The sequence below is a fragment of the Gadus chalcogrammus genome, chromosome 18, assembly GCF_026213295.1.
Source record: "Gadus chalcogrammus isolate NIFS_2021 chromosome 18, NIFS_Gcha_1.0, whole genome shotgun sequence".
NCBI lineage: Eukaryota > Metazoa > Chordata > Actinopteri > Gadiformes > Gadidae > Gadus > Gadus chalcogrammus.
The window spans coordinates 12,817,854-12,889,657 of NC_079429.1; the positions used below are offsets into that span (position 1 = coordinate 12,817,854).

The 71,804-nt window shown below is 45.8% G+C and overlaps 2 protein-coding genes across 2 annotated transcripts; one reads left to right on the plus strand and one right to left on the minus strand.

Moving 5' to 3' along the window:
* Window positions 1-15,461: 15,461 nt before the first annotated feature.
* Window positions 15,462-44,841, plus strand: itga3b (integrin, alpha 3b). The gene is made up of 25 exons (XM_056576724.1): window positions 15,462-15,759; window positions 28,091-28,236; window positions 29,570-29,652; window positions 29,766-30,015; window positions 30,740-30,841; window positions 31,019-31,223; window positions 31,338-31,531; window positions 31,815-31,903; window positions 32,122-32,258; window positions 32,723-32,812; window positions 33,114-33,181; window positions 33,296-33,441; window positions 33,901-34,044; window positions 34,845-34,945; window positions 35,300-35,468; window positions 36,686-36,769; window positions 36,867-36,946; window positions 37,405-37,482; window positions 38,196-38,298; window positions 39,506-39,688; window positions 42,390-42,521; window positions 43,143-43,256; window positions 43,507-43,605; window positions 43,727-43,852; window positions 44,717-44,841. The coding sequence occupies exons 1-25, from the start codon at window positions 15,578-15,580 to the stop codon at window positions 44,825-44,827; spliced, it is 3,216 nt and encodes a 1,071-aa protein (XP_056432699.1). The 5' UTR covers window positions 15,462-15,577; the 3' UTR covers window positions 44,828-44,841.
* Window positions 44,842-47,646: 2,805 nt separating this feature from the next.
* On the minus strand, window positions 47,647-68,617 carry ace (angiotensin I converting enzyme (peptidyl-dipeptidase A) 1). The gene is made up of 25 exons (XM_056576723.1): window positions 68,164-68,617; window positions 65,386-65,556; window positions 64,962-65,058; window positions 63,413-63,556; window positions 62,901-63,092; window positions 62,301-62,398; window positions 61,614-61,783; window positions 60,665-60,888; window positions 59,595-59,739; window positions 59,061-59,159; window positions 57,507-57,629; window positions 57,167-57,372; window positions 56,534-56,670; window positions 55,748-55,906; window positions 55,413-55,500; window positions 55,056-55,199; window positions 54,742-54,933; window positions 54,214-54,311; window positions 53,629-53,801; window positions 53,088-53,311; window positions 52,180-52,324; window positions 50,306-50,404; window positions 49,351-49,473; window positions 48,921-49,105; window positions 47,647-48,199 (listed from the first exon to the last, which is right to left on the minus strand). The coding sequence occupies exons 1-25, from the start codon at window positions 68,383-68,385 to the stop codon at window positions 47,988-47,990; spliced, it is 3,870 nt and encodes a 1,289-aa protein (XP_056432698.1). The 5' UTR covers window positions 68,386-68,617; the 3' UTR covers window positions 47,647-47,987.
* Between the last annotated feature and the right edge of the window lie 3,187 nt (window positions 68,618-71,804).

Genomic DNA, 71,804 nt, shown 5'->3' on the forward strand with positions numbered 1-71,804 from the left:
GGAAAGAAGGTCAACTCATCCTCCTCCTCTTCTTCCTCCTTCTCTTCCTCCTCCACTTCCTCCTCCTCAACCTCCTGCTCCTCCCCATCCTCCTTCTCCTCATCATCGTCCTTCTCCCCATCATCCTCCTTCTCCTCCTCTTCCTTTTTATCCACCGCCTCCTCCTCTTCCTTCTCCTCCCATTGGCCCCGATTACGCGAACGTTTGAATCCCTCTCGGTCAGGTTGTGATTGGCTCTCAACATATTTCCCTCATGTAAACAGGGCCGTTGTCTCAAAGCCTGTGGTGATTCATTGTCTCAGGCCCGGGAGGAAGGGAGTCAGGGGACAGGGGGGCGCCGCGTGTCCTATCATGTGTTTGGAATCAACCCAATCAAACGATTGCAAAATACAACATTCAACATTCAATCACCGGCTCTGATGAGGCGGAGCTGGTCACGGTGAGAAACTCCCGCAACCCACAGGAAAAAGCATGTGTGGGTCATGAGCAGTAATTAGCGTGGGCCGCGCCTCCGCAGCCAACCTCAACACAGCCTGCTATGCTAGCAATCAGGATGGGACCTGTTACTGGGATCTGGTCCAGGGCCATATGGGATTCCTAGCTTCCTGGAGTTTGTGGTGTGATAGGCCGCCTGAGAGCCAGTCCTGACAGACTGGACCCGTTCCGACCAGGACCACATACCAGTCCAGACCGTTTTGTGTCAATGGTGCAGACCCCGGATGTGTGTGTGTGTGTGTGTGTGTGTGTGTGTGTGTGTGTGTGTGTGTGTGTGTGTGTGTGTGTGTGTGTGTGTGTGTGTGTGTGTGTGTGTGTGTGTGTGTGTGTGTGTGTGTGTGTGGGTGCATCCGCGTGCATGAGTTTTTGTGTGTGTGTGTGTGTGTGTGTGTGTGTGTGTGTGTGTGTGTGTGTGTGTGTGTGTGTGTGTGCTAGGGGACCCACAGGAAGGAGCCCAGGTAAGCGGAGGGGTAATAGGCTCTCAGGGGCCCACAACTGCCAGAGAAGTCAGAGAGCTAATGGGAGACAGCTGGGATCAGAACACGCCTAACAGACAGACAGTTACCCTCGCTCTGCGTGTTTCACACGCACACACACACACACACACACGTGTGTGGACACTCAAACACACATGCACACAGACAGACACACACACACACTTCTATGTGCGCTTCAGTGTCTCTATGTGCATTGGTGTGTGTGTATTTGTGCTTGCGTCTGCCTGTGTTCATATGTGTGCGTGTGTGCATTCATAAATGTGTGGGTGTGTGCATGTATGTGCGTCCCTCCTTATACACACTTCCTGTCAGGTGCATCCTGCACCCCTGGAGTGTTGTGGAGGGGGTTGCGACCCCAAGTGTTTCTAAGGTCGTCATGGGACCCCCCCCCCCTGCGTCAGAGTCAGACCACAAAGTACATATAACATAACATCTCCATAGCATATGAGAGAGAGAGAGAGAGAGAGAGAGAGAGAGAGAGAGAGAGAGAGAGAGAGAGAGAGAGAGAGAGAGAGAGAGAGAGAGAGAGCGTTTTCAGGTTTTAATGATGTGACAGATCCCGTCGCTGTCAATCGCAAGCTCAACAGCTGTGACCGAATCCAATGACCCGCTTGGCAGAGGATGCAGGCTTCTGACATTCCATTTCACGTAATCTAATTAGGGGACTAATTGAAATGTAGAGACCTGCCTGCCCGGCTGTGGGAAGTAAGTGTCCTAGTAATTTGGACAATGCCTCTACAATGCCACAGTGTGTTTCCTGTGTGTGTGTGTGTGTGTGTGTGTGTGTGTGTTTGTGTGTGTGTGTCTCTGTGTGTGTGTGTGTGTGTGTGTGTGTGTGTGTGTGTGTGTGTGTGTGTGTGTGTGTGTGTGTGTGTGTGTGTGTGTGTGTGTGTGTGTGTGTGTTTGCATGTGTGTGTGTATGTGTGGGTGTGGGTTGGGGGGTGGGCTATACATATGTACAATGTACAGTGTATCTTCCGTATTTCTTCCCTCCAATTGCTTACCTGCAATTTCAATTGGCCCATATAGTCTTTTACAACCCCTATCGCGCTGTTTTTCCTTACAACTTTTAACCGCCACTTTTCCCTTCGTTCATTCACTGTTCCTCCATTCAAATTCTCCTCTTTACACAACTTTACGACTTCACTTGTAGCACTGGCAGCAACACAAAATACAACACACACACTCAACGTGCACTCGCACACACACACACACACACACACACACACACACACACACACACACACACACACACACACACACACACACACACACACACACACACACACACACACAAAAACACAAAAACACACACAGGCACGCCCAACCCTGGCCTGGCAACCGTTGCCCTGTCAACAAGAATGTGTCTGTTCTGGTGGAGCTACTCAAGAGCCAGAGTTTGTGAGCAGCGCTGCCCTGTAGAAACAGCTGTGGAGGGAGGACCGCCATCAAAGGAACCCAAAAGAACTCTGCACGCAACTCCTTTGTTGCGTGCATCCATTCGATTTCTCATCACCAATGAGACCCCTTTCTTTGGTTCTGTGTTGAGGTTCCTGGCAGCGTGTGCAGCTTTTAAGACCAATAAGTATAGCAGAGGACAACGGAGGGAGAGGACAATCGGTGCGTAATGGGGGCTATAACCGCATGTATTTATTGACTCAGAAAGTGTTCAATGTTCACTAACAGTAGAGTCTGTTGACTTTTCACCATCTATCCCCCTATTGGCTGTGAGGTCTATGATTCCTTACTACTCCCTCCCCGGTGCTCGTCAATCCTTTGTTTTAGCCACTTTTATTTTGCAATGAAGAAAGTCAATCAACCATCAAAAAATGTCACGTTTCCTAAAAGGACGCACAATGTGATGCAATTCACAGGGACAAAGGGAGAGAAAGAAAAATTAAGGAACATCCCATAATAGACGTCTAACTGATCACTGTTTTGACTGTTTTGTTTGTTTGTTTTGTTTTGTCTTGTTTTTGTTTTATTTATTTTTTATTTTTTATGTTTATTTATTTATTTATTTTTTCCACAATGTCTTGTTTTTTTAAACGATTTATGATGACCATATGCTCTGTAAGGTGACCTTGGGTGTCTTGAAAGGCGCCTCTAAATTAAATGTATTATTATTATTATTATTATTATTATTATTATTATTATTATTATAAAAACCGATTAAAATGGGGCTTGGCAAACACAAATTAAACAAATATGAATACAATGAAATAATCATGTGGTAATGACAGTTTAGTCAGTGAGTCTTGAATACAGTCTGAATACTCTGTATGTGTGTTCTGTCTTAAATCTCCACTCGAATACAACCGTGGAAAGGAAGCCCCACCCTCAAACCAAGCCTGTTGGTTTCAAGAGAGTCTGGCTGCAGACATCCACCCACACGAGCAGACATCCACCCACACGAACTTCCGCTGCAGACATCCACGCACCGAAACATCCACCAGCACTCCAAAATAAAAATAGAAAATCGGAAAATAAAATAAAAATCGGGCGTTACGTAATGTGTTTACATAAATGAACGGCCGTTACGTAATGTGTTTACATTAATGGACGTAATAAATTACGGTATAAAATCGAATAAACGCTTCCGGTTTTGGAGAGAAGACTTGACACTCGCTGTTGGCTGTTCGTCTTAATATCATAAGGTTTGACTGCACTCCAACATATTTAGACCTATCATATTGCACTTTTGCATTCCTACATTCTTACTCTGAACCATCATTCATTTAATATCTGGCTCTAATTGTCTTTAATATTGTCATACCTTGTGCTGCTGGACCACCTTATTTGCCCATTTTTAAATACGACAAACTCAAGTCTGTGTTTTAACTTAGGTCTGTGTGTAACCAAAGTCAATAAGTAAAGTCATGAAAAAATCCGGTAGGATACATATCCGGCATGCTATCTCTGCTACGTTGCCGCTCCTGCAGGAACTAAACAAATATGCTACATGTGGTGGTGCAAACTGTTAGCTCGTTTGCAAAAAAACAACTCAGTGTTTATTATGTTCAACTATTGGTAGACTCTGTCTCTCGGTCAAGTAAGGCCTTCAAAAAATGGTCCAAATATGGGTGGTGGCAGATAAGGACCTGTGAATAGATTCGCAGTTTCAATATTTGCTAAGGCTAAGCTTGTGTGACGGATGCAGTCTGATGTTTTCAAACAGGTTATAACGTTAGCGGCAGGAACTGCCGCTAACGTCCACTAACTGACCATTTTAAGAGCCTGAATATTTAGGTAGATCTCTAAGTGAAAGAGGTATCATACCATGTCATTACAGATGGCCTGTAAAGCCATCTTTACAGGCCATACTTTGATACTGTCACGTTAATTAAGGGCTATTCAATTACAATAGACTTGCCTTGATTGATTTGACTTGTCAAATGATTTAGATGCTGGGATGACTGTGTATTGTTGAACTCATGGACCAGTGGTAAATGATACAATGGCTATGGTATGTTTGTAACCTGAATTCCAGATTCAAGAGCAGATGATTTTCACCTTTATTATTAGAGGAAATGTAAGAAGGCATGTTAACTTGTTTTTTGTGTACTTTCTATGCAGTGGGTTGTAGTATGTTTGGTGTGCCACCACCACAATATACAGGTATGATTAGTGTGATGTTCCAGTGAATTCAAAGTTTTATTCAAACAGTGCAGTGCGATTTTTAAACAAAGGTAAACAGCTCGCAAACATATTTGAAATGCAACCATTGACTGCTGGTTTCATTATAACTTTATTGCATTATTTTCTTGGGGATCTGTCCTTCCCAGGGTAACGGAGGGTTTCCGCAAAACGCTTTTAGCCTACATGTCTGAGTTGCTGTGTCGCGAGATTGCATAATTTCCCACACATGTAAAATGTGCAGCAATAATTTCAACCCTAACCACAAGCTTCTCATTCTTTACTCTAACCTAACCCTAAAACCCCACTGAACGTGTCTGGCCACAGAGGACGGAGTGAGTTCCTGCTCTGCCCCCCCCCCCCCCCGTCCATGACTCAGCTTCACTCCCAACTCCACCGGCTACACCCCCAGGCCGCGCTCGTCCATCTACGAAACATAAACTGCGTTGACAATCCTAACCCTAAAAGCGAGAGAGGGCCGACCAATCGAATCGGATCAATGAGTCGGGGTGAGGCAGAGTGCAAATGCTATGTAAATGTAAATATTTGGGCCCTTGAGCGTTGGACGTCTCCTAAGCCACCTTGTGCTGCCTCGCAGTGCCCCCTTCGTTGGCTGTCAAGTCCTGGAGAGAGGCAGGGAGTTTGTGGTGAAAGTTTAACCCTTGTATTAATTAGGTTGTGTGGGTGTGTTCTTTTGTGCATTACTGTGTATTCATTAACTTTCTGCAGGCAACCTTTCACCTTGGCCGTGAGGTTGGGCTGTTTGGAACGCGGCAGACAGTTGAACAATGAGAAAAGCGTAAGGGTCATAGAGTTAAGGACTACATTTAACCAGATCTGCATTCTTTCTTTCCAGGGAAATGTGGTAAGTCTGGTTGACACGTGGGTCAGGGTTAGTCTCAGTACAAGACACTACAGTGGCCTAAAGTTTCAACATGCTAGAACAATTTAAAATGCTGTAGTGATCAGATGCTGTGAACAACTTTAACAAATTGTACCTAATGTCTGAAAATCACAGAAGCTTCTTTTAAAAAACAATATCTTCAATTGCTGTTTTTCCGCGGGCTTTGCTCTAACATATAAAGATAAATATATTATATATATTGATTAATACGTATATGCTGTACTGACTATTTGCTGTCGTGTTTTTCTTGTCAAATCTCTGGGTTCCTATGAATATTTATCTGTATAGTTCTCTCGTGATCAAGGACTCCATCTCACTGAGACTTCCTTCTTTGATCAAGGATTACAAAATCTGAATTCGACCTCCTGAATTCGTGCCAGATCAGCTTGGTGTACAGGACACACACAACAAGTTCATCGGGAGGATTGAGGTTAGCTAAGGTAGCGTTGCTCAGCCACCCACCAAGATGCATGCTCCCCGTCCAGGCAACCAATGGGAAAGTCTGAGGAACCCCCCCATCCGACTCCCGGGAAAGCCCCCTCGTGTTTGTCTTTCTGCTGGGGCCCTGCGCCCCGAGTCCCCTTGCTAATGAATGGACATTTAATGATCTGAGAGGGCCGCTCAATTGAGTGGAAAATGTGCAGTTCTGTGGAGCGCAGAGGAACCTGTCACAGGGGAACAAAGAGAAGGCCCAACGCATTCACACACACGCATGCATTTGCACATGTACACACACGCATAGACATATATACATGCACGCCCTCTTTTATGCACAAAATGCATGCCCTTGTTATCTTACACGCACTTGCCCACACCATACACTGGGGTTTTGTATCCATGTCGAGGGAGTACACACACATACACACTGAACCGAAATGTTCAGTGAAGTTGGAGGGTACTTAGGTAGTGGGTCACATGTTTTGGCACTAATCCCAGTTATGCAAATCTTCATTAACCCGGAGAAATCTCTTTAAGACTTAAGTAAATGAATATACGATGCCAAATAAAACCAACGGATTGCCAGAAAAATCCTGGCTTCCATTCTTAAATTCATACATGCATCAATATGACCACTGATCATGAAATAGAGAAATAACAAAGCGACGCAGCCTCTGGAAAAATAAAACATCAGCCATGTTAACCTGGGCTTTCATGTCCTCCCATTGGTTGACATATCATCTGAGCCAGACCATAAACAAAACAGACCCCTGTGTGTGTCCCCCCCATGCCAGCTCCCATTAGCCAATCAGAGGCACTCATGAAGAGCGCCAGGTTTTATTTTAGTGTGTTTATGAAAGCACTAAAGGGATAACCGTGGGGGGGGCGGGGGGCTTCTTAAGGTTGAAAGACGAGTAAACAAGTTATACACCACATTGGCAGTGACTGCACGTTTTAACAGCCTGTTCTACATCACTAAAAACACAAACCCTTCGCCACAGGTTAAAGCAAAGTGGGATCCCCCCCCCCGCACTTCACAAACACACACACATACACAAGCATGCAGGCACCTCTCTCTCCCTGTTCTTCCACTTCCATCGCAGATTGGGCCATCATTCACCCTGCTGTCGTGGAATTACATTAGAGCTGGACGGCTGTACCTATGCATCAACTTAACCGCTCTCCCGGTCTGCGCCTTATCCGGGCTGAGGAATACGAAAGTACCTTTTCACAAATATCATCATGTCCTGAAGCTGTAGGAAAACATAAGTATCTGTTGTCTGCTGCATGATGATGAAGAGGCAACAATTAAGATGGTTCCTCGTCTTGAGATTAATGTGTAATCTCTACGGGGGTAGGAAACGTGGGTAAAACTATAATCAACCACAGATCGAGATGTGTATTTCCTCTGTCTACGATGCCTTCCTGTTTTCTTCCTGTGTGTGTGTCTTTGTCTGTGTGTGTCCTTGTTTGTGTGAGTGCGTGCGTTTGTGCGTGTGTGTGTTTGGGCGTGCGTGTCTACGTGTGTGTTTTAGTGTTTGTGTGTGATTACACAGGTAATACAAAGCTTCTTCACTGCTTGAATGCGCCTCCAACAATTACTGAATTAGTGAGTGAATGAATGAAGGAGAGATCTGTTGAGAGACGGCGAGTCTGCAGAGAGACGCACAGCCGTAAGGATGTAAAAAACCTTCAGTAAAGTTAGGTCATACATTGAGGCAAATAGATGCTTTTTGACCCTCCCATGAATGGGTTAATTTGTCTACTAACACAGGTCTCCAACATAAACAGGTCGCCAGTGTTTACAGGAATGGAGACATGTAGAGGGGTCTTGTTGTGTTTGGCCCCTCCATCTGGAGGTCGGGGCAGTTATCACACCCAGGAGGGAAGCCCCCCTCTTTTGACCCACCCAACTGTTTCAAAGCCTTGCCCAACCGGTTCACTCATGGACGACCGGGACGTCTTGTGTATTTTCTCAAGAGCAGTGTTGAGGTTGTTTCATACTAACTTCAACGGACACATTCTACCTGTAGAAGGCTTCCTCACGCAAGATTTCTAAACCAAACTTTAATTGATGTGTACCAAAAAATAAGTCCATACCCAAAAGTCCCTATGGATTAAAGTGTCTGCACAATGGGCTAAATAGTCATAAATCTGAACTAAGTTTGCTAAATGTTGTGGGTTCCTATCTACGTGCCATCGCCCGTCATGTAATCTGACACCCATGAGATTCTCAATATTGGGAGAGGGGAGTACCAAAGTGACACCAGGCTCCACATGACTTTGTTGTATCTATCACTCTGGGCTCCAGCCTGGTGTATGCTCTGAATCCTTTTCAATTGAAAGCAACAGTTTCCATGGTCCTGGAATTGGAATGCTATTTTAAATTGACTCTGTCCGTTTAAATCGTGAATTCATTTAATCATGAAGCATAACTCAGATGCTCTCTATTGTTACGAGAGTGTTTCAATTTCAGACGCCCTGCCCCTTCTGTCAAATCATTAACCCTCTTGAACAGGCTGGTCAATAGAAAAATAACAAAAGGCTCTCGGTGTTTGAGTGTTTCTAGAAAGTAACGGTCCCTCATTCTCTTTTCAACTGTTGCTGCTGCGCTGCTTGTCAGTAAAGCGGTGCATTCCTGCAGAGCGAATGAATGAAGAATCTGATGAGAACATATTTTCATAGAAATAAAAAATTCAATGATGGATGTAAACCTCCCCGTCAATCTCCTACATTCCAGATTTTTCTCTGATTGTGAAGGTGCAACTTTCTCACTGCGATATCAAACAGCAGAGGTTCGAAACATATTCCACAGGAGTAAAACAAAAAACTAAAACTTCCGGGAATTTTTTTTAATTTTATAATTTTTAAAAACCTTAAGTAAGTTTCGGCCAGAGCTGATTTGTTTTCATTCTGACGATGCCTCGGCCTCTCTCCCCTGTCTCCACGCGCCTCTATACACTAAGCAGGAAAACAGGTGCCCCAGGACAGGGGGGGAGAGAGGGGGAGCTTGCCACGCCTTACACCTCAGGCCCTGCATTCCTCCACTCAGCGCAACGAGGCTAACCTGGGGAACCAGTGGAGCGGAGGCTCCTAAGACCTGCTGCACTTCCTGCCTGCTACATAAACGGACCCACATACACACACACACACACAAACATATGGCATATACATACATATACAAAGACACACACGCAGACACCGACACATAGACATACATGCACGCAGGCACGCAAACAAGTACACACGCATTCGCATGTGCACACTCACACAGGCGCACACATATACACACATAGGCAGGCACTGTTTATGTGTTTATGATCGGTTATCTAAAGTCGTTAGATATACCCCCACTCTGCCAGTTTGCTTCACAGCCTTTCAGGTAGACACGAGAAATGACCAACTGTCTAGAAATTAACATGCATTAGCCAGCGATAATCTTTTCCATTTCAAAATCAATTAATGCATGTTAAAAATCAAAAAAACTGTTTAACAGGGACATTTCCCGGGGAAATCTATAGCTTGGGACAGATCAATACGGATCACTATAGGGACTTTCCCCAGAAACTGAGATGTCTGAGGACCCTAATACACACGCACATACACACGCACACACACGCACTCGTACACAAACATATACATACACATGTGCACAGATACACCCTTCCGTCCCACATAGACACAGTCAAATGCACAAACACAGGCAAGCCCATGTATAGTAAAAACATGTCAACATATGGATATTGACTTAGAGTCTCCATACGCCCAAAGGTGAATGCTACAGTCAAAAGAAACAGAACCACATATAACCTTTACGACCCCCTGGAAATCCCAGGTGAAGATTTAAACAAATGATCGCGGGGAGAAGGGAAGGCCCAAGTAACGAAGTCACGCCATAAAACCTGTTTTCCACAGCCACAGGGAACAGAAGGAGTATCGTGTTACCAGAGGGAGCGCGCTTCACGTGTGATCTATAGAACATCTGTATGTGAACGGGCTGGGGAATGTATGCTACCTTAATGCATGCTACCTGAATGCATGCTAGCTGAATGTACGGTAACTGGATGTACGCTAACTGGATGTGGGCTTACTCAATGCGTGCTACCCGAATACGTGCTAATGCTAACTGAATGTGCGCTAACTAAATGTACGCTTACTGAATGTGTGCTAACTGAATGGATGCTAACTGAATAAATGCTAACTGAATGTGTGCTAAATGAACGTTGGCTAACTATACGTACACTAACTGAAAATGTGAAGATCTATACAAATCCTGTTCAGGGATGGCTAGAGGAGAAGCATGTGAATGCAATCTGAATGTATGCTATTTGATTATCGAGATACAATCCTCACAATAGCATAGCACACATAACACAAAAATGAATCACTGATGGTCACGCGATAGTGTCTTGGCACGCACACAAGCTGGTTTTAGGGAGGGTGATGACGGATTAGAAATAAGATGGTTGAAATAACAACATGTTCTGCACTGTAAGTCAGCAAGTCAGGAGCCTTTTCCTCCAGACCAAAAATAGAGAAAAAGATTGGTTTATAATTGGTTCACACTTAATGCACGCTGGTTAAAAAGAAAAATGAAAGCCCCAACAGCTGTTATGCTCATACAAACACGATACATTCATGTGTACAATCAATACTTGACGTTTTCGCCAGCAAGAGCGGTCCATGTTAATCGGAGTAACACCTTGGAATGGTTCACATCATCATCGTCACAGTTGTGAGACTGAGAAGATGCTCATCGCAGACTTGTGTGTGCACGTATGTCTTTGCGGTTTGCATACTTGTGTCTGTGTGTATTATCCAAAGCAGGTGTGCAGATAATGCTGCCTAATGCTGCATCTTTCGATTTCATTTCGAATGAAAGCATATGTGTTTCTGGAGACCTTTCGGAACAGTTACCCCTGTTAAAAGGTCATCAAGGCCTGCCAACAGATTTTTGCGGGTGGGGGGGGGGGGGGGGGGGGTTGGTATTTAAATAGACCACACTGTCTCCTCTCTCTTTCTCCCTCTCTCATCTATCTCGGAGCAGCGCATACTGAGCACATAGCAACCCTGCCCGCTTCCATGGCAACGCTAGGCGCTCCACTTGTCGTCGAGGTGGGCAGCGGGGAGTGGGGGCTGGAGTGCGTGCTGTGGTTCATATTCAACCAATGTCCTGCTCCCCATGTTGTGCACAGTCCAGCCTCCCAGCTGCGCTGAATTCCCCCGAGTAAAGTCAAGAAACACACAGCCACACAGTTTCTTGTTTTCTGCATCTCACTTCCATTATTCTGCACTTCTTCGATGATGTTGTTTGATGATGTTGTCAAGGACACTGTGAGCTGTACAACTTCCCTTCACATCTTGTATACTGAGATAACATAACTTTTAAGAGAAATAGGAAATGGATGTGCGTGTGCGACCTGTCTTTTTGTTTGTGTTTCTGTTTTGCCCTTAATGTATTCAACACATGCACAGCCAACTAACCGACCAGGACGTGGAAGAAAGTTGTATTCAGAAATGTAGACTCATCACCACCGTTTCAACAATCAGAATTAATCCCATAAGGACTATTTTACCTTTACTGCATTTTGCATAAAATGCCATCTGGCCAATGGCAGAGGGCTGTCTTGTTCTGATACTCTTTGAGTTCTGCACTCTCCCATCTCTCCTCTCATCATCATCCTCATTATCATCATCCTCATCATCCTCACCCTCATCATTTAACAGGACTTTCTGAGGAAACAAGGGCCTCACCAGGGGGGTTGTTTCAAATAGCCAGACTTGACCTTGCTTTAATTAAAACGAATATTACACAAGGGAGGGGGAAATAGAAAAAAAGTACATTGCTGGAGGTCGTGTGGGAGGGCGGGTTGGATGGCTGGATGTGTGATGGAGGAGTAGGTGGAAAATCGGTGCTTCCGGGACAGTATGGGAATCAGGGGTGGGGGGGGGGGGGGGGAAGGGTTTCTTGGTTTGGCGGTGAGGGAGGTTGGGTGACAGGAAGTGGAGAGATAAACTGCTAATGACATTCCATGGGATGAGTGGGTAACGGCTGGGGGGGACCTGGGGCCTGGCGCTGGCTCGGGGGCCTTTTGTCCCCCCCGCCGCCGCGGTACCGAGGGGTCGGTGTTGGCTTACACCAGGGGTCGGTTCAAAAGGCAGAACTCATTGTTAAGGTGCAGCTCGAGTAATAGGAGGAGGGGCTCCAAAAGGGCCTTTACATTCAGGGGATTCTGGGGGGGGTGGGGGGGTTCGCCCTCCAAAATGTGTAAAAAAAGGCGGCCGACTGTGCTTATCCGTCAATATTGTGAACGGTGCGATGTCAACCAGTGGTTATCTCTGACTCTGAGATGATCTTTCACATACCACGATGAATAAGGGTGAATTAGTTCACACGAAAACATGCAACAATTTCCAGACGATCTTTTTCACTGCTTCACATGTTTCCCTAGTGAGGTGGGCTCTTACATGAACTTCCCCTTTTGCTTAACGTTACCATTGATCCCAATGAAGAATCAGTGGTACGGCATAGACTCTCCATGCGGGCCCTTCCTGTTAGACGTGGACCCCCCCCCATCTCTTCCCATGAGTCCCCACTACTATTCCTCCCTGGGCGTCAGGTCAGGGCTGTCTCATTTCGTCTGTTGATTCAGGGCAGGTGAAGCCCTTCACTCGGAGACTGGAATTATGACCGGCACTACACACAAACTCCAGTGAACTCTGTTTGACTTGTTGTCCAAACACACTCGTTGTATACCCTTGTTCTATTAATAGCCGTAACCAACAGAAATTGTCTGCCCTGGCTGACCTCACACACAACAGACTGTGGAAGTGTTTTTCCAATTTACTGAGGGGTCCGCATCATCGCTTTTGTGCTCAGCCACTGTTTATTGTTGGGGCTGTGGATGGAGGATATGTCCTTATTTATAATCGCAGCTCAATAAAGCCCAGTTTTATCCGGGTTCTGACCAGAAAATAAACATTACCATTATCATACAAAACATCCTCAAAGTCGTTGCCGACAACATGGCCATTACACCTTGAGGAAACAAACCTCTGTAGTCATACGCTCCCTGAACCTATGTAACCGTATCTTTTCCACGTCATAAGAACTCACTCAAGACCATTTGTCAGTATCAGCTGTCTATTGGTCATTATCAGCTGTCTTCCGGATCACATCGTAAATGAGAGACCCCTAGAGGGTTTCAGGATCTGGTACTACTCTTTGTATTCATCTTGTTTTGTGTTTCGAACCAAAGAAATAATGTTCTGCACTTACACACGGCTCTACTCTTATATCCCCAGCGAGTGGATATTGTGTTCTAATGTGTTAACATGAGCCACACAAACTCTCACAGTGTTGGGAGACAACACAGTTTTTCTGAATCTGAATACTTGTTATAAAATGATGGTATTTCTATACAGGTATACATTAATTAATACATCAACAAAAGGATGGTATTTCTATACAGGTATACATTAATTAATACATCAACAAAATGAAAAAAATGTTTATAGGGTTCAAGCTGTGTCATAATTCTGCTGAACCACACATCAATTCTCATAGTTAGGGTCTCTGAGGGTTTAGCCCACCCATTGGTTCACACCCTCGCCCTCTCTGCTTAACCTCAGCACCGCCATGCTGGATGCATGTGTTTACAAGGCAGAGCTGGAATGTTGACATTTTACACACACACTCACACGCACACATACACGCACACACACGCACACATACACACACACACACACCAACATATACACACACACACACACACACACACGTGTTGCTCACCTTTGGGCTTGTCTGCCACTTAGTTGATCGCCTGAGCATGGTGACATTTACTTTCTGTTTTTTTTATTTATTTTTTTTTAAATGAGTGTAACCCCTTCTATGTTTGCTTGTCCAGGGGGTTGAGGGAATATATGTTGCCATGTTGGTTTACAACTTGCTGTGTCTATTTGCTCGTAGAATTCAGATTAAGGATGTATAGAATGGTATGTTGTTACGTCCTGCACTATGTTGAATATGGAAAGGTGCAGAAAATATTTGGATTGGAGCAGGTTCAAAGGTTAGAGGGGCCAGCCCACCGAGACTATGAAGCTCGTTTGAACCTAACATGTCTAGTCAAGGACAAAGCATTTCTGGTGTTTCGTCAACAGACTCACTCTGCATTGTCACATAAGTAAATAGGGATGTGCAAATTGAGCAATGTGTCATCATAAATCTTAACATACCACATTAATAATAAGCAAATTAGATAAAATCAGCGATCAATCTACACCTTCAATCCCTCCAACCCCAGCTATCCAACCATGGCGTTCAGGCCCTTGCCGTTTCGCTGCAGGTGACACAACCAGCATACGTTGAGGGCTACAGTACTGAAGGACCCGAAGGTTAAAAGGAAATGCTTAAAAAGATGATGTTATGGATGTAGCGATGGGCCGCCCCCACCCACTGACTGACAACCAGCACAGGTCATTGGGATACATGGTTGGATGGGGGGAGGGGGGTTAGGGGTGCAGACCACAAGGCAGACACACTGAGGAATCGCACCGCATGGTGGGTCAACGCATGGTGGGGGGGGGGGGTTGGATCTGGGGGGGTGTCGGGGAGATAGGAGGGCCATCTCTCAACACCGTGGGGAGAGTGGAGAAGCATGGGATGAGAGAGGAGGAGAGAAAGGGGGTGGGGGGGGGGGGGCTGCAACAAAAGGAAGCGGATAGCTTTAAAAAAAGAAAGAAATAAAGTCCTCTCTGAACCGTTCTGTAAACACCAAGGGGATTAAAGGTTTAATGAACTGGTGATTGGAGAGCCAGAGAGAGTTGCACAGCCACATAGCCTGGCTGAAATCACAGTTGAAAGTTGAGGGGGGTTGTTTTACATGATTGTTCACACATTGAATTGTATACTATAGGAGGATGCAACAACCATGAACTCTGTGAGGAAAACCCAAGGGAAAATAAACAGACAAATGGCTTTTTTTGCCTTCATATCAATCAATAATTAAACCTGAGCTGCGTCTCATTTTTCATGCCTAGGGGGCGAGGGCGCACTCATTTGAAGGCGGGCCCCCACAATATTTAATTTGGCCCCGAGTTGTTGGCCCTCAAGAGATGACGCCCCCCCCTTCAGAAAATGCCTTCAAAAATACCAACCACCAAGGCCCACTCCAACCCAACTATTGTCACGATTATAGAGAAACTGAGCCAAGTCGGTATAGCCTTATTAGTTTTTGTGTGTGTGTGTGTGTGTGTGTGTGTGTGTGTGTGTGTGTGTGTGTGTGTGTGTGTGTGTGTGTGTGTGTGTGTGTGTGTGTGTGTGTGTGTGTGTGTGTGTGTGTGTGTGTGAGTGTGAGAGAGAGAGAGAGGGGGGGCGGCGGCAGAGAGATGTAGAGCGAGAGAGCGAGAGAGAGAGAGAGAGAGAGAGAGAGAGAGAGAGAGAGAGAGAGAGAGAGAGAGAGAGAGAGAGAGAGAGAGAGAGAGAGAGAGAGAGAGACGTTCACCTTGTCGAGGCGCGATAGGGATCAGACGCCTTCCAATGGAGTGTGTGTGATCCATATACCTGTTGCACCGCGGAAGGTAGCTGTCTGTAGTGCAGACTCCAACCATGGCTCGAAGTCTGAGGTGGCTGTTCTTCGGAGTCCTGTCCTTCTCCTGTTCGACTCTTCCCTGCATCGGATTTAACCTCGATGAAAGGTTTCCCGTCATTAAGGAGGGCAAAACCAGTGGAAGCTTTTTCGGATTTTCTGTCGCCCTCCATAAACAGACGGTCGGATCCCAGAAATACCTGTAAGTATTCCAAGAATCAGCCCGTGCATATGAGACTCTTGGGGGTGATTAACTTGTTAAAAACGTGTTTTTAATTGAAACATGGCTTTTTACCCTCCTCCAGCCCGACACCTGCTTGCAACACTTTTCTTTTTTCCCCCTTTTTTTAACAGACGAGAAGAGCTTTTAAACTATTGGTTGCGTTGCACTTCCTGCGCGCAACACCGGCAACAAAGCGCATCGTCGGTAGAAAGAAGAAAATAATATATATTTGACCAAAACACACCTCCACCACAATGCGTACAACTATCCATTTCCTTTAAAACACGGAATGCACCAGATAGGCCTACGTATCAGTCAGCACCTGCAGCTCCGTGGGCCGATTCAGCCTAAAAAACAATCTCCCATTGGCCACCGATATAAATTCTTTATTACAGGGATATAACTATTTGCTAAAGAAGATGGGTTGCCTGACTAGTAAACATGTCCGATATAACTCAAACTATTCAACATTTCCACAACAACAATGCATAAATCAGTGCGATGTGTGTATGAAACCAGCGTGTGATTGTTTTATTGCAGCCCTCAAGGAAAGAGGGTTTTTTATTATAGTTATAAGCCAATGTGAAACAGGACAGGTAGGCCAGGTGTACGTGGTCCTATTTATTGTTATACATGTTGTATTCAGGTACAATTCAGGTACAGTAGAGCGTCAGAAATCAGCGACGCCTCTACGTTCTAAAACGTGCCTCCAGGCGGCTGAATGAGACTCAGAAAGAATGACTTCTAGTTTTGGACTAAAGTTGATCTTTTGTCAATGGTGCACATTCGCAATATGTAGGCTAGATGCGGCCTGCTCACCACGGAATACATTTTGCTTTCATAAAATAATATTGATTATAATAATGAAAAAAAAGTGTTATTTAGAAATTCCAAGTTGGCTAATTTCCATCACGGTTAAACGCCTTCAAACTCTTGTGAAGCATTCGCTTTCCTTTCGACCTACAGTGCCCTCTTGTCCTTCCGCATCTGTGATCATACCAGTCCGCATCTCTTTCATGAAAATCGGCCCAATTACAGCTTTGATCTGTTAATCAGGAAGACCAATCGCACTGAGCAGACCTCTCTTCCTGTATGACGTCAAAGCCTCCGTCATAAATGCCTCCCCCCCCGTTCTTTACGTCTTTATAAGCGAGGAATACAATTGATTATGATTAAATGTTACTACATTCCTCTCTGTCATGTGCTCCCATTAAATAATGGGGGCCGACCCTGGTTTCAAGAAAAAAAAACTCTAGTCTATGCTCAAGAGGATCAATCGTTTTTGCTTTTCAATGCATTTCAGTACAATAATACCTCATAAGTGCTACTTCAGGCCACCAAGTCCATCAATAGAGCACGGACAGCGGCACGATTCAATGTTCAAAGCGGCACTTCTCGCGGAACATGGCTGTTCACTGGTGTAGGATTTAAAAACATAGTTTCCTCCATGTTCACATTGTGTTGTCTTTGTCTTGTCTGCTTTGTATGAACAGTTGAGGTTATCTGCTGTATCCCAGGGTCTGTCTGGCCTCACCACACTGACGCTCACCACAAAGCTGCTTCTTTGTGCCCACATTCTGCCCAACTATTTCAATTGAGGATGACTGAATGAAAGACATAGAGAAAGAAAAGAGTTGGGATTATAAGCCAGTCGTGACATGTTCAGTGTTTAAAGCGTACGTGTCTCCCAGGGCGAGCAAGAGTATCATAACAGAACATCGGAGTTCCACTGCAAAGTTGTGTTCCCCCCTCCCCCAAACTTCTAAAGATGTACCCGCTATTATCCAATTTAACTAAGCCCAGAAAGATATCCCTAACTCACGTGCATTGTGAGAAACATACTCAACCAAACATTGTTCGGTTTAGTTATTTGCGCTGTTAATTACAATGATCAGAGGGTTATTTTCCTGCAGAGAGTGAGAACAACTCACTAGAGTGTCTCGCTCATTCAGTGTCTACCTGGGGGCCAATTTGTCCAGGTTATTCATCCCTCATGTCCCCCCTACCCTTTCTCCCCCCCCCCCCGTGTAAGGCAACCAAGAGAAGGCTCTTTTTGTTCTCTAGTGGTGCCGGGAGGAAGGGCCGGACATCAGCTGTTCACCCATTGGCTCTTCCAGGCCCCTGACCCTGAGCTATTTCAGGAATGTCTCGCCCTCCTTCAGCACACTCGCGACCTGGCAGGTTGGCAGGTTGGGACAGGATCCGATGCTGGAGTAGTGAGGCGTTCAGGACCAGGAATATAAGGGGGGATTCGGAAAGGCTTTGCAACTAACGACCCCTGCGAAACACTTCTCGACCTACATCTGAATCAGGCCCTGCCTGTCGTAACAGCATAAAGCCCGGTCGGTAGGGAGACTCAAGCTGATTCTGGTGGGTCAAAGTCTGTTAAAGGGCCTCTGAGATTTAGACTGCGAATTGCCCTCACACAGCACCCATTGTTTGGATCAGGGTTTAGGTGCTACGGTTAGCGGTTAGCTCGTTGGTGTCTGACTGCCATGGCTGCAGGCTAGGAAAGCCAGCCATTTTATTTGACGGGGACTTCCCCAACCTCCCGCAAGGTGCAGTTCAGCCCAGCTGTTGGAGGGTTTGAAAGATGCTTCGCATTCACAGTCGATCTCGTCCCCCCTATCCAACAAACCTGCTAAATAGTCGAAAAATTTCAATTAAACGCAACCTAATTATTTTAAACTCTAATTAGATAGAAAATAGATCAGTAGGCTGTACAAAAAATGACCTTCAAATCCATAGTCAGTGTGATAATTCAATCTCAGACAGATGTTTGTCTATGTACATCCCCAATTTATTTTGATCAGAGAACATTCAAAATTCTGTGTTACAAAATTGTAGGGCAAAGATATGTGTCCAATGGTTTGCGGGAGTATAGTCCCATGCCTGTGAGGAGATCATGTAAAGGTATGAAGGCTGGCTTCGCTCCAACATTCCCAAGCCTTTCAGCATGCTATCAAAGAGCAGATGTCACACAACAATGACTTGATGATAACAATCAGGTACCATCACTTACCTTGTGTTTGATGTGAAAGCCAGTAGCCCCCTATTCCTTATTGAGAGGAGAGTGAGCCACAAGCCAATGGCAACTTACATTTAGACATTTAAAATAACATGTAGGCCTACTGTGTACTTAGTTTCAGGACCATTTGTCTTTTATAGTTAGTAAGTAGTTAGTAGTTAGTTCGTTTTGTTTAAGTTGTATTTATTAAGACTCTCTTTCCACTCTTTTTAATAAACTCTGAAAATACTTCTCAAAGTTTTTCATAAATATGGAGCCCGCTCAAGTGAGACCGACTCATTGTACGGGTGGAGCAAAAAGCCTATCAAAGTTTAACTTTGAACCGGAAATTGTTTCCCCCTGCTTTAAAGTCATGGGATTGAAATGCTAAGAATTCGACTGAACGGTTTGTGTTGAGTCGCTGGTGCTAATCTGTTGTGTTGTACAGGAAATGAATGACAACCTCTCCTGCAATGTTAAAAATGGTTGGAGGTCCTCCCCAGCTGACGCCCCAAGGGGCGCACCTTCCTGCAGGAGCAACCTGCTGAATGCCGTCTCTGTCCATTCTTTTGTGGACTTGTACAAACACAGTAAACATCATCAGCTGGTGCCTTGTGTTACCCAGAGCCCATCTTCCTCCTAAGCTGAGGCAAGACTCACAAACCATCGTCCTGAGCGTTAAAAGACCAGACCTTTTAACACCCACCAGTTCTTCTTGGAAAGAGTAGCACAAAATACTCTGGAACTGATTCATATCTGTAACCAGTGGCGGCATTACCTATTGAACTATGTAGTGATATGATGAGGAAGAATCGGCACATCACACAAGGCCAAAGTCGTAACCAATGTATTCATACTGGTTTTCGCAGCAGCGGTTATAAGACAAAGCCATGTGTGTTATCTGACTTCCAGATGAACCCTTGCCAAAGTTTATCAGGGACATGCATTACTTGGAAACATGCTAACACTGCTTAAACTTGTCCGCACCCACCTTGTCCACCTCTGCCTCATCCACGTCTAAAATGAGTATAAAGTTGAAGGGGGCACTTACCACACACACAGTAGTAACGTGTACAATAGGGGTTGGGATCATTTTAGAATAGGTCTGTTGTAAATTCCTCTCCTTTACGGCTCTATGAGTGGCTGGTGTTGTCCCTTCGGGGTGTGTTGACCCCCTAGGGCTCGAGATAGGACCACTGGGACCAGTCTGTAGTGTTTGACTCCCAGTCTAAAGGCAGCCTACCTGTAGGTGTCGTTGATCAGTAGGCCCGACTCACGAGTGCTTTTCAATGATACATTACTAAATGACAACATTGTAGATAGAAACCTGTGTTGTACGCTGAACTTTGTGTAGCTTTGTATCTGCTCGTGTTTAAAGCATTCAGGTCCATTATATTGAATGGTTGAACTTAATAACCTGCTTGTGTGGATGCGTGTGGATGATACGCATGTTCTTTGTCTATGACTCATTCCTGGCGAGCATGCTGGGTTTTTACGTGTTTTTAAGTACACATGAATGTATGCTCACGTGGTATACACAGGTCCGTCGGCTATACAGACAGTCTTTCCCGCTTTGCTAAATGATTAAGTCTGTTCACCCCTGTGCATACATCTCTGCCAGTGGGGGAAGCCATGGAAGGAAACATCTCACCTGTCCTCACCAGCCTGAGTCGCCCATTTTGTCGGATGAAAAGGGATTTTCATCGGATGTTTGAGATGCTTATTGCGACGATAACGGGGGGACATCCCATGACCCATGTTTGACTGGTCACACAGGGCTAAATGAGTTTACTCCCCCATGACGTTTGCTGTTCACAGATGGTGTCCTCCACACAGGATGTGGATCCAGTTGACATATGACACATACATGTGTGTTTGTGTGTCTGTGTGTGAGTGTGGGTGTGTGTATGTGTGCTTGCGTTTGTGTGTGTGTGTGTGTGTGTCAATTTGACTCATAATGGTGAACTTGAATCTCCTAAGCTTGTTTCATGCCGTGCCTTTGATGCTCCCGATATCGAAAGCAGCACACAAAATTGAAATATCGACATTCACAAAGTTTCATATCCTGTAGAAGTGAAATCTCGCCCCCCCTCACAGTCATCCTTTAACCCCCCAACCATAACTCTAATTTCTCCTCTATATGGTCTGTCTGCCTGTCTGTATGTCTTCCTGTCTTTATAATAAGACCGACGCTGGTGAGAAGTGTTCTCACCATATGGAAAGCAGAAGTGGTAAAGGTGCCAAACTCCACTTATCATTCTCTTCATTCAGAAGCAGAAGTCAAATTCAAATGTGTTTTCAGTGAAAATTCATTATCAGGTTTAAATTCAGTGTTACATTAATCCCAGCTGCGGGTCTTTTTCTTATGGTAATTGAAAATCTGTTCCTCATTCCTAAAAATTGTAATTGTTTTATTTACTAATGATCCAGTTGCCATGATTTACTGTTTATATAGCCTGCCGCTACATTAAATAGTTTGTGTGTTTGGTAAATTTGATGGTTTGTGATATTTCAATAAATATAACATCAATAAAAAAATATTTCTTTGACTGCATCTTAAGATTTTAGAGGGCAAACCTTTTCTTTGGTGACAGGAAATGGGATTGTCCTTTAAAAGGCCCTTTTGTACCAAACAGGTGCGGCGAGTCAGTGGAGGCTGGGGTGGAGGGGGGGCAAATAAGACCACCATGACCCCACAAGCAGCAGGTGGTTCAACCACAAGAGAACCGTCACAACGTTTGCCTTGTGGGGACTCATCCGCTTGTTATGTACGCGTGCATTGCCAGCACACACACACACACACAGACACACACACACACACACACACACACACACACACACACACACACACACACACACACACACACACACACACACACACACACACACACACACACACACACACACACACACACACACACACATACACACACTGGAAGGTGACTGTATGAACAGCTACATGAGGGCACAATGAACAGTCTGATAGCGATGTGTATGCTCACCGGTCCCACCCACTGCTGCAGTGTATGCTCCATTGAGCTAGTAGCAGTCTGGGTCAATACAGGCGAGGAGGCAGTACAAAGGGCCTGCAATGGGCAAATACACCAAGGTGGGGAGTGGGAGGGTGGAGAGATATAGATTCATTATGAAAGAACAGATGAATAGATGACTGAATGTAAAGATGGACATAATAACTGATGAGGTACCCGGTTGGCACTGGTTGCACTTCTAGCCATCTCTGAAAGGAGGGTCCCAAGGATTTGTCCACCCAGAGGCCTGGGGGTGGGGGGGGGTACACTCACCCGGGTTAACCCTCCTTTCCCACTGGGCTTTGGGCTGTTTTCTTTCCTTGCCCTTCTGAGAGCTTAGGCTTATGGGTGTCCTGTATGGGGGGGGGTCCCCTAGAGAATAGTTGTGACAAAGGGCTATACTATACTAATGGGCTGTTCATCTCTAGTTTCACGGTTTGAGGAAGCCTATACTACTACTCAACCACTTCATCGAACATTTTTATGAGGGATCGCTCTATAAATGTGCATCTGAATTGAAATGACTCATTTGACTTTACTTCATATTAAGACATTTAGACACAATAGATGTTTGTGTCTGTGTGTGCGCGTGCGTGCGTGTGCGCACATGCGTGCTTGTGTGTGTATGTGTGCGTGTGTGTGTGTGTTTCCCATTGGCAGTGCAGGGCTCTCACTGCTGTTCTGTTTGTCTCATCCTGCAGAACAGCCTCTCCTCCCCAGCCTCACACACAGAGTCATACAGGGTCTTTCAGCATTGTCATTACAGCCTGACAGAAGCATAAACAGGCCTCTGCCATCACCCTTCCCCCTCCCCCATCTCCACTCTCCCTCTCTCTCTCTCAAACTAATGCCTAATAATCTGATCTGCAGATCGAGTCACTCCATTCAGTTCTGCGTCTCTTCTCGTCGCTTCCCAGATCTAATCGGGCCCAGGTCGTCCTTCCTGGAAATCGATCGGGCTCCACGCTCAGACGCGTAATTGGTTCATAACGTACTGAGGAAATATCCTGCGGTGCTGTTGACATGGTTATCATGCTTTGTTTTGTGTACGAAATAGCTGTTTTGAGGCTAATGTCATGCTTGTGTTTATATGCACCGACAAAGTAATGAACTCGACGGTGCTACCGTAGTGGTATTGCAGTCCCTACCGAAGGAATTAAAGTGGTAACGGTTCCCTCTCCCGAGGCCCAGCCACGGGGTAATTATCCCACACCTCGAGCTATGAGATGCAGGTTTATAAAGTTGTAAATTATTGTTCTTTGTACAGGAAGCCACACCTTACAACAAACAGCGTGGCCAGAGTCTTACCTGGATCGGTGACCAATAGGGTGGGTGTAGCTGACATAGGCCCGTACCTGTTCCAGCATATAGAAGAACTTATTTTTATCAAGAACACTCATAGCAAGTTCTCTCTCTTCCCCATCTCTCGTCTTGAAGGCTCTCCTTTTTTCTCATTGGCTTTTTTCCGATTACACGGCTGCTTCTCCTGCTGTGTTTTCGCGGTAAATATTGTGACATAATTACAGCTGTATGCAGTTCAAACAGTGCTTGTGAAGCCGTTCCTCCGCCGAGAGAAAGCTTTGTCTGACCTTGCAGAAATTCTCGCCACACAAGCGCTGCCAGTCGACCCCTTAAATCCCCAAATCAGACAACAAAAACAACAAGCTAAGGAAGAAAAGAACCGTGTGTGTTTAAAAAAGCGTATCTTTAAACCGATATTTTTTGCTTTTCGGTTTGCTTCAGTATACTGTAATACGATAATGACGATCCTATCCCGCCGTGTACGTCACGCTTCTCTTCTCTGGGATTTGCTTTCCTTTTTACCAATGCCAAGCCGGGCTCACCAGGACTAGGTGTGTTACCATCACGGAGGTTTGGTTCAGCCCATCAATTCACGTGCTCCAGAGACTCTGGCTTTTGGGCGAATTTCAACATGCCCCTCGTGCCTGGAATGCAGCTGCTGCTTGCCACCCACTCCCAGACCCCCCCCCCTCTCCCAGCCTCCCCCGCTCTGAAACCTCCCCCAACCAGTGCTTTTATGAGGAGGTGATGAGCAGAAGTGCAGGAGGAGGTGGTGGTGGTGGTGGTGGTGGTGGACGTGATGGAGCGTGTGTCTATGTGTGAACAGGACATAGCTCAGTGGTCAGAAGGGGTTTTCTGGCGCAGGGCCTTGGAGCTGTCTATCAGACTTGGGTTCACCACTTCCCTGTGTCCGCCATGCTGGAAGTACACTCCAACATGAAGCCGTTGAGTGTGTACTGTGATCCCAAAGAAAGGGTGTGTTATTTGGTTCTGAACAGTCGTGCCACACAGAAAAAATCAGCTCTACAGAGAATTATCAAGTGTCATGTAATAATATTTTAATTAAAATGACAGTTATGAGTTATTCAATTTCCCCTATTTCAGTTCATATTTTCAGATAGAGCTAAATGCCATGACTACACATACTCTTTCTCCTGTGAACTTTTTGTCTTATAAATATATGTATCTAACTAACTTATAACCTGTGAACTTTTTGTCTTGTAAATATATGTATCTAACTAACTTATAACGTTCAACACACAACCAGCTCTTTCAGAAGAGTTGTTACCCTTACTTGATCATTTTCCTTCTTTGTGCTGAAGAGCGAAGACAGGTAGGAAAGGCATGGTGAACCAAACCAGCGCTCTATAGCCTGATAAAACGTCTAAGGCGAGGTTTCCTAAAATTGTGATACGTTTCAGACACAGAGCGACACATTGGCTCAGTATCTGGTGAGTGATAAAGACTTGGGCTTTTTGTATCGTTTTATTAACTGTCTGACTGTTAGTGCAAGGTCTGTGTGGCTGTGTTTTAACTGTCTGTCCCCATTTCTAGCTTGAATGCTATCTAGATTGCTCTGTCTGTGTGTGTCTCACTCCCTTCCTCTCTCTCTCTCTCTCTCTCTCTCTCTCTCTCGCTCTCTCGCTCGCTCTCGCTCTCGCTCTCGCTCTTTCTCTCTCGCTCTCTTTATCCAGCTCTCCCTTCATATAATTAGTCACCATCCCACGCTTTGAGATATTTTTTTTTTTTTATCAGATAACAGATTCTCTCCCTCTCTCACTCCCTCTCTCTCTCACTCCCTCTCTCTTTTTCTCCCTCTCTATCTCTCTCTCTCCCTCTCTCTCCCTCTCTCTCTCTCTCTCTCTCTCTCTCTCTCTCTCTCTCCATCCCTGTCTCCCTTCACATTATTAGTAACACCTCCTTGTGCTTCTTGGTCAATCTGGATTAGCTTCCATGGTACCTGTTTGAAGGGCCTGCCAATTATCCATAGCTATGACTTGAGGTTTACAATCTTGCTTCATGTCAGCAACTTTAACATCAACACACTGCCATTTCCTGACTGACACAGACATTATAGGCAAACACAGAGCCTTTGGGGAAATCCGTTCTCTTAACATACCTCTCAGTGCCTCTCTACTCTGCGTCTGTGGAAGCTCCCCTCTGCATTTCTCAGCCAACGTTTTTTGTTTTTTGTACGAAGGCTCAGTCTGCAAGTGAAAGGTTGTGTCATCTCTTTCTCTGCTTGTCATCACGTTGTCACGGTAATTGATGGATGGCTGATAACGTCCAATGGACAGCGAGGACGGTATAGCTAATCAGCCCTCTATGTTTTTAAGATTATGCAGGTTTAAGGTAAAGGTCGTCTTTCTATGTTTTTCGAAAAGGAGATGCTCATAGAATAATACTTAGGGACAACCTTGCTTCCTGCAAGGAACATTATCCTGTACAAGTCGCCCCTGGATGTATTTGGCCTACGCTTAACATGAAACTAGTTGCTGGTCATGTGGATTCCATTGGATGTTTTGGCTACACCTAGCACATAACTACCTAGATACTGCTCCTGTGAGTTCCCTTGCGTTTGTCTGGCTTCTGTAACTGTGTCAAAATATAAAAAAAGAGATAGACAAGAGAAGAAGAAAAATCCTCCCACGGTGTTCGCTGAACTCAAGTTAGAAACCTTCTCACCCGAGGTCAACAATTGGTAATTGGTTAATCGGATGTCGCTTCCGTGGTAAGGTTTGAACACACATGGCTAAATATTAGCAGAGAGTTAGCCAGTGATTTCCTTGTCTTGTTGGATGTTCAGGTTGAATGTACACACTGACGCTACCAGTACCAGCCTTATGTGCGTTGATTGTGAATAAACACAGCAGGTAGTGTGAGTGTGGCAGAGCCTTGTACACACTCTTCTACCATCAGGTTACTTATATACATTTATCAGGCCGCCTTAACCTTGGAATTAACCTTTTGTATGTTCTCCAGAATCTCTCCGCCTAGCTTGGAGCGGGAAATGAAACATTCACTGGGTTGGTCAAGGGCTTGGTTTCTGATTCATTCCACCGTCAACAGTATTAATCAATCCTACCCTGAATGTGTTCCGTAATGATTCACCTCCGGTCTCTGGCATCAAGTTGAAACAATTCAGTCTTGGCTCACAAAGGATTTTGAGGCATTTTTGAACGATTAACTGACCTCACAAGTAGCCTGTGTTTGTTCCTCTTCAAGGTTGCTCCCGACCGTTTTCTAGTTGTTTTATCTGCACTTATCAGCGAGTGCTTCTGAAGGGAGTGAGAGAGAGGTTTGGCTCCCAGAACCGCCTTGTTGTAGGGAGTATAAGGCCAGGATAGTCTTCGTGGTTAATGAGGGTATTTGACGAAAGACTCTGAATTCACTGTGTGTCGTTTTGAATAAAGGTGTCTGCTATGATTAAATGACAAAAGGCAAACAGGAATATGAAAACCGTTAACGGAATCCCTGCTTTGTACGGCTTTAAGCTATGTTGAATGAAAGAAATAAAAAAATACATATATAATACATATATTGAAGTAAGTGCTGAGATTCTTCTTATTTTAAAACTCCAGTAATAATCAGATTGTTCAATGGTTGGTTTTCTGTTGCTATGCATGTCTTATACTTACAGATTGCACTTTAAACAGATACCAGGATGACAGAGGCAACACAAACTGGGCAAGTGCAAACAAACAAACCTCAACAACACAGCCGAGTTAACACAACGCGCACATCAATCACTCAGGGCCCGTCTGCACCTCCCGCCTACAAAGTGGCTTCCATAAATCTTTTGTTGACAGTTACTACCCCCCCCCCCCCCACTCCTTACAGACCCCGTAGGAAACCCCTAATCCACCCCTCTTCAAAGTCCTCTGGCAGGCTAAAATGGTGCTGATGTGGGGGTCTACCCAGGACCCAAACCATAGGGTTCACCACGAAGACCACTGGTGCGTGCGTGCGTGCGTGCGTGCGTGCGTGCGTGCGTGCGTGCGTGCGTGCGTGCGTGCGTGCGTGCGTGCGTGCGTGCGTGCGTGCGTGCGTGCGTGCGTGCGTGCGTGCGTGCGTGCGTGCGTGCGTGCGTGCGTGCGTGCGTGCGTGCGTGCGTGCGTGCGTGCGTGCGTGGGTGGGTGGGTGGGTGGGTGGGTGGGTGGGCGGGTGGGTGTATGTTTGCATGACTGAGTTGCCAATGGCGTGTCACTGGGTTGTGAAGCTCATCCAGGCAGTAACCATCCCACGCTCTGAGATTTTGCTTTTTTTAATCAGATAACTGGTCATGTTGTTGTGTGTGTGTGTGTGTGTGTGTGTGTGTGTGTGTGTGTGTGTGTGTGTATGCGCACGTGTGTGTGTGGTTGTGTTTCTCTGTGTGTTTGCAAGCATTTGTGTGTGTGTGTGTGTGTGTGTGTGTGTGTGTGTGTGTGTGTGTGTGTGTGTGTGTGTGTGTGTGTGTGTGTGTGTGTGTGTGTGTGTGTGTGTGTTTATGTTTGTGTCTGTCTGTATTATCTCGATTTGATGTACCGAGGCATTTAGTGTACACTCTGACGCAAGAATTGAACCTGATTGGGTTTGAAAGGTGAAAAGGCAATTAAAAAGAAAAACGTAGTAAACAGTTTACCATATATTTAATGTGTAAACCTCTTAAAAGCCTAGGTTCTGTGTTTAGACTAGCTGTATCACTTAAAACCTTATCTAGTCGCCTCCCCTACGGCATATTTTTGACTGTAGTCTGTCAGCTGTGTAGGCTATGTTCTTCCGGGAGCAGAATGTGATTTAATCTGATAATATTGCTTTCTTCCTCTACGTCTGTTGCGCTCTCTGTCTATGTCTCTCTCCTAATCTATCTTTGTCTCTCTGTTTTGTTGTTTGTCTGTGTGTGTGTGTGTGTGTGTGTGTGTGTGTGTGTGTGTGTGTGTGTGTGTGTGTGTGTGTGTGTGTGTGTGTGTGTGTGTGTGTTCGATCCATTCAGGCTCCTCGTGGGAGCCCCCAAGGAGAAGGCTGAAAACCTGAAGAACGTCAATGAAACGGGCGCTGTCTACTTCTGTCCCATTACCACGGTGACGACCGACTGTTCCCGGGTGGATTTCAAGAGTACACAGACACCATTAGAAAAGGGTACAGCCGGCTCAAGTTATAAGTGTTTGATTAACATAAATCTATGTTAATTTTAGCAATTTAAGTTAACATTTACGGCATTTAGCAGAAGCTTTATCGAAAGCAACTTACATTCATACACACATTCACAGACCGACAGCAGAGTCAACCATGCAACGTGACAGCCCGCTCGTCGGGAGCATTTAGGGTTAGGGGTCTTGCTCAGGGACACCTCGACACTGAGAACTAGCAACCTTCTGGTTACAAGTCAACCCGCTCTTCCTCCTGAGCTAAACTGAGCTTTCAGTCACATTAAGGCCCAATCCCAAACCCAAGGCCCAATGCCATTTCCTTACCCCTTCCCCTTACCCCTTCAAAACAAGGGGGAGGGGTAAGGGGATGGGGTAAGGGGTAGAAATGGGATTGGGCCTAAAATCACCTTCTGCTTTGTGTTATTCAAACTTTTTTCCTTTTTTTCCTAATTTTTCCTTGAATGGTTGTTGTTCCTTGACTCACACAATTGACTAAACTTGACTAGACTATAATCATATTGGTCGCCAACAAAATAAAGACAATGTTCATTATTTTTCTAATTTTTGGCCAAGAAAATACAATTTGATGAAACAAAAACAGAATATTCTTAAAGCACCCAAGGCCGATAATTACTAGTTATTAGTACATAGATTCACCCCTGCAGCACCCAGGGCCAGAACGGCCCCATGATACAGAAAGGTAGAACGAGGCTATTTGGTAATCACGTTTGATGTTGGAGTCATGTGACTCATTATCCTCGTCAGGACTTGAACCAGGTGGAGCCAATCCCCCCTGATAACACCAGCTCCTAACTCATGAAGAATGCGCCGCCTTTCTCTATTCGCTCACCACTTTGGCCATGCTACATGGTGTCTATGATGTTGTGTTTCTGTGCATCCCCTGTTTTATGGCTATCATTGAATCATAATCTAGCCTGTTGTTTTGGTTAACCCTGTGTCTTAGTCTAACAGCTTGTCATATGTGTGATTTGGTCCATTCTGTGATTTAGTCTAATCTGTGATTAAATCTAATTTGTGCAATAGTCTAATCTGTGAATAAATCAAATCTGTGATTTAGTCTAATCTGTGATTTAGTCTACCGAGGGACATAGTCTCACCTGTTAGTTTGTGTAAAATGTGATTCAGTCTTATCTGTGATTTAGTCTAAATCCTAGTTTAGGATTTAGACTCTCAGTGACAAAGTCTAACCTGTGACGTACTCTAATCTGTGACTAAATCTACTGAGGACATACTCGCATTTGTCCAACTGCTTACTCTAACTCGTGACCTAGCCTAACCTGTGACCTTTGACCTTTTGACAGATGATCAGTCAGAGATGGTGGAGGGCATGTGGCTGGGGGTGACCGTGGCCAGCCAGAAAGACCTCCCCGATGGCCGCATGCTGGTGAGGGAACAAACTCTGTCCTTTCCATCCGCCGCCTTTAGCTGTCCCACAGGCCCACGTTGTTCCATGTGGGAGAAACGTTCTGACTTGCGATTGAACCCCCGCGCTCCAAGGCATGCGGCCATCGATACGTCAAGTTGTACCCGGGAGGGAGCGAGAAGCAGCGGCGCATGGTGGGCAAGTGCTACGTGAGGGGCAACGACCTGACCTACGACCCCAACGACCTGTGGCAGAATAACCAATACGAGTTCTGCAACCCCGCCTTCAACAAGGATCTGGAGGGCATGTGCAACTTGGGCATCTCCGGGGGCATCACGAGCAGCGACGTCTACATTGGCTCGCCCGGGAGCTTCAACTGGCAAGGTGAGCCCCCTTCCCCCTCCTTCCCCCTCCTTCCTGTCTTTCCTCAACCCACCTCATGGGACTCCAGATGTTTGGGTGGCTGGGCATGAGGAGAGACGCTGTAGGAGAGGGAGTAAGGCTGTTCTGCACCGAGGAGATAGTCATCCAGATAGTCATCCGCTGTTGGTCCAGTTCTTCAGCTGACATTTTGTGTAAAAATTTAATTGAGATTAGTTTGTATTGTGTTTCTCTTGCAAATTCAGCAACGCAAAGTGCATTGGAGAGACACAACACATTAAGTGAGCCGTAAATAAATAACGAAAATGTAACTTTACGTGATGCAAAGACGGTTAAACCAAATGGGTTAAGGTAAAAACTAGTTGTGGTTTATTGTTCTGTGGTAATGAGCTCCTGCCCAGTGCATTATAGGTGCCTATTATTAACGAAACGTGGTTAATTAAGAGTGAAATAAAATAGAATAAATAACATAATTTAAACTGCTTTGGAAACTTGGCTATTCTACGTTTTAAGGTTTTTTGTTTCTGCATGAAATTTCCACGACTAAAGCCAGGCAGCAATGAGTATGATTTGAACTCAGATATAATAGGCAGGTTTTGAGCAGACACGGATTGGGCCCTTTTCTTTTTTCTTTGAGACTGCAATCTGGTGTGAGTCTGGCAGTGGGATTAATCCACGTCTTGGAGCGTGTGGTTCGTTGTAACAACATTTCCCTGGTGGTCTGCAGGAAATGTTCACATCACGTGGAGAAATCCAGACCCCAATAGCGCCTGGGACTCCGACGACAAGCAATTTGGTCCTCTGAAAAAGACCTACAACAACTACATGGGTAGGTCACCCCCACACTTTGACTATAGATATGTTCCGGTATTTATAAACCATGGAATGACTTTGGGATTATTTTTGTCATGATATCAACTGTGGCCGTTTTCACATTCAAATTACCGTTAATTTGTTTTCTATTCAATATCTTGTCATTTTTTTTCTTACTGGCTGTGAACCACAGGTTACTCGGTCCTCCAAGACAAGAAGCTTCTGAGTCGTGACACCTACACCTTGGTGACGGGGTCTCCGAGGGACGAGTCCAAGGGCTCGGTGACACTGGCCTCGACCAACAACAAAATCCTGCCGCAGCTTCTGGTCATCCCCGGGCAGCAAGTGGGCTCGTACTTTGGGAACAGCTTGGCCATCACAGACCTCAACAACGACGAGTAGGTCGAGTAGTAGTAGCCCTTTCAGACCTAGTTACTTTGATTCAAAGGGGTTTGGCCCTCGATATATTAATAATATTTGGCCTGTTTCCCCCCCTGCCGCTATTGTTCCAGTTGGAACGACCTGATCGTGGGCGCCCCGTTCTACTTCGACCGCTCCAAAGACCACGGCGGGGCGGTCTACGTCTACATGAACGAGAACGGGTCGTTCCGGAAGGAGCCCAGCATGGTGCTGAAGGGGCCCGTCAGCTCCGCCTTTGGCTTCGCACTCGCCGCCATCGGAGACGTCGACCAAGATGGATTCCAAGGTTTGTTCCAGCGTGTTTGTTTGTTTATTTGTTTCGGCTTGTTATGTTTTAAATGCCAGGAAGTATGCACAGTAACATGCTACAGGCATGTTACGGTGTCATTCTTGTTGACAGTTTATGTATATAGCAATGGCCTTTTTATTGTAATATTGAAGGATCTATGTATGAAAAAATACATAGATAAATACATAGAAAAAATACCCCCCCCCCACCCCACACACACATTACATGCCAATAAAAGGTTGGAAGTCTATTATTTGATTACTAACCCTGTCTTTCACAGACTTTGCTGTAGGAGCCCCATTCCACGAGACGGGGAAGGTCTACATATGGATGGGAAGTAATGAGGGGATTACAGAAAAGTACAGCCAGGTAATAACCACGTGTATCACAGTAGAGACTGGCCACCATGTCTATGGTACGGCCACACTGAACGCGTTACGCGCGTAGGATTACGCGCATGAACTGTTACGCGCGTAGGATTACGCGCGCAACTTCTGTGTCACAAAAATGGTTGAACGCGCCGCGTTCAGTGTGGCCGCACATTTTATAATGCGATATTTTATTTGTGTCTTTGTCGCCCCCTGCAGGTTATTGAGGGAAAATCGGTAGGCGATGGGAACTTCAAGACCTTTGGCTACTCGCTGAACGGAGGAATGGACTTGGATGACAACAGCTACCCAGACCTCCTGGTCGGATCCATGGACGACCGCATTGCACTGCTCAGGTAGAAGAATAAGGGGAAATATTAATTAATATCTTATTCATTAAAATCCATAAAAAAAGAGGAAATATTGGGAGTCATCTTTTGGTGTTATCAGTTATTAAGCACAAATAAGGATGAATGTAAAGTGAAATAAGGGCAGGCTATTGTGAACTATGATAAGCCAAATCAAATGTGTTTTTTGGAAAGGTTATTCAACCCTTTGTAAAGATATGTGGGGGTTCAGAAACACCGGTAAGAACTTATCATGAACTGTTCTTTGTGTCTGAAAGCCTGATATGGTTCTCATGCGAATGTTCTATCCTGTATATGTATGTCAGATACAGCAATGTAATACCTAATTATAATTGTGTGTGTGTGTGTGTGTGTGTGTGTGTGTGTGTGTGTGTGTGTGTGTGTGTGTGTGTGTGTGTGTGTGTGTGTGTGTGTGTGTGTGTGTGTGTGTGTGTGTGTGTGTGTGTTAATAGAACCAGACCAGTCATCCACCTATCTAAGGAATTCACTGTGCAGCCGAAGATTGTCGATCCCACTAAGTGTAATAACAATGGCAAGGCCTGGTGAGATGTGACACAGATTACAAAGCTTTATTCATCATATGCTCATACATCCACATAAAATGTCTTCTGTGAAATACTAGTACGGTGGACCCAAGTATATAATGTAAAGAAATGTATGTGAAATAAATATTTGTGCAAGGAAAATACTCTTTACAATGATATAAATAAATAAAATAATTAAATATTATGTAAATAAAAAATATTATAATTATTTATTATATCAAAATTCCTGTTAAGGCAATTTATCTGTACCGATGACAGCATAACATGTGCTGATAAAATGCCCTTGGTTTTATTGCAGTATTAGAGCGAAGGTGTGTTTCTCCTACACTCTAAGCAACGGGAACAAAGGCTTACAGAAAGAAGTTGGCAAGTATTCTGAAACGTTTTAGGTCATCTGAGCACAGAAAAAGATATCCATTTTAACCTTTACACTGACCTTGAATCCACTCTGACCGCCGATCGTGTTTTCACTTCCTGTAGTGGTGAGGTACACCATAGAGGCCGACATGGACAGGTGGAAGACCGCACGAGTTTACTTCCGCAGCACCAAAAATGCAACCTACACAGGCTCCATCTCCCTGAGCTCCCCTGACCAGAAGTGTCAGAAACTGGAGCTCAATGTGATCGTAAGTCCTGAACACCACTATTTTCCATCTTTCACCCTCACTCCATCACTCTCTCTCTCTCTCTGTCTCTCTCTCTTTCCATGTGTCTTCTCTCTCTCTCTCTCTCTCTCTCTCTCTCTCTCTCTCTCTCTCTCTCTCTCTCTCTCTCTCTCTCTCTCTCTCTCTCTCTCTCTCTCTCTCTCTCCCTCCCTCTGTCCCCCTTCCTCTTTCCATGTGTCTGTCTCTCTTCCTGTCTGTTTGTGTCTCTCTCTCTCTCTCTCTCTCTCTCTCTCTCTCTCTCTGTCTGTCTGTCTGTCTGTCTGTCTGTCTGTCTGTCTGTCTGTCTGTCTGTCTGTCTGTCTGTCTGTCTGTCTGTCTGTCTGTCTAACTAAACACTTCCATACAATGAAAGTACTAACTTAATTTCATCCAAGTCCAGCCCTGGCCCTGCCCTTACTGAACCCCCTTCTGCCTCTCCAGACGACGGTGAGGGACAAGCTGGACCCCGTGGTGTTCGAGCTCACCATGGCGCTGCAGGAGCTGAAGCCCGACCCGCAGGGGCTGCAGGACCTGGACTCCTTCCCCATCCTCAGCCAGGAGCAGAAGACCACCCAGAGAGCAGAGGTCCGGAGAGCCATGAGCCCTACACATGCACGCACACACAAACCAACGCACGCACGCAGACACACGCACACAGTGGTGATGTGCGGGTTGATCCAAAGTGCGCGGTCATTCGCTGTCGACCGGCGGTTACGAGTCTTTGTTTAAAATTATTTGTGGGTCATTTGGGGGCGAGTCAGTGTGAAATACGAAATGTTGTATCCTAATATTACCAATAGGCTAAGATTCTTATTGAGTTTATTCAAACATCATCAAACATAGCTGCATATGTTTCGTGTACCGATTTCACCACGCAGCATCACATGATGCAATAATGATGCAAATAGTCAATGTGACACGATGGACATATACTTAGACTTATTTCTGAAAGGGCATACTGCTTCAAAACGATGGCAATATGCATTGGTAAAATCGCAAATCTTCAGCCTTGTCTGTCCCTCTGTCTGAGGGACAAGCGAAGCAGGCGAGCTGCAGCCCGGTGCTTTCTTTTCCATGGCGCTTCGGCCCTTCGGCTGGACTGCGTCGTGGTACCAAGGTAATACGGGCCGACGTTCCGCACGCTGCCAGAACCTCGTCAGGGTCTACGACTGTCGATCGACTTCTAATCGGCCGTCACGAAACATCTCACCTTGACCTTTGACCTTGATGCTACTTCTCAGCCAACGCTTGGCGAAGTGTTGTCTGGGAATGTCCGAATGCGGTCCAAAAGAAGCACGAGGCTTATCATGGTGTAACTCGGCAAAACGTGTTAGTGTGTAATGGTGTGTCTAATGTCGCATTTCACTGTTTGCGTCTTTCTGCAGTTCCACTTCCATAAGGAGTGTGGCTCGGACAACAACTGTAACAGCAACCTGCAGCTAACAGCAGAGTACGCTCCTGAGGACACGGATGAACCTTACCCCAGGTGAGTGTGTGTGTGTGTGTGTGTGTGTGTGTGTGTGTGTGTGTGTGTGTGTGTGTGTGTGTGTGTGTGTGTGTGTGTGTGTGTGTGTGTGTGTGTGTGTGTGTGTGTGTGTGTGGAACACAACATGTAAGCACATCTGTCTCTCCCTGAGGCTTAACAGAGTAAACACATCAAAAGTGAAACGAATGAAAGAAAGAAAAAAATAACAACTAACTAACTAACCTGTGTGTGTGTGTGTGTGTGTGTGTATGTGCGCGTGCGTGCTTGGGCATGCCTGTGAATGTGTGTTCGGTGTGCGTTTGTTCTGTGTGTGTGTGTGTGTGTGCGTGTGTGTGCATGTGTGTGTGTATCCAGAAAGGACCTGGACCAGGTGCTGCAGTACGACAGTAACGTGAAGAAGGTGGTGATCCTGGTGGAGGTGACCAACCTGCCGGGAGAAGGCAAGCTGGCGGAGGACGCCCACGAGGCCATGCTCAACATCAGCATCCCCCAGTCGCTCAGCTACTTCGGCGTCAGGTTCACGGTACAGCCACTAGGGGGAAGCACCTCACTTACAATCTGAGAGTGGAACGAAAGATCAGTACAGACGTGGCAGTTCTACATTGAATTTCACCCTGGGAGAGCCATGTTTTATTATAACAATATCAGTGAAAGAGAAACTTATATTTCTCAATTGCAAGAAAGTCGAGGTGTGACTGACTTTAGCCCACTAATTCCATTTACTCTAATTCCATTAGAGTATTGCTCTATACCAGGCGTGTGCCATCCAAATAGGCAGGTGGGGCAGCGAACTACTTGCAAAAGCTAGAAAAAAAGAATGCTCCTAAAAAAATAGTTCCTCGGTAAATCCTGTTCCAAGTCTATTTTTAATAATGTCATTGTCACATTAACTATCTATAGTTTCTGTAGGCTTTCCGACTATTTTTGGTCTATTGACATCAAATTTTGGATGATGTTGGGCGGCGATTCTAGCTGAGTTTAACGTGTCATGCAATGTTGGGGCAGGGCAGCTCAGCGATCGCGCTCCTCCGTATGTCTATCACATAACCCTGCAGGCTTCAATGAGGATTTCAATCCGCACTCACAGTGGATCCCCCATTCCCCCCTTGTCCGTTCCATTCGGGAGACCCAGAGGTGTAGTGTCCCCCGCGCCCCCCTGGCCTTTCCCCTTCTCACACAGCTTCTGTGCATGGCTCCTTCTCAGCAAGCAGGGGTGCCTGCACTGCAGCTACAGGGGGCGCCAAAAGCGGGCCCGTGCCCTAATCAACCACTGAGTACAGATGACTCTGTAGATAGTGATTATGGAATGTGAACACCCTGATTGGCTTAGGATACAGCCAATGAGGCTCAGTGAATCAGCAGCGCTAGGAGAGTAGAGTAATATTAGATATCACAATTTGGCCGAGATATGGCGAGGCGTGGCTAGGCCATATGGTGGATGGACTAAACCTCAATTTTGTTTTTTATGACAATAGTAACAATAAACTTCCTAGACGGATGAAAGTCCGTCTAGGATACCACGTCTTCAAATATAAGTTTTAGCGCTATTATATATAAATATCATTTCATATACAGACAATTCGTCGTAGTTCCTTCACATTATTAGTTTCAATATAATATTTATTTTTAGTGTGTGTGTGTGTGTGTGTAAGAGCTACGTTCAGGTGCGTTGTTAAACAATGTCGACCTTCTTTGAGATGCGTGTTGACGTTTTTCATATTCTCCTCTGTCCCGATCCAGGAGGGCCCAAAGGGGGAATGTAACTCAGATGGTCAGGACTCTGTGATCTGCGAGCTGGGGAACCCACTCAGGAGCAATGAGCGCGTGAGGACCTTAAAGACTCTTTCGCGTCCCAGTGGGAAACGTGAATTTTTTGTACTCATTTGTTCTCATGGTCAATGTCCTCGCTTCTCGCCAACAGGTGAAACTGCGGCTCATTTTCCAGACCAGAGACATCGACCTGTACACGCGCGAGATCAAGTCGCTACTGCAGTTGTCAACGTACGTTCCGACACAAAGTTTAGATGTTCCAGAGACATGTTTTATACCTTTCTCCATCTGAGATTAAACATGGTATTGTTGTATTTGATAGTGATCAATAGGTTGCATACCAATAGCACAGTTCATATTGAATTCAAACCATTTACGAAAATGTACGTAGTTTACACTTAGTTATATTTCACAGATTCTTTGATTGATTGATTGATTGATTGATTAAGTCAATCAATTAATCAATTGATTGTTCCATATTCTTCAGCTTCAGGGCCATGAAATAACCTCCACAATTCCTAATGGGTGCCTCTGTGGTATAATAAACAGTTGTGATTGTATCTGGTACAAATCAGCCTCAGCTCTGTGTAAGTTACTTGGACTTGGAGCGACCCCTTGACCTTCCTGCAATCATAAATCAACGTCCCATGTTATTTACCCAGTGGTTGTGCATGTGTTGTTCTCGTCAGGCTGAGCCAGCAGAGCGATATGTATCCCGTGGCGGTGGTGCTTCTGGTGGAAATCTCAATCCTCACCTCCTTTAACATGTGAGACCTGCTTCCTCTTCCATGGTGGACCTGTTCTTTCTGTTTGGAGTTCAGTGTCATGCTCAGAAGCGAGACTATTTTTAAGAAAAACGGGAAGGTTCAGGCTGTGGTTGTGAGGATTGAGGGATGGGTCTTGGGTTCTGAGGCTGGGGTCAGGGTCTTGCCCGGGCCTGCAGTGCCATGTAGCTCCCTTCCTGTCGCTCTGTGGTCCATATGCCTGAAGACTCAAAACCTTCTGCTCACAAGGGGATGTGGACAGTAGAATGTCTTAAGGCTGTACATTCCTTCATTTTCTATTATTACGTACATATTTAAATAGCCATTTTGCTTATTTATGGACACACCGATAGAAAGACAGACAGGGAAGTGGGTTGAAAGAGACGGAAAATGAGGACCACAGCTTCGGAATCCAACCTGGGTCGCTGCGAGGCGTGTTTCCTACGTGGTGAGGGCAGTGGTGGGCTGTAGCGATCCAGGATCCGTTCCCACACGTCATTCCCCCTCTTCTTCAACCTGCCCGCTGTATACCCCAGACTGGCTCTACTTAAAGAAAACGTTAACTTCAACGTCAGAGTTATTTTCATCCTGGAGGCTTTGGGTCTGCGGTAGATTGCAGGGCAATGATGGCCCCCTCGAACCAATGTCTTTCCCCCCCCCCCCTCACACCCAACCACAAACCCCCACACTCACTGACACATGCCGCTTGTTTCCAGAGAGAAGCCGCACGTCCAGGTCTACTCCAGCGGCGAGGTGGTGGGCGAGTCGGCCATGAAGAAGAGCAGTGACGTGGGCAGCCTGGTGGAGTACACCTTCAACGTGAGTCACCCCCCCCCCCCCCCCCCCTGTGCTCTCTCCCCAACTACGTGGACCTAGACCACCTTTGGAGTGTGTGTAAGTGTGTGCGTGTCCTTGTGTGTCTGGTTGTGTGTGTGTGTGTGGGGGGGGGGGGGGGGGGGGGGGGGCTGGTTATGTGTGTGTTTGTGTGTGTGTTTGTGTGTGTATGTGTGTGTGCATGCTTGTGTATGTGCGTGTGTGTGTTGGTGTGTGCATGTGTGCGTGTGTGTGTGCGCGCGAGGGCCTGCGTGCTTGTGCCCACACACGTGTCTGTGTGTGCTGCCATGTGTCTTGTGTATGTGCGTGTGTGTGTGTTGGTGTGTGCATGGTGTGTGTGTGTTGGTGTGTGCATGGTGTGTTGGTGTGTGCATGTGTGTGTGTGTGTGTGTGTGTGTGTGTGTGTGTGTGTGTGTGTGTGTGTGCGTGCGAGTGTGTGCTTGTGTGTACCCATACATGTGTCTGTGTGTGCTGAGGGAGCCCTGGTTTTTAAACCATGAACCGCACCCTATATTTATCCATGTGTGTCTTACCGTGGGAGGTCTAAATATGACATGGTAGAACGTCTCCAGTGCGCCGATGCGTCCCGTAGTACTGCAGGAATACCTAGAGGTTATTCAGGGTCAGGGTGGTTCCAAACCACAGGATTGCATGCCCTTAACTACACTACAATGTATTACTAGTAGTAGTAGTAGTAGTAAGAGTTGTGTGTTATTGCTCGATGAGCTGCCTACAATGGCCCATGTCTCTGAATTTTTCCCTCAACTTCCCCACTCCAGTTCGTTATTTAATCCTTTGTATCTGCCAGAAAAAAAAATATTAGTTGTACAATGGACCCAGGGAACCGGAGCCTCAGAGGCGGGACTTATTTTTCAGAGGTCTATAGAGAAGTGTTGCATTTCACGCACCTTGGATTGACAGTCAAGTTCGATTCCCTTAACCTATCAGGGAAGAGATGGTTGGTCCGAAATTAGCCGGGCTTAGTCCAAAATTGAAAATGTCTTGTATAGAGGCAGGCTTCATCAAGTCTAAACAGATATTCTCACAGCGCATTTCCCACACTAATATCTAATATATGGCTAGGCTTTTGCTAGCAAATTACTCTCTTATAATAGCTCTTAAATCATACAGCAGATTTAATCACATGCAATTGATGTATTGATGACATGCATTGACCTCTCATGGCCACTAGGTGGAGGTGCTGGGACCGAGCGTGGGCACCATGGGGACGTTGGCCATTGAGTTTGAATGGCCGATTGAGGTGAAGAACGGCAAGTGGCTGCTGTACCTCACCGAGATCGTGAGCAACATGAACGGGGCGTCAGAGACACACTGCTTCCCTCCCGGAGATGTCGTCAACCCCCTTAAGCTCAATGTAAATGCACACTTACTCACTCACTCACTCACTCACTCACTCACTCACTCACTCACTCACTCACTCACTCGATCACTCACTCACTCGATCACTCACTCACTCACTCACTCACTCACTCACTCACTCACTCACTCACTCACTCACACACACCCAGTGAAAGCGTACACTAGTCCTTCAAATGGAATATTCGCAAACATACTCAACCTCCCTGTAATCATTATCCTACATTAAAAACATGCATACTGAAACTGAAAGTTGTATCTCTTAAAGTTAATCTATTTCGACCATTTCATTCTTTAAATTCTAGCAGTACTGCTCCTACTACTAATACTTGTCAGAACCTAAATAACATTTGGTCTACACACAATTTCCTGTCTGAGATAAATAAAGCTCATGTTATTTAAATCTATCTTTTATTGTACACATAATTACATATATTGTTATATCTGAATCATTCAAGGGTGAAATTGAATTGCCCTCGAATGACGAAATTCCTCAAGAGTTCTTGTAAAAGTTCATTTTAATTGCTATGTGAAATAGATATAAATAGGGAACAAAAATCGCCAAAAATAAAAGCTTGAAAACTTATAATGTTTATGACAGCAGCAGTGTCTCTGACCCACACCCACTCTAGAGGATAGGATGGGCGTTGAACTGTCACACACACCGAAAAATGACACACACACATACAGGTCCTGGTGGCCAGTTCACACAGTCACAACTTATCTGGTGATGTTTTAAAAAAACCACGCTGGTAATAATTTCAAAGTGGCAATATGTAGTGTGTGTGTGTGTGTGTGTGTGTGTGTGTGTGTGTGTGTGTGTGTGTGTGTGTGTGTGTGTGTGTGTGTGTGTGTGATGTGTGTGTGTGTGTGTGTGTGTGTGTGTGTGGAGGCTTCTCTATTGAGGAGAGGGAGGAAGATCCTCCCTAACATTGTTGAGAATAAAAAATGTAGATGCCCAGACTATTGTAATGAATTAATGCCCTTAAATATGACTACTTTATTGCCTTTGAATATATAATGTTCGTTTCCCTGGGTAAAGGGACATTAGCACCCCCTATCGCCTATTGACAATTACTTCAGGGAGGAACGTCCTCCGTCATCCACCGTTGACTCCCATTCATTTCCCTGAAAGTACTGGCGGCCGGTGGATAACATGGGTTTCAATGGGAGAGAGGAGGAAAGTCCTCCTCTGAGTGGGTGGGACCTTAAGGGGTCTGATTCACGCAAAATCTATCCGTCTGCGCTATGAACCAATAAGCAGGATCCCTGAATGTTGAGCAGTGTTGCCAGATTGGTCAGATTTCCCACCCAATTGGGCTACTTTTAACCATGTTAGGCTGGAAAAATTATCATTCGGCGGGAAATCTGCCCAATCTGGCAACGCTGTCGATAACAAACCCGGTCTGCATTGCCGCGGTGCTCAGTAAGAGACGCAGAGCAAGTGAAATCTGCGATAGCGAGATCCTAAATGCACAATGGAAACATTGTGCATTTAGTAAGACGTTAACATTGTTAACGTCTTATTAAAAAAAGCATTCCATTCATTGAGTTACAGTGCTAAGTTAGCGACCAAAGAAAGAGGTAGACCACTTCCAAAATCAAGGTGACCAGAAGTAATGGCAACGTCAGTGTTGTGAGTGCTACATGGTTTGCTAGGTACGCATGGCTTACTGGTAGCATTACAAGCAATCGACTTTATTGCTGGCCCTGTTTGCTTATGAATAATAGCAAATCTCCAACGTGGGCTATTCATGGTTTCACTGATGTGGTAAATCTTGATAGGGCAACCAAACGCCACGACAAGTGTCAAGATCACGTTGGTGAGCACCAACGTGATCTTGACACCCGTCGAGATCTAGGCCCAATGATAGGCCCAGATTTTTTCATTTACTTTTACAAATCAATAGTAGGCCTGATTTGACTAATATGCTTTGCATCCTTTCCTTCTCAAATTACAGTGATGCCACTGGTGGCTTTGTATAAATTGTATTCACATAACTCCCTCCCTGCTAATTTGTAGTTCACCAAAACACTTTGAAACAACTTGAGTCTCACATTCTTATGCCACCATACACCAACAGTGCAAGCAGGCCAATGGCAACCAAGCGCGCAGTCCTTCCTCCCTCACTTTAAAAACCACCAGCCGCCACTGGTGTGTGTGTGCGTGCGTGCGTGCGTGCGTGCGTGCGTGCGTGCGTGCGTGCGTGCGTGCGTGCGTGCGTGCGTTAGCACTCTACAATAGTCCATAAAACAAACTGAACCAACATAAAGTTTGCAGAGCTTGGACTTGTTGGTCACCAGTCAAAGTGTGTCGCCCCTTCTCCCTCCTCTTGGCTCTGCTCCCCTTCTGCGGTAGTTATGAACCCCAAACTGCCTGCTTTTAAAGATCAAGAGTGTGAAAACCTTTCCTCTGCCAGACGCCCGCGCACATGCAGAAGTAATATTTAGAAACAATCCTTTACTGTGCGGCCAGACACCAATCTTACTCACACTGCCTGAATTAGAAATGCTACGTTTGCGGTCGTACTTATAGACAATTGAGGGGGACGAGCGGGGCTATTTCGGGGGCCAGGAGCCGTCATGTCTTTATCAAAGCCAGTTATTACAACAAGCCACGGTGATGTAACGTCTTCTGTGCCTTCTCTCCTCCCCCACCACCACCACCTCCACTACTCTTTCTATCCTTCCTTCCCCAGCTGACGGAGGAGAGCAGCAGCCGCAAAAGGAGCAAGAGGCAGACGCTGGTGCTGGGCGACCCCAGGACCCCCTCCGCGGAGCCTCCGGCGGTCGCCACCCTGTTCTCGCCACGCAAAGACACCGTGATCCTGGTGAGGCAGGCGCCCCGGGCCCACGTTAGCGTACGGTGACCCGGCAACCCTGGTGGTGGAACGGTGTCATGACGACGGTGGTCAAAGTCAAAGGGCTTTATTTATAGTAGGCACGGTGGGACCCAAAAAAGGGGGGGGGGGGGGGGGGTTCGTGCGCCGAACGGCGACATTTATTATGGCAAGAGACAATAATAAGAGGAGATCTTATACATGTAAAGATGCAAATAAGGACAAAGAATATTAAGAAATATACAGGATAAAAAAATGTATACGACCGCACATGCGTGTCATTTTCATTGTCATGTATAGATCATATTTCCAGATACTACTCAAAATAGACAGCAGGATAGTCTAGTGGATGAGGTCCTAAAAGCTTAAGGGTTCTGGGTTTGATTCCCAATGTTCACAACAGACATTCAAGTATCCTTAACCTGAACCTGCTCATCATTAGCATGTATCTATGCTTCCACTCAAAGATTCTACTCAACGACGGAGTGGTCATAAAGAAGTGACGTAAACTGCTCTATAAATCGAGTATTTTTTCTCTTATTTCGTGTGGCGATGATCCCTTCTTAGCCTTCCTTCCTCATGCCGTCTTCCTGTGTGTTTGCGGTGACGCAGGACTGTGCCACGGGGACGGCGCGGTGCGTCACCTTCACCTGTCCCCTCGTTGACATGCAGACCGAGGCCAAGGTCACCGTCCGCTCCCGTGTCTGGAACAGCACCCTGCTAGAGGTCAGGGGTCAAACCACATGAAATAATCACTGTTTCTTTGTTTTTGATTTTCAACACCGTCGTTTTACATACTCAAAGCAGAGCAGTGTCCAATGAGAGGCTTAGCGGTAGACAAAACCTTGACGTACAGTCGGTGTGTGTGTGTGTGTGTGTGTGTGTGTGTGTGTGTGTGTGTGTGTGTGTGTGTGTGGTGTGTGTGTGTGTGTGTGTGTGTGTGTGTGTGTGTGTGTGTGTGTGTGTGTGTCTTCAGGACTACTCCAAGGTGCTCAGGGTCAAGGTGAAGGGAAAGGCCACCCTCAAACTGATCACAGACAAGACCACCATCAAGATGAAGAGCACCACCGTCGAGGTGAGTGTGTGCGATCGCATCCGGCAACGTGAACACGACCACATCCCGCGGTGGGCGATCACGCCCGTTACAGGAGGAGACCCCATGGTGACGATAACCAGTGTCTTGATGTCCCGTTCAGTTCTCGGTGGACATAGACCCCGTGTTCGATGAGGAGGCCCCGTATGAAATCCCCCTCTGGATCTTCCTGGTGGCAGCTGGAGCCGGGGTTGTCCTTCTGGGAATCATCAGCCTCTTACTGTGGAAGGTATGAATACGGTTCATACTTACCCCACCGCGTGGTGGGCTACTTGATTATTCAACAGGAATAATAATGAAGTCATTAATGACTTGATGGTTTTACTTTGATTACATGAATGAACCATAAATTGGCATTAGTTAATGCTGCAATATGCATTTGCTAACATTTAAGTTGCATTAACTAATGTTAAACAATGTACCCATATTATATTATATTATATTCGGGAAACTTCGGAATATCCATGCACTGTGTCCAACGTTAGCGTTCAAATACAACCATCGGCAAGATGTTTCCATGACAACAAAAGCAACAACAATGTTACAGATGACAATAACTTATGCATAACCATTGTCAATATCTTTGTTATAAGCGGAACAAACCACATATTGGAAAGTAACTTACGACGGGGGTGGTGAGGCAGCCGGGGAGGCCAAAGTCATCCAGGACATCCCATAATGTTTTTTTTAACAAGATTGACTCGGGGTATCTCAATCAATACATTAGCTTTGATCAACGGCTGAATTCGAATTCCTCAACTCTCAGCCCCCTCAAGTTAGCACCTAGCTCTCTTTCATATTCACGAGCACAGACCCCGCCTTCATCAGTATGTCGTCATGCTTTTGGCCAAGCATGATGGTTGGAAGTAGGTCATTAGGGCGATGGAGGACTCAGTGTGGTTTTCCTCGGAGCTCTAGGAAGGACGTCTCTCGCAGTCTTGATTTAAAGGATAAGCAGGTGGCAGGGTCTTTCCCCAAAAGACTGAAGGGTATAGCGCTCCCTTATGCAGCAGCAGCAGCAGCTGCCATCATACTAGGCCTCTAACGTCTTCACTCAACCCCACCCCACCACCCTTCCCCTCCTCCCCCCTAGTGTGGCTTCTTCAAGAGAGCCAACCAGAGGCAGATGTACGAGGCCAAGGACCAGAAAGCAGAGATGAAGATCCAGCCATCGGAGACTGAGAAGCTGACCGAAGACTACTGAGACCCCCCCCCCACCCCCACCCCCACTCAAAGCCTCCATGATGGTGGGGGTGGTGGGAGGGGGAGTTGGGGGGGGGGGGGCGGGTGGGGGGGGGGGGGGGGGGGGGGGGGGGTGGTGGTGCTGGCACACCACTTGGCGTCCCTTGGTATTGGAGCTCCTCAGCTTCTGCTTCGCCCCGTTACTTTGGATGGTTGAAGTCTGTTTGGGGACATACTGTATTTCTTCGGGGGACAGGCCCGCTTTGTTCGTCTAAAGATTCCCCCTGACAACTTTTTCTCTTCTTTGACTAATCCTGTTCCTTCCAGAACTTCTCCTGCCTCGTACGCCTATTCCAATCGTCTCCTTTTCTAACTCACTCCTGGCCCCCTCCTAGCTTTCTGAATCTGTAACGTTTCGGCCGCTTCTACCCCTCTCCCTGTGTGGAACTCTCCGGATGTTTCCCTAACAGCCCTCTCTTTCTCCGTCTGTCTAACAGTCCCTCTCTTTCTCCCTGTTTCCTTCTTCTGTTTTGTGTCCCTGCACCCCGCCACAGCTTGGGTTCTTCAAGCGGGCCGTCTACTATCGCATCATGCCAAAGTACCAGGGGGTGAGGATCTGCAAGGCAGACCGCTACAAAGGGTGCATGGGCTTCCCAGCCAGCGAGCCTCAGAGAAAGTACCTGATCACCAACTGGAGAGAGATACACCATTACTACTACTGACCTGTTTCTAGTTCTTTGCGTGGAGAACTCATGATTTATAGGGCAAGGAACCCGGACCGCTGAGCACAAGGGCCAGCTGTGAATAATGCCTATTAATTTTTGTCTTTTTTTGTTGTTGATTTAATTCTGTCCTTTCTTTTTGTGCAATATGCCTTTTTTTCTTTCAGAGATTTTAATTTGTTTAAGGGGTTACGCAATGCAAAACTGGTCTCACATTATGCTTATTTGAGCTTTTCATCTCTCCTTTTCTCCTCTCATAGTACTTCAGTAATCCCAGGTGGGAAATTCAGATTCTAGGTTCCTGTAAAGACTTGCATCTCCCTTCTTCTTCTACAAATACTGACGTTGGCAGTTCTTGAAGCAGTTCAACTGGTGTTGTGGATGTGAGTGATGCGCAATGAGAACCACCTGCACAACATTGGTGACAAACCTTGCTCCCTGAAATAACCAGACATCTCTTATGTAATGAATCTGGAAAGACCAGAAACAGGTCATTCAAACGTTTTTTTTCTCCAGGGAAGACCGGTCTAGTAGCATGTGTTGGAAATAAATGCTTTTATTTTTAATAGGGAAGAGTTACTTTGCGATGACTTCTTTCATTGCGTGATACACCAACACTTGCGGTTTTGTACAACGGAATGGGGATTCGTTCATGAGTTTAGGACGTTACGCTGTGTTCATTTGATTCTTTATGGATATTCCTGTATTGGTAAAGCCATTTCAATGTATATAGCACATTTACTTTCGTTTTGTTCGATCATTTTATTTGTTTCCCTCTCATCCTCTTTGGAACATTCACCGACCTTACCTGTGTACGATTATACGAGGTAATTTGCCTTGTTGATGTATTTTTTTCTCCCGATTCACTTCTTTTTTCTTTTGGGTTTGAATCTCACCTCGTGGTCAGTCTTTTGTGTGTTTTTTCTTTTTTTCTGAGCTGAAAGTGGTATCTGGGAAGCTTTTCTCTAAGCTGTCTTGAACTTTGACATCAAACATAAGTTCGATGTACTTTTTTTTGGTTTTTGCAACGAGAAACTGCCTTATTGTTTTTTATTTTTGTCTGTTTTTAATGTCCAGTTAATTTCATTTCCTAACCCTTAACGCTATAACCGAAGAGTATAGCGCGAAGAACAAAAAAAACAACTTTAATATTGAGGGCGCAAGCAGGAACGCCCAGGGCGCATCATGCCAGTACGAAAAAATTGTATAGCTAAACATTAGCACATGTAGATGACTAATCCGAGACCCTCCCCCCCTCCCCCCCAACACTCCAATGACCAGGAATGTGAGAATAAGTGTGGCTGCTTGGAGATTTGGAACAAGCAGACATGTTTTGCGTCAAGATGGCAGGGGTGCACTTGAAACCACAACGGCTCTTGTGGTTATTTATTTATTTTACTGTTATATCTGACTCTTATCCACTGCATGGAGTCCTCCACATAATCGGATATATGGTATGGAGTCGCAACACTGGACTTAATCGTTGTGTGCTTCCAGCGATGTATTGATGAGTGACATTATGGTGACAGTGATGAGCTAAATGCAGTATAAATTATAGAATGCGGCAAAACATTTCTATCGGATGATTGAGGAATGATTATTGTGTAGAACGGTTTGAATGAAATGAATGCTATTGTTGTTTTTTTCACGCGAGACTTTGAGATTGTCCCGGAAGAATATAAGTAAATGCAATGAATCAACAGGCCCGTTATGTGGTTGGACTGGGTCTCCAGAAAACTCCAAGGTCAATTGTGTTCAACCTGCAGCGTTGGAGAATGAAAAGAAAAACAAAATGTATCGCAGGAGAAAGACTTGTGGGGAGAAGGTGTAGGGTCTCAATCCCCCGGGAGCACAAAGGTCTTCTGTGGAGAGCCCCCCCCCCCCCTCTTCTTTCTGATGGACTTGGTCGAGGAGAGAGTGAAAGAAAGAGGCTGAGAGAGCCAAGGGTCAAGCCTAGGGCACAGACTCTTGTCTTACTGTATGTTGTGTTCGTTTTTATTACTGTGCAGTTTCAACAGAATTCAAGAATTTGTAAAAAAAATAATAAAAGTGTATAAATGTAGTCACTTCATGGTGTTTTTTATTCATGAGATGACTATTGTTTTGATGGTTTAAAAGGAAATGTAGTCAAAAGTATCACATTATTTCTTTATTCTACAAAGGCAAATGATTCAACATATCATTACAAAAAATACTAAAACAATTCAATACTTTTTTTTTTACAAACAAACATTTACCTCCTCTCAACGACAACTATTGCAAATAAATTACAAAACAGTGAGGTTATACTTTTTGCATAGCCAACATAATTTCTCCCAAAAGATTTATACAATAAATATACAAGAATTGGCCACAAGAAAGGAATATTTGATTAGATGTACTTCGGTACACAAACAATAACACAGATGGTGACAACACTGGAGAGATCAGTGAAGTGCTAGTTGTGCTAGGTGCGCTAGGCTAGTGCATGCTCATTCCCTCCGATTTCGATATCTTTCTTGACTTCCGGTACTTGTAGGCAAACAAGATGGTCGCCACGAGCAGGACAAGGCCGATGACCAGTAGTACCCACGATCCGGCTGAGGCCGCTGCGCTGTCCAAACTCATACCCAGGAAATTCACGCCCTGAACCTCAGGGACAACAACCTCAGGGACAACGACCACAGGTTCACCTAGAGACAGGGGTTATTGGTATTCAGTCAGGGCCCCACTGGGGCCTGCGTCACTAATAATGATAGTCTTCATCAGATCTTTGCTTCAGTAGTGTGGATGAGTGAATTATTGTGCTACATTAATGATAAGCTGTCCAGGTTTACAGTTACATATTCACTCCCAAGGGCACTCCATGTCTCTCTTTTGCCTTCTAAACCTAAATCTCTCTTACGCTCTCTTGCTCTCTCTCTCTCTCTCTCTTCTCTCTCTCTCTCTCTCTCTCTCTCTCTCTCTCACTTTCTCTGTCTCTCTCCCTCATCTAGTCTGATCTCTCAGCAGTGTCTTATCAGTTGAAACAGGACCTCAGGTTTCTCTCTAAACGAAGGAGAAACTATACTTTAATCGTTCAAACTATTTCATTTTTTTTGCTGTAGACTGCATGCGTGTGCGTACATGTGTGCGTGCGTGCATGTGTGTGTGTGTCTGTGTGTGGCCATGCATGCTTGCTCATGCATGCACGTGTACGTGTGTGTGTGTGTGTGTGTGTCTGTTTGGGTGTTTGTGAGCGTGTGTGTGTGTGTGTGTGTGTCTGAGTATTTGTGTGTGTGTGTGTCCATACGTGTTTCTATTTGTGTGTTTGTATGTTTGCATGCGTGTGTGTGTGTGTGTGTGTGTGTGCGTGCGTGCATGCGTGTGTATGTGTGTGTATGCGTGCGTGCGTGTGGATGTGATGGTTCATACTTGGAGGGATCCAGGCGTACTCCGGCCAGCCGAGCACCTCCTTGTTCTTGGCATTCTCGTCTTCCAGCCATTTCCTCAGGGGCTTGAAGTACTCCACCAAGGGCCCAGCCGTCATCCTGGGCTGCCCAGTGATCATGGCCATGGCCTCAGGCCAGGGCTTGCTGAAACCCAGCTTCATCACATCGCTGCCGGGAGGGAAAGATAAAGGGGCAGGGGTCAGTTAGCTTGACGGGAATTTTGCTCGCCTGCGACATTTCTCGGAATAAAATTAAGAGTGTGTGTGTTTTTACGTGTATGTCTATGTCTGCATGCATGCATTAGCGGGCATGTGTGTATGCATGAGTTCATAGACTGGATGTGTGTGTGTGTGTGTGCATGTGTCCTTGTGTATCCATGAACACAGCGTTGTAGCGCGTGTGCCCGCCCCTACCCCATTAACTTCCCGGCCTCCTTGGACTGGTAGATGTCGCAGGTGTGAAGGGGCCCTTGGTGGTTGGCAGCCTTGCAGAGGGCTTCATGGAACTGGAACTGGATGATGAAGCTCACAAAGTACCTGGGGGGGTGAGATCAAGTATCAGGTGCTATCGCATTAGCTGTTATTTTACTGATAAAGCGACGGAGAACAGGATCTAATAAATTAAAATAACCAGAACGTATCACAGAGGGATGTGTTCCCTAAACACCTTGGACAATTTCCAAGACAGCAAAACACAGTGAAGGAAATGCAAAATTATTGTATATTTAGGTTGTATCAGCATGTTGGTATGACGTCCCTTCTGTTGGTAGTTGAAACGAGATCCCAAACAAACAGAGCCAGGTCGCCCCTCCCTTCCGTTTCTCGGGCATCCAGTAAAAGCTATCATGAACCCAGCGCAAAACCCCACAACACCCACCCCTTGTCGGTGATTGGTTGGAATATGAGTGGTTGGTAGTACCATTTTTTTTTGTGTCCGACCTCGGCGCATAGGCTGCCTACAGAGACACATTTTTTTTGAAGGCCTGCTGATGGGGTGGGCAGGTAGATCGTGAGGAAGGTCAGATGACTGGGATCTTTTATGTTTCGGCCTGGAATCGCTGATACAACCTTTAAGGTCTTATTATTATGTTATCAAAACCTAAACATTTTAAGTGAATGGAACGTGACTAGACATATTGTCCTTCAGCACCAGGATGAGCCTTTTTGTCCAATGATTGAACGCTCTCTCTCTCTCTCTCTCTCTCTCTCTCTCTCTCTCTCTCTCTCTCTCTCTCTCTCTCTCTCTCTCTCTCTCTGCTCAGTATAATGTTAAAATGTTAGATGCAATAGCGATTATCTCAGCCAGTTTGAACAGAAGAACACACCAGAATAGGCCTGTTTAGTAAGCAGGATTTGGCCGACGACCTACCTGACGTAGGGCACGTTGGCCGGGATGTGGAACTTTGCACCGGGGTCGAAGTCCTCCTCGGTCCTGGCGACGGGCGGAGCCAGGCCCTGGTACTTCAGCCTGCGACGGGGCGACACGACCGGGAGGTCAGGCTGGTGGCCATGGGTTGAACCCCTCGCTTATTAACCTCCCCCTCCCCCACCCCGTCCTCCAACTTCTCCAGACAACAGGGATACCGTTGTGAGATCATGTTCCCTGAGCATGACTACGTACGCTCAGGCACAGAGAGACCTCTGCTGAGAAGGATGCACTTTCTGAGCGCATAATATAATAACATTTTGGCCTATAATGCTACAACGTATAACAATCGTTCACCACAAATGACTCTCAAAAGCAGTGCCAACATTTAAACATTTTTTAACCATTCAGCGAACAAAAGGCAACAGGCTGATTATCATGAAGGGGGTCACTCAATGACATGCAGAAGCGTCATCAACACGGCCACTGAAGTGTTGTGAGAAATACCGACTTTCTACTCCTCATTCACATATAAGGTAATTTTCATTTCCTACGGAGAAAATACTACCTAAGGGGTAGTATTATTCTGAAGATTCAGGGTACAAATGTTAGGATATGTTGTTCACAAATACAGCCCATCAGGAGAATATCAGGACTTATACGTGTGTCTGAAAGTAGCTAGTGTGTGAGCATTTGATTACATTACAAAATTAGACAATTTATGGTAACAGGGGTAATGCATGCAAATCAATCATTAAATAGCTTTTACTGTTATTCAGGGCTGAAAAGTGCATTGACATTTCAAAATGTAAGGCAACTACTATTGGTTAGTTGAAAATAATAATCATCATTGAGATTAAACATCTCTTCCAGTGTCCTGGCCGAAACAGGCAGCAGTAGCCTACAGTCACACATAGCATACACAAAAATATAAGATAATAAAACAACTAAAACAGTCCGCAGGGGGGAAGGGGGATATCAATATCGCAAGACATTTTGGGAGGCTCAAGGAGAATGTTAATATTAAGTTTGAGCAACAAAGTGTATAGACATTTTGGGAGGCTCCAGGAGGAGAGCAATATTACATTTGAGCAACAAAGGGTAGTCCTGTGGTGGACTCTATAGACATAATTCACCATACTGTGTTATTGAAATTTTTTTGTTGTGAGATAGGGAGACTATCATTAAGATCACGTGACTTGTGTGTTGATATGCCGGTCGACGCAATGTTTGAATTGAACGTTTTTTATGTGACAAAATGAACGACCTGCCGTTGCTTGTCGTGGTGAGAAATAGTCTCTTCTCTTCTTTTATCGCAATTTCTACAGTCTATAGACAGAATGTCTTGCCCGGGCACGTGTGTCGATGGCGGAGCCGTTATGTTTAAAAACATAACGTCTTACCTCGGCGAGTGTGTCGCTGCCTTTGTCTTGACGTGCGTTGTGCGTGTGTGCGTGTGCACGCGTTTGTGTGCGCTTCACTGTATGTCTCGCTGCCTTTGTCTTGACGTGCGTTGTGTGCGTGTGTGTGTGTGTGTGTGCAGGCGTTTGTGTGCACTTCACTGTATGTTCGTGCACATGAGCGTGTGTGTGCGGTGTGTGTATGCGGTGTGTATGTGCTTGCTTGCGTAACTTGAGTAAATGGTGCGACAGGCCTGCTATTATAGTAGTAAGATTCCTTGTTACGATTAATTATCATATTTAGCTGTCGCTTGTGTTCCAAAGTGACTAAGAATGAGGTTCGGCCAGTCTTTATAGAGCAGGAAGGGGGTTTAGCGTCCTGCATAGGAAGAGCATCCATTGTTTTGAACCCCCCGAGGTGGGAGTGACAACTGACAGAAAGAATACACAGTTTACCTGTGGAGAGGAGGGACTCACCTGAGGTTCCACCACTCCTTGTTGTACTCGGATGCGGGGATGCGGCCGTCGAACACCTTCCATCTCCACTGGTCCATGAGGTAGCCGAACGGCAGGAAGGCGATCTTGTCCAGGGCGATGCTCATGAGGAAGTTGATGTCGCTGTCTGCAGGGGGAGGAGTCACACGTATTTAAAGTGGCAGTGTGTACGATTGAGCCCCTCGTCAGAATTCGCCAAGACTCGATGACAGTGTTCGTCCACTCTGAATGGCTGATGCGGACTAAGCTGGCGTGGATGGATGCATGGCGTTTGTTGGGAGGGGCTTTGGGAGTGTTGATAGTTAAGATGCTATTGACACTCGGTCGGTCAGCATTTTGTATTTGTAGAATATATTAGTAATAGGGTTTGATTTTATTTATAACATTATGGAAATCCCTATCAATCAGTACTGACTACAGATACGTCCAGGATGTTTAAAGCTACGAGGTGGTTTAAATGATCCACGTTGCGACTCTAACCAGAGGGGAAATTGAAGAGAATAGTATTGTATTCAAATATGTCAAATTATTCTTCTGTAAGAAAGTGCCAAGGCTGCCACAACTATTTAATCACTTCTCGCAGATACAGTCAAAGTATCTGTGAGATTTCTCAGAGATTTCTTAGATTATACATTTTTTGGGGTTTTGTTTCTTTCTATGCGGGGAATAATGAATAATTATTATTATTTATACAACATAATATTTAACTGACATCTTCTTACTTTCCCAGTAAGCAGTGTCACCGGTAAAAGAGTCCATGGTGAGTGAATAGTGAATGATGCAGAGCAGTATGTCATTCTACAGTACATAACATGAAGCCATGTCAACAACTCCCTAGGTCATGCATTCCCACGCGTGCTGACGACACCGTCATCATCTGTCTCACTGACCGTGGTTGTTCTCCACCTTATCCAAAAGGCCGATGGTCTTCAGATGCTTGGGCGTGGCCACGGACAGGGCCAGCACATCGCCGATGGCCTCGTGGAAGCCCGGGTTGGCGCCGTCCCGGAAGGACACCGGCTGGTCCTGGTATTGCAGGAAGTACTGGACGTGTCCCATCTCGTGGTGCACGGTGATCAGGTCGTCCATGGTTACCACCGTGCACTGCTTGATCCTATTGGGGGAGTACCAAGAAGATGGTGGTGACGAGGAGGATGGGATTGATGATGATAAAGGTAGTGGGGATGATGATGTCATTGACGACGAAGAAGACAGCGATGATGATGACAGTGATGATAACAATGGTGAGAAAAGTCATTAATAATTGTTAATAATCACACATGTCACATTTGAAATGATGTATCACAACACTATCACTAGCATTCCTCAACAAGCAACGGTTCCTCTGTCTGATACATACTGCGTTATACATGGCACATACACAAATGCAATCAAACCCTATGGAAATCACGGATAAGAGGAACTACTGACCTGAAGTCTTTCCTGTTGTAGAAGTCCCAGGCAGATGCGTGGCACACCACCTTCTTCCCGTCGGTGGGCTTCAACAACATGGACTTCTCCCAAAACTCTTTGGGCATGGGCAGTAGACCCAGAGAGGTGAAGAAACGATCGGACTCCTGAAACATCATCGTAGCGTTCCAGTTCTGGAGAATCAAAAAGAAGGTAAACGTTAGTAAGCGTGTAGGTTTACATAGATTGGTGACGTGGGGACGAAAACAAAATGTTCGCTGTATCTCTAAGACGGAGAGGAAAAGAAGAGATGACAGAGGAAAAAAACAGGGGTGGAAAAAGCAGAGGATTGCAAGGAAGAGGAAGTAACCAGGAAAGGAAACAGGAAGATTCCATCCCCCGCAATCTCTTGTCTGATAGACAGAGGAACAAGAGGAGATTGGAGCTGAATGCTCTTCATTCTACCTTCCCCAGGGGTTAGACATGTGAGTGCATAACAGTTGCAGAGACAGAGGGAGAGACGGAGAGAAAGAAGAGTCAAAGCTTGAAACCACAGTGGACAAGATTCAGATGGACTTGCAGGGGAAGGGGGGTTGAGTCATGTACCTTCGCCAACATGGCGGGGGTGGCGTCCACCTGGGTGGCGTCGGGGTAAGGGATGGTCAGATCCATGATGCCCGACCAGGTTTGAGCCCACATGTTCCCTGTGAGGACATTGGGAGACAGTGAGTGTCCGGGCTTAAACACGGCATGCCTGCTGTCATGAAACGTTATGAGCCTGGAGGTTATCCGCAGTGGGGATTTGCCATGCACAATGTCACGCTCCGTTCATCTGAAAGTAAACGCAATTCCTTGCTAATCCCTGACCCGGGGCCCTTGGGAAAGGGACTCAGCAGAGGTGGGCGGATCGGGGATATTTCTCAGAAACAAAAAGGAAAGGTTTGGCTCTTAATCCTAGAATTCACGTTGGATTCCGTCACGGGGGAATGGTTCAATTGGAAGGCCCCTTTGACGGAGATTCGACGAGGAGTGCCCAGAGTTTGAACCCCCTGCACTCTCGGTAAGGCTGACGGTAAGGCTGACGGTATAACCAAATGGATTGTGTTTTTGATACAACAAACGAAAGATTCTTACCGAGCAAATGAGCAGGAATTGGGCCCTTGAGATTGATGTGTTTGTCGCCATACTTCTTGTAGAGGGACCTGCGAACGTAGGCGTGTATGTTCTGATACAGGGGTTCCAGCTCTTTCCACAGAGTCTCCAGGTCCTCCTCAAACGTGGGAGTCTCGTACAGCGACCGCCAAAACGCCCCGTTGTCAGAGTGTCCTACGATTAAGAACCGTAATTGATGTCAACGCTGATAGGACCGTTTGCATTTTGGGTTGAAATACAACCTTTGAATGCAGTCCTTTATTTTGAAAGCAACACTTTTACTTTGAAGGTCCTACCGTTTAGTTTGGCTGCTGTGTTGGCCAGCTCCACGTATCTCTCAAAGTCCTTTCTGAGCCCTTTGCCAGCAGAATCTCTCCAGCCCTTCCAGGCAAACAGCAGCTCGTCGTAATCTCTGGACTCAGCCATGATCTTTTGGAGGTCTTGAAGAGAGAAAAATGAACACCAATATTTCACATAGTTCGGTGGAATCCAATCTGTGTGTTTACTTTGTAAAAACAACTACTTATCAACGAAGAAGCTTTCAAATAAACATTTTCCCAATTTTTTTTTTTCATTTTTGTAGAAGTGTGGCCACACAGAGAATGTGTCTTAGTTGTACAGATAGAAAACCCCACTGTGCGGGCATGGCCTACCTGGATCCAGGGGGAGGCAGGCCCCGTCCTCTCTGCACACCTCTGCCACACTGTATTTGGTCTCCATGTTGGACAGCAGATTGGTATACTGTAACCGCAAAATGACACACTGTCAAAATCGCAACCACTAAACACAGCCATGAAATCACCCAGGCTTTCCATAATCCACTTTGCCTGTACCATACGTCAACACAGTACAACGTCGGCTAGTACGATGTTTACAACTGCAGTTGCACGATGATTCACACTTGCGGCGAGGGACAACCGTACGACGCATGACCAAACGGGTCGTCACTAAGCCGATGCGATCGTGTTCCTGGACGTGTGAGTGCTACCTCTTCCAGCTCGGGGGCGGGCAGGCCGGCCCTCTCGATGTCACTGAGCTTGTTCATGATGCGCTTCACGGCGCCGTCCTGGAAGTCGCTGGTGTCGTACTGCCGGGCCTTCAGGCCGTACTCCAGCGTGTGCTTGGACATCTCCAAGCTGGCTGCAAGCTGCAGTCCCACAGGAGTCAAGAAGACGTTTAAAATGAGCAGTCAACTCATGTTATAGGCAGAGAGACAGGCAGAGAGGCCAACAGACAAACAGAGAGGCGGACAGACAGACGGATGGACAGGCAGACCAGGCACACTTGTAACGATTCATTGATTGTTATTGTTAACATCAACTTTTCTGCTATCTGTCTATTATATTCAATTACATTCAATTTAATTAAAAGGGAAGAAGTGGTGGGTTGGATTACTGTAGCAAAGTGTGTGCTTGGATAGAGAGGAAGACTGACCAACAGAAAGAATGGTATGCAGACATATAGACACGTGGCAGCAGGTAGCAAGGCATCAATTCATTAAATTTTCATAGGAACATGCAAGCTCATCTATCAAAATCCTACAAACAATAATAACGTATACAGTATTTGTCATATATTCATATGCAAAGCACCTTTTTTAGAAAGGGTTTGAATGGGTAAAAAGGACAGATAGAATCAGCAAGATGACATGGTTAAAACAAAAAAAACAGGACAATTAATCAAAAGTGGGATATCATTCAAATACAACTGAAAACGATGGGTTTGTTTCATTCAGTGACTTTGAACCCCCAAGGATGTCCACACCCCCTCGTACCATGGCATCCTTGTGTTGCTCAGTAATGTCTGTGTTGTAGGCCCAGGACGCCTCGGTGTAGGTGTTCCACACCCCCTCCGCTGTGCTGTTGTACTCCTTCAGCAGCTGCTTGGCCTGCAGCTCATCTGTGTTCTTATCTGGGAGTTGGAGGAGGAGGAGGAGGAGGAGGAGGAGGAGGAGGAGGAGGAGGAGGAGGAGGAGGAGGAGGGCGGAGTTACACTTTAATAGTCATAAGGCATTTATAAGCCTTTAGTCGCTGATGAACTAATCATTGACTCAACGTTCATTGATAAGCCTTTAGTAAATGATGAAGTCATAAGTTACAAAAACATGTTTTTGTTAATAACATAAAAATATCTATACTTAGGGTTAGTGTTAGTAAAAAATGTACTCATAATGAAATATATCAGTTGGTACAGTCCACTTGATATTGGAGTATGCTGAGCATTTAACACACAAATGCGTACGAATGTTTTAGTAAGGATTAGTCCATCAATAACTTATAGATAATATGCTTAAAGCTTACTTAAAGATGACTTATGGCTGAACAAAGTTCAGTTCACTTCGGATCAATGTATTAAAGTGTTACAAAATAAAAATGTCATTCCAACGAACGGTGAACCACATACTTACCGATACTAGCAGGGTACCCCTCTGGGATGGGTGGTACCCAGTTAAAATCGGGCCAGCCGATGGTCTCGTTCACATTCTGCTCATCCAGCCATTTTATAATAGGCTCAAAGTAGATCATCAGTGCACGGGCGTCCATCTTGTTGGTTCCCAGGGCATCCTGAAGTACTTCCGGCCAGGGTTTGGATGAGCCAGCCTTGAGGACCTTCCTGTGGAGGGGGGGAATCCAACCGTGAGTCACTTCATTGAGTCTCGAGGGGAACTCGCTGATTCTTTTTTTTCCCCGCTGTGTCTGTCAAAAGACCATTGGGCCGTGAAGGCGCTTGCTTGGAGCTATACTTACTCTAGGATGGCACCTGCTTCTTTGGACTGGTAGATGTCACATTTGTGAAGGGGGCCTGTGTGTTTGGCTTCCGCACACAGCTTCTCGTGGAACTGGAACTGCAGGATGAAGCTGACAAAGTACCTGGGAGACAGAGACAGAGAGTCCTCTGGGTTGACTTGATGGGGTCTGTTACAAAGTGCATTGGGTTTAGCCAGCAGTGGGTAGTAGCAGAGATCCAAGTTGGCCTCAGTGTGGCCACAATGAAACATTTTATAAAATATATTAAAACAATTACAAACATTCATTACAAAAATGTCATTGCTTTTCATTTCTTTATATTTTAAGTTTGAAGGCTTTTAAAGCTGAATCCTTGAAAAAAAATATACATGAAGATAATTCGTTTTTTGACATAGTAATGACAATGTATTTTACACAATATTTGGTTAGCTAAAGTACTTCAATAGAAGTCATCAGAATGAAACATTTGGGAACCCTTATGCCCCGTTTACACCATCCCGCTAATGGCCGCTAATGGCCGATGGACCACCGATGTGGAAGTCGGGGTGATTCGGGTGACATCGGGCTAAAAATGTATGATCGGGTCAATTTATCGGGGTAGCATTTACACATACCCGATGTTATAACGATAACATAACGATGTATGCCAGGGAAGACACCCGAAGTGCGTTTGGTGTCATTTGACGTCATTTCGAATGACGCCAAACACGTCAAATGACGTGTTTGGCGTCATTTGGCTTCATTTCGGGAGAAGGCAAAGGGGAGACTGGTTTAGACTGATATTTATTTATATATTTATTTATATTACAATAGCGATTTTATAATTAGAACGCCGGTTCTAAATGGGCGAAGTACCCTGTAATTATAAAAGTAGGACATCCATCCATCACCCCCTATTTATACCCAAGTGGCAGATTGAGGGTCTTCCTTAACACAATCTGGTCACTCACAATCGTTATTTGTCTAGGGTTCTCGAGGGTCTTTCGTGTGTTGAGGTTGCCGATATAAAGACGATAAAACACGATAAAGCGCGGAAGATTAACGAATATAGCCGATGTGCCCAGGAAAATTCCCGAACGATTTGCGATGTCTTACGTTATACTCCCGTTCTATTCCCGATTATAGCCGATTAGCCCATAGCAACACCTGGTAACCGATTCTACCCCGACAGACCCAAAATTAACAAACATGTTCGTTCTTTGCCGATGTTGCCCGTTGTTGCCCGATCATTGAGCATTTCTTCCCGTTTCTCCCCGTTGTCTAACGATGTTCCCGGGAAGAGTAACGGTGTTTCCCGATGCAACCACGCTATTTGCCGATGTTATAACGATAGCTGCTGATTTAGCCATCGGGCACCATCGGGGCCCACTATCGGGTAGGTGTAAACAGGGCATTACCATGTATACCGTGCTTTCCAAGTACGTGTTAAACATAACGTGACTACACAGTGATTGTTTGCTTCAAGCTCTTGAGCAAAGACAATGTTAAATAGTTTGCAGACTGACTAAACATTAAACTGGACGGATGCTGTCCTCTGGTAGTGTGATAAGTTACCTGATGTATGGCGTGTTACCAGGAATGTGGTATTTTGCTCCGGCGTCAAAGTGCTCTTCTGTCCGAGGGGTGGGTGGGCAGATGCCTTGGTATTTTGTCCTTTTTTCAAAATAAAGGACATAAAAAGGAAAACGTTTGTATGGACAGCAGTTTGTCTTAATGAAACACTGTATTAGAAGACATCGAAATGCATCAAGTTTGTTTATCGCACATCCAGGGTTGATTATATTTCACAGGCTTTTTAACACAGCCATGACACAAGCATTGCTTAATCCCGACCGTCTGTATACACTTTGCCTGTTCAATCTATGTAAACACGTCCAATGTGTTTACAATTGCCAAGTGCACAATGATTCTCACTCATCCTTCAAATGTATGTTTAGAAATAACGTCAGAATCAAGTTTACCCACTCAGTCATCGGCAGTGACCAAGGAAACCATTTAGACCAACCTCATGTTTTTTAGACTTGACTCCACCATTTGAGTCCGATTTTTTAGTGTTTAAGCAGAGAGCCTTTGAGCGGACTTCTTTACCGTAGATGCCACCAGTCGGCGTTGTAGTGGTCCGGGGTGGTCTTTCCACTGAACACGTTCCACCTCCACTGGTCGATGAGGTATCCAAAGGGCAGGAAGGCCATCTTCTCCAGAGCCATCTTCAGCAAGTAGTTGATGTCGGTTTCTGCGACGAAAAGATGGACAGGATAGGAAGCTGATGAGATGCTGCCTCTTGGACCATCACAAAGGCCTGGTTCTGTATCGTTGGTAAGTAACACACACACAATCAAGGTGCACTGGCTTCTAGTTGCCCAATCTGATAGGTGCTGTCTGAACCGCGTGCTCTCTTTATTGTTTGGAAATGGGTTGCATGGGGAGGGACCTTAAATAATACGTCAAGACTCAATACAGAACTCAGCCAACTACACCTCTATCTACCCTACAGTATACTGGATCCCACCCTACCCTATAGTCAACTGGATCCCACCCTACACCAAACCGGATCCCACCCTACAGTAAACCGGATCCCACCCTACACCAAACCGGATCCCACCATACAACTGGATCCCACCCTACCCTACAGTATACTGGATCCCACCCTATCCTACAGTATACTGGATCCCACCCTACCCTATAGTATACTGGATCCCACCCTACCCTACAGTATACTGGATCCCACCCTACCCTACAGTATACTGGATCCCACCCTACCCTATAGTATACTGGATCCCACCCTACCCTAGTATACTGGATCCCACCCTACCCTATAGTATATTGGATCCTAGCCTACCCTATAGTATACTGGATCCCACCCTACCCTATAGTATACTGGATCCTAGCCTACCCTATAGTATACTGGATCCTAGCGGCCTACCCTATAGTATACTGGATCCCACCCTACCCTACAGTATACTGGATCCCACCCTACCCTACAGTATATTGGATCCTAGCCTACCCTATAGTATACTGGATCCCACCCTACCCTATAGTATACTGGATCCCACCCTACCCTATAATATATTGGATCCTAGCCTACCCTATAGTATACTGGATCCCACCCTACCCGACAGTATACTTGATCCCACCCTACCCTACAGTACTCCCCCTACCCGGGTCATCGGTCACTTTGTCCAGCAGGCCGATCTTGTGCAGGTGTTTCGGCGTGGAGACGGAGAGGGACAGCACGTCGCCGATGGCCTCGTGGAAGCCTGGATTGGCCCCGCGGCGGTAGCCTACCGGCAGGTCCTTGTACTGCAGGTAGTACTCCACGTGGCCCATCTCGTGGTGCACGGTGAACAGCTGCTCCATCGTCACCGTGGTGCACTGCTTGATCCTGATGGGTGGACAGTTGGTGAGAGAGTGAGAGAGAGAGAGAGAGAGAGAGAGAGAGAGAGAGAGAGAGAGAGAGAGAGAGAGAGAGAGAGAGAGAGAGAGAGAGAGAGAGATGAAGAGAGAAGTCAATGCCGGGAAATAGTTTGGTTCACTCAGCTTTATCCCAATCGTTACCTCTGTATATCATATTATAGCCCTATCTTTTCATAAAGCTAAAGTTTACATTTGCATTTTATATTATTTTGTATTTAGTTTTTTCTTTTTAAAATATCATTATCATTTTGTATCTTTTTCCGTATCTTATTTTAATCTTTGCGCTTACAAAAAGATACGATACTATAAATAATTAATCCCTTAAAGGGAAACTATATGCCAACTACACCTAGACAATACATAGACGTTAAGGAGGACAACAGGCAGTCAAACCGGCCCATACAACTCAGTTGGTACAAAACGAAGTGAAACATTGATCCGAGTTACAAAGTAAATAAACTGAGACTGCAGCAGTTGTAGCCACCGAAACAAAGGCACGATTTCATTCCACTTGTATTATGTTTTTTAATCATTCTTTTGCACTCGTTTTGACAGTGCAAATACATTTGATTATTGTTAATCTGCACAGAGGTTCGACAGGTGAATGGCATCATTGATTCCTCCTGACTACGTTTTGTGGGCTTTTTGAACACTCCTCAACCTGCAAGTCGCGAAGATTGTTTAGACGTTTACCTAAAGTCCTTGCGGTTGTAGAAGTCCCAGGCAGAAGCGTGGCAGACCACCTCTCTGCCCTCAGGTTTCACCAGCATAGACTCATTCCAGAACTCCTCAGGCATTTTAATCAATCCCAGAGAGGTGAAGAACTCTTCTGCCACTTTGAACATTTGTGTGGCATTATAGCCCTGGTGAGGAAGCACAACAGCGTTAGCCTTTCCACCCGACTTTTCTGTGCATTTATCGACTATTCAAGGGGACTGATTTCCCCAAAGCCAAATGACATGCATAGAGACTGGTCGTTAAGGAGCAGGCCATAGGGTAAGACATCTTGCTCAAGAATGCTTCCAATTAACGATGGAATATATTGAGAATTAAACCTGTAATGTATGAATACCTGATTATAAGTGACTACTTTATGTTTTAGTAATACCACCACTGTAGTTGCTATTATGTGTGCATTGATCTGTATGTGTTGTGTTGTTTGAATCAACCAGTGAAGTAGGAAGTGCAGTTTAGTTCCCTTCTATATCTTTCTTAATGATGTAGTTGTATGTCAGGCCACAAATACAAAAAGATCTGTCGGGCTGGGAGATTGGAAACCTGCCAACAAAGGGACAGTGTGAAGACATGCCTGACATTTGAACATGTTCCCTGCTGTATACGCATCTGTTCAGCATACTTTCCCACAGAGCCAGCACTCACTTGCGCCACCATCGTGTCTGTCACGTCCACATTGGGTTTCTCTGGGTAAGGAACCATCAAGCCATAGACGTTGTTCCAGGTCTGAGACCACATGTTTCCTGCCGGGGGGGAGAGAGACAGCGAGAGAGAGAGAGAGAGAGAGAGTGTAAACCATATATGGCTAAGGGCTTCTTCCACTCAAGTATGGGAACGTTGTAAATGGTCCATGTAAGTTCACAGTAATGAGCACACAAGATGTCAAGTATCGAAGCTATTTTAGGGATGGTCCGAATTATCATTATCCCCGACATAACAACCAGACAAGAAGAGAACCATGATGAAACACTTGATCATGATGATATATAGAGCATGACAAAACACAACATAATAAGTACAGTTCAAACTCGACATTTTTTCAGCATTTCCCTTCTGAATTCATCGCAACGCTAACCTTCCAGGCGGTTTCCACATTGATAAGTAGGCCTACATAACAATGTGTATGACGATGTTGAATCAGACACTATGTTTGTAGCATCGGCGATTTCCTTTTGAGACGTTTTATTATACCTTGCGTGGCGTAAGAACAAAACAAAACGGGTCTGCAGTCGTCGGCGGCCCTACCTAGCAGGTGGGCGGGGATCGGTCCTTTGAGGTTGATGTACTTGGAGCCATACTGGTTGTGGAGCTTGCGGCGGACAAAGGCGTGAAGCCGTTGGTAGAGGGGCTCCACTGTCTTGTACAGCTGTTCCAGGTCCGTCTCAAACGTCTCCGTCTCGTACCAGGAACGCCAGTTTTCCCCGGTGTCAGCGAACCCTAGATAGAAGATGGAAGCAGACTTTTCTTTGACATTCCTTCCCTACTTCACTAGTTTATTTTCCAACTAGATGTTTCATTCAGTGATAGTATCAAAAAACAAACCTGTGCATGAAGTCAACTTTAAACCCCCTCTATACCCCCTTTATTTATTTCTACAGTTTTAACTGTATAAATAAATAATAAATAATGAATAAATGTACAGACACAAATGGCAAGTTTCCATCCGGGAATTTCCCATAGGTCAGAATCCCAGTACAAGGTAATATAGTAAGACAGGCGCGCACTGATAGGTCAAAAGGTTATTTGCGTTGCCCTACCGTCCGGAGCCACAGCCTTGTTGCTGAGCTCCACGAAGCGGGGGTAGTGTTCCTTAAGGGGGACCCCCGAAGCGTTGTGCCAGCCCTCCCAGGCGTACAGCAGTCGCTTGTAGCTCCGGGAGTTGGCCATGATGTCCGACAGCTCTGCGGAAAGGACGATAATACGATAAATCACATCACAAGGAAAACACTGCTTTGTTGTGATTGGAAGAGCCGGGGACACGTTCGTTGTCTTAAGGGGTGACTGCCCCCCAGACAGTGACGAGCTTCCAGGTGGGGCGGTGGGACGAGAGGACGAGGATAAGTAGGCTAAAGGTCAAGGCCTTGGTAGAAACAGGCCTTAGATACATTTAGAGAGAGACAGTGAGAGAGAGCTAGAGACTGAGACCGCTCTGCATGTGCGTTCAAACATCCTACCGTGGGATGGAAAACATGTTTTTTTGTCAATCTAAATAGTTTACGGTCACGAGAGAGAGAGAGAGAGAGAGAGAGAGAGAGAGAGAGAGAGAGAGAGAGAGAGAGAGAGAGAGAGAGCCTGCCCCCGGGGCTCCTCCCTGATGTGTTTACGCTACGGGGGGGGGGGGGGGGGGGGGGGGGGGGGGCTGACCTGGGAGGGCGGCCGCTGGACTGAAAACAGAGAGAATATATTTGAACACCAATTGTTTCCATAACCTCCTTCACTGCTAGTCTGGCACCGGGCCAGCTGGCGAGCCCTCAGCTCAGAGCACCACTGGCTCATTGTTATGCTCTATGGGTTGTTGTTTCATAGGAGGGGAGACAATAGCATCAGGGTATTGCTTTACTCCCCCACTGTGATAATGGAGGGGGAGAGGGAGAGAGAGAGAGAGAGAGAGAGAGAGAGAGAGAGAGAGAGAGAGAGAGAGAAGAAGAGAGGAAGAGCTAGAGAGAGGGAAGGAGAGAGAGAGAGAGAGAGAGAGGGATAGCGAGAGAGAGCGAGAGAGCAAGAGAGAGAGAGAGAGAGAGAGGAGAGAGAGAGAGAGAGAGAGAGAGAGAGAGAGAGAGAGACAGAGAGAGAGAGAGAGAGAGACAGAGACAGAGACAGAGAGAGAGAGGAGAGAGAGAGAGAGAGAGAGAGAGAGAGAGACAGAGAGAGAGAGAGAGAGAGAGAGAGAGAGGCAGAGAGAGAGAGTCAGTGCGAGAGAGGGAAAGTTTAGAGAGCATGCTGTGTACAGGAGCCCGGCTGCCTGCGGTTCCTCTACGTATAGCCTATTCCATCAGCCCCGTGGGGCCCCGTTTAGGCACTGCCCCTGTGGGCTGCTGCTGAAGTAATAGTCCCTGTTCTGTTTCTCTTTCCTGGAGCTCGTTTCCTACAGATTATATTGCCAGCACTTTGCCGGCTGCTGTTGTTGTTTTACCCTCGGTGCTGGCGAGTCCCATTTGCCCCCCCTGTCCTTTGCATGTTGTGTCTATGTTTTTTATTGTTTATTTTTAAGCGTAATGATGAGCTCTGTTTTGGATTGCGTGGTGCGCTGAAGGTGGATCCCTGTCGTGCGATGAAGGCGGACGTGTGAACGGGGGCTCCTCATACCAGGCTCCAGGCTCCAGCATTCGGTGGGCTTGTCTTTATCCGGACACACCTTAGCGGTGGAGTAAATGTCATCCATGGTGCTCAGGATTGTGTTGTACTGGAGGTGCAGGAAGATAAAAGGAGCATCAGATATTTATATATATATATATACACATATATATATTTCCTTTATATATATACATATTTATTTCTTTATTTTCTTTACTACTCATTAGCACTTTTAGCCTGACAAAGTAAACCACAATAAATGATTTACTGTACAGAGATAAGTTTTGTGATATCAAAGGCACCCCTGTCATCATATAACAAATCATCTAAACTACACAATTCTCAAGAATAAAACGTTCCCTTCCACACAGTCAATCCATAGTCGATTTGTTGGTGCAGTGGTTGTGGTTGTGGTTGGGGGGGGGGGTTTACCAACCTCCCTTCTATCTGCTTCGGCCAGGTTGGCCGGTCCCAGCTCACTGATCTTCTCGATCAGCTTCTTGGTACTTTTGTCCGCGAGGGTCGCCAGGAAGTCCGGGGGGAAAGTCTGCTTGGCCTTGTTCCCCCAGGCCTCGGTGAAGGCCTGCTCATCAAGGGACGCCTGCACCTACAGCGGAGAAGGAGCAGGAGGTTCACGAGGAGGAGGTGGAGGTAGGGGTTGTGGTGGAGGAGGAGGTAGATGAATAGGGAGACGAGGAGGCAGATGAGGAGGAGGTGTAGATAGAGGTGGTGGTGGAGGCGGAGGTAGATGAGGAGGGAGATGAGGAGGTGGATGAGGAGGGGGTGTAGGTAGGTGAGTAGGATTTGGAGGAGGAGCAGGAGGAGGAGTGGGAGGCGAGACGAGGGGGTTAAGATGGAGGAGGTTGAGGAGCAGGAAGAAGTGAATGAGGACGAGGAGGTAGAAGGGAAAGAGAAAAAGGCTGACTCATCAAGTTAACTCCCCCTTTATTGTGTACGTGGAGACAATTCTGTCCTATTTCAACCTCATTATAACCACATTCACCTTTGGCGATATGCTAATCTGCACATAAATTGTAAACACAAAACGGTAGCATCATATATGAATTGCGGAGAGCAATAAGGGTTTGCACCATGTGTATCAAGTGCTACGCATAATCTGACTGTACTACAACCCAAGTGATTTTTGTAAGCAGGTTGAGGCCCTTCTTTGGGTCGATTGGCTGCAGCCCCTGGATTGAGCCCTAACTAGCAGACTCTGACCCTGTAGCTGAATCCTCCCAGAGCTGACAAAATCACGCCGGCAACGTCCCAAGGACGACAGTCCATTGGAGAGTTGACAGCGTCGCCTCTATACGATTATTGCATGCATAAACATGCACCAGTGGCCTTGCTGGAATCATCTTCTAAGTCCGATGACATATCTATTGCATGAGCTGTCACATCATGTTCCGGCTTGTATAAAAACATGTTGTCAACTTTAAAGTGTTACATTTTAAAAACCTCACTGTGAATCACAAAGTGAGATGGAAGCCCCGTGCAGCCCTGGCGTGGTGTGAGTGGAAAGCTTTTTTCTTTCCTTCCGCGCAGTAAGCACATCACACCCTGAAAAGGTTGAGACCCCCCCCCCCTTGCTCCATAACTTCCAAGCTGATTGCGGAGGAAACGGGGGGGGGGGGGCATTTCTGCTGTGAGTTGATTAACTCTTTTTTGACCTTTTCCGACACATCCTCATAAAAAACAAGCACAACAAAGAAACTGATGGAAGTAAATGTGAGATATAGGACTCAAGGAGAGGCATTGTATGGAGGATAAGATTATGAATATGTTTAATAATAAATATGCCTATATATATATATAAAATTGTATATGTTATAGACCTGCATGCTTTTGTTTGTTTGTTGTACGTCAAAAAATACACCACCGTTTGTCATTTATATTTTGGATCGTTTACACTGCAACTCCAAACCACTATGTTAATGTCCACGTTTCGAACACAAGAGCACAATAGGGATAACTGATGAATACCTAAATAGAAAGCAGGTTGATATCCCTGCTTCTTACAGCTACTGTGGGTAGTAGCTGTGGGTTAAGGCAGAAGAATATGAAGATGCACGGGAGAGAGATGAACGCATTGGGAAGGTTACCAACTCCTGAGCATGGCCAGATAGTTTTAATCACAGTCAAATTGTGACCTTCAGATTGTTTCGATCAACCACCGCTGTCAATCTGAACCTCATGTATCACTCAGATCCCTGCAACTCTTTGTCCTGCAACATAGAAGCCAGCGAGGTGTGTGTGTGCGTGTGTGTGTGTGTGTGTGTGTGTGTGTGTGTGTGTGTGTGTGTGTGTGTGTGTGTGTGTGTGTGTGTGTGTGTGTGTGTGTGTGTGTGTGTGTGTGTGTGTGTGTGTGTGTGTGTGCACATATGCGTGGGTTGTTAAATGTAACAGCCTTGAATATCTGGTTGATTACACAGGGCTCACAGTACCAGCCCTTGGAAAGGGAAACAATAAAGCAGTTAGGTGTAAAGGAGGCGTTGAACCGTATCTTGCAGCAGCAGCCAGTAATGCCATTCTTGTCCCCCTGTGTCAGCCCCATGCCTCATCAGGGCAGCAGAGCCAACATCGCTGTCGATGTTAATGTCTTACGGTTTTAATTGGCAATGGAAAACAAACCCTGAATCTAATAAAGCCAATCAAACGGACCCCTTGGAAGTGTGTTCCAGAACTGCCCACTCAAACATGCACACTTCGATCTGTTAAGATTCAGTGAAGCACACGAGCTGGCAGTGTACAGGGGGGAAACAGAGCGCCTTTGGGTTTTTTATTCTCTTCCTTCTTTTGGAGTAAATTAGCGGTGAAACGCCAAGTCATGCAGGGATTAGTGGGTTTGGAACGAATGGACGGGGCGTCTGATCTTTTACCCCCCCCCCCCCCCCCCCCCACCATAATGGTTCAGGTCACACATTAAAGCCAAAACTGATCAACTGGAGATGAATGATGTCTTTGTGTGTGTGTGTGTGTGTTTGTGTGTGTGTGTGTGTGTGTGTGTGTGTGTGTGTGTGTGTGTGTGTGTGTGTGTGTGCGTGTGCGTGCGTGTGTGTGTGTGTGTGTGTGTGTGTGTGTGCGTGTGTGTGTGTGTGTGTGCGTGCGTGTGTGTGTGTGTGTGTGCGTGCATATATGTGCATGAGCGTGTGCATGGGTGTGAGCGTGTATGCATGTGTTTGAGTGTGTGTGTGTGTGAGCTTGCCCTTACCTGGAGCTGGGAGTTGTGTGCGGTCAGGTTGGTGTTGTAGGTCCAGCTGGCAGAGACGCTAACGAATAGGGCCTTCTCCGCCGTAATGCTGTAGTCGGAGGCGAAGCGATCCGCGTCGGCCAGGGTCTGAGTGTACGCCCCCGGCAACCAATCGGCTGGCACGGCCTCAGAGAAGCCCAAGAGTGGCAGCAGTAGCACCGCTGCCCAGAGGAAACGGTCCATTCTGGCACTTGATCTCCCGCTCTCCCTGCCTGTCTATCTCTCTGTCTCCCTCCAACGAGAGAATGTTGAAAAGTTTGCAAAGTTGGACAAAAAAAACGAATAAAGAAGAATACTTGTTTCACTGAGCGGCTGTTGTCTCCCTGCTTCTTGCTGGGATCTCTCTCCACCTGCCTGCCTGTCCCTCTGTGTGTGTCTCTCTCTCTCTCCCCCTCACTCCCTCTCTCTCCTCTCGGTCTCTCTCTCGCTAGCAGCCACGGTCGGCTCCTTTATAATGGAACCAGTTTGACCCAGCCCACACTGCTCCTCCACAGCCTTCCCCTTTCTCCCGCTCACTCCACAGAACCTTTCCTTCTCCTATACTGCCTCCATTCCCTCCCTCACACCCTCTCTCCCTCTATCAACGCATCTATCTATCTATCACGCACACACTCTCTCTCTATCTCTCTCACTCATTTACCCCCCCCCCCCCCCCCCCCACAAACACACACACACTTACCTGCCTCCCAGGATTTGAGTCGTCGGCAAGATCTCCTCTATCTTATTTTTTCTTGTTTGTGACTCATGTACATAAAAAGGCAATGACACTAAAGGACATTGTCTGTAACAATATATCTGCCTGACTGTTGCTATGTTCTTGTCTGTCTACCTGCCTGCCTAACTGTCTGTCTGTTTGCCTGCCTGCTTAATTTCTGCCTGCCTAATTGACTAACAGCCTAACTGCAAACCTAATTGTTCGTGATTTCTGTTTGCCTTCCTAACTGTCTGTCTGCCTGCCTTCCAGCCTGTTTGCCTGTAAGTCGATCTATCGGTCTCTCTGTCTGTCAGAGAGGCAATCCTGTGGGGATGTCCGTGTGGTTTGTTCACATAGCCACAAATCAGAGCTGAAACACACTAGGAGGAGCAGCCTATCATCAAACAGAGAGAGAGAGAGAGAGAGAGAGAGAGAGAGAGAGAGAGAGAGAGAGAGAGAGAGAGAGAGAGAGAGAGAGGAGAGAGAGAGAGAGAGAGAGAGAGAGAGAGAGAGAGAGAGAGACGGACAAACAGACAGACAGACAAGGGACAGACATCAGTGGGGTCCGAAATCCAGAGCACGAACACATTTCACATCTCAAATGATGTGCTCTTTGAGTGAAATGTTTTGCGTCGGAAAAAAGTTGATCCTGATGTCACTCATCTGAAAATAGCGTGGTTATGCTATTGGTCATTCATAAAACTGATATGACATAACAAGTTCATTATGTAAGGAAGCCCATGCTCCTTTATGATACATGAAATTAGCCTACTGGATCAATGAATGAAGCATGACCACTATAAATATAGATATACATGGATACCTAAAATAACCATGACCCTGATTGAGAAGGGGTGGGATAGGCGTGGGGTAGGAGCTAAGGTAGTCATGGAGGAGTGGAGGAATTTTCAGGGCTCCATCTGAACAGCCTGGGGATAGCTGTCAGCCACACAGTGCTGGGGTGCAGCATGAAACAGGCGCTGTTATTGGCTGTTGCACGGCAACTGCAGACAATGACATGGCTTTGCATTAGTCTCTTCCCTATCGGTACTCGTTGTGTGTGTGTGTGTGTGTGTGTGTGTGTGTGTGTGTGTGTGTGTGTGTGTGTGTGTGTGTGTGTGTGTGTGTGTGTGTGTGTGTGTGTGTGTGTGTGTGTGTGTGTGTGTGTGTTTGTGTATGCATGCATGCATAAAAATGAATTTTACAGGATCAACTGTTTTTTAAGTGGATTTTCTTAGTGGTTCCACAAACTGTTTTGAGCAATGGGAAATGTAAATCCTTCTCTATTACTACTTACCAGTTATTCTCCTTCAGGACATTGTGGAGCAAGTTGAACAATATGTGGGTTTGTTTTCCTTGCTTAAAAGATATAAATCTAATTTTCCTTTTAGTGATAGACACATCTACTTGTCTTTTTTCCGAATGTCTGTATTAAGAAGAACTCAAAAGGAATATCATCCAGGCCTCACCAACATAACACACACTTTCCTAATCATTCTTACAATGCCTTTCTGCACCCTCTGTACTTTCTGTATTTGAGGATGAAGTTCTGAACTAAAAACCTTTACCCCGCAACCGACGACTTTTAAGCAGTATTAATTACGCGCCATATAAGATCTCATGGTGTTATTTGACCTTTATCACCAGGAGGAGGACTTTGAATCGGACTGAAGATGGGATTGTGAAATGTTTCTGCCTTTGATTGTTATCTGGGTTTCTGATAGAAGTTGCTTAATGACGATGACTCGGCTCTTTAGTGATCAATGACCCCTCTGGCATCAACATCAACCTTATGGGTCTTATAGAAACATGTGAGAGGTAATTGCACAACGGGCCATGCACATGACCCTTTCATAAGAGCAACAAAGGAGGTCGCTTGGGAACTGTCAATAGCATCATTGTCAAATGACAACAAGCTCTCTCCTTAAGCTTGTCATTGTATTGATGTCGTCAACAAATGACAATTCCATGACATGAAATGGAAACCAGACTGCATTGAAGAAGCTACCCTATCATCAGATAGGGTAGCTTCAAATTGAGCGGAAGTACTTAGGCGGGCTCTGCCCGCCTAAGTACTTCCGCTCAATTTGAATTTCCCTTCAGTACTAGGTCTGGACCTGCTGTATGTTATTTGGTTTCCAATCAGCGAACAGAGGGCGTGTCTGAGAACAATGACGATAAAGTCGTGCGCCAGTTTGAGTTGTTGTTGTAGGTCGGTAGTTGATTTACAATGTGCAATTTTTCCCTGATAAATTAAATTAGACGAACAAAACCTGCAGCTGTCGTTGACGGACATTTTCGTGCAGACGCGCACGGTGTTTGGTTTGTGTACAACCTGCGCGCGATTCCCGGCGCATGACATACGTCACAACCAAACGTTAGCGATTGGTTATGGCAGATCCAGAGTGGCACTGGGCAGATCCAATCATTTTAAACTTCAACAGACACCCGCCTTCAAGTGAGTTAACGTTTGTCAATTGATTAGGTCCAGACTCTCTGTACAAATGAAATGAAATGAAGTGAAGTACGAGAGTCTGGTAGAACCAGGCTAATCATCAGAGGGCATTGTGCGAGTTTTGGGGAGGGCGGCTTGCGTTTATTATAAACTCGGATCCCAGTGATCATTGAAAAAGAATATAGTCCCAAAATAGTGTAATTTATTCCTGTGCCATTGATGACACAGTGCACCGTTTGTGATTCTCACTTCCTATTGATAGCGCAGACCAAAATGCTGCACCTCCAGTGAATCATACATTTTCCATCACATTTTTATTCCACGGCGTATTTAGAACACGCATGTGCAAATCCAGTTGAACAAAAGAACGGCATCCCTCGGCTGCAGATTTGGAAACTAGATCCAGATCTTTCGTGGATCAACGCTGGAGCACTTGTCCACGGGCACGTGTGC

Coding starts and splice junctions, on each gene's coding strand:
- ace (XM_056576723.1), bottom strand. CDS start 68,385: ATGGACCGTTTCCTCTGGGCAGCGGTGCTACTGCTGCCACTCTTGGGC. Junction 65,557..68,163: donor CACACAACTCCCAGCTCCAG/GTAAGGGCAAGC, acceptor TCTCCGCTGTAG/GTGCAGGCGTCCCTTGATGA. Junction 54,934..55,055: donor CACAGCAGCCAAACTAAACG/GTAGGACCTTCA, acceptor TCTTAATCGTAG/GACACTCTGACAACGGGGCG.
- itga3b (XM_056576724.1), top strand. CDS start 15,578: ATGGCTCGAAGTCTGAGGTGGCTGTTCTTCGGAGTCCTGTCCTTCTCC. Junction 32,813..33,113: donor AATAACAATGGCAAGGCCTG/GTGAGATGTGAC, acceptor GTTTTATTGCAG/TATTAGAGCGAAGGTGTGTT. Junction 34,045..34,844: donor AGACCACCCAGAGAGCAGAG/GTCCGGAGAGCC, acceptor GTCTTTCTGCAG/TTCCACTTCCATAAGGAGTG.